The 72,089-nt window shown below is 33.2% G+C and overlaps 5 protein-coding genes and 5 long non-coding RNA genes across 15 annotated transcripts; 5 read left to right on the top strand and 5 right to left on the bottom strand.

The window, feature by feature from the left end:
• The first annotated feature begins 2,250 nt into the window (after positions 1–2,250).
• Positions 2,251–3,517, top strand: LOC139905131 (uncharacterized). The gene is made up of 2 exons (XR_011779626.1): positions 2,251–2,531; positions 2,839–3,517. It is a non-coding gene; the product is annotated as an uncharacterized lncRNA (long non-coding RNA).
• A 13,412-nt stretch (positions 3,518–16,929) lies between these two features.
• On the bottom strand, positions 16,930–20,000 carry Catsup (Catecholamines up). Its single transcript, XM_040711126.2, has 3 exons — positions 19,288–20,000; positions 17,639–18,327; positions 16,930–17,587 (listed from the first exon to the last, which is right to left on the bottom strand). The coding sequence occupies exons 1-3, from the start codon at positions 19,452–19,454 to the stop codon at positions 17,106–17,108; spliced, it is 1,338 nt and encodes a 445-aa protein (XP_040567060.1). The 5' UTR covers positions 19,455–20,000; the 3' UTR covers positions 16,930–17,105.
• A 2,074-nt stretch (positions 20,001–22,074) lies between these two features.
• On the top strand, positions 22,075–24,660 carry LOC121116831 (ubiquitin carboxyl-terminal hydrolase 3). The gene is given in 7 exon segments (XM_040711133.2): positions 22,075–22,258; positions 22,322–22,763; positions 23,080–23,551; positions 23,553–23,707; positions 23,766–23,884; positions 23,945–24,138; positions 24,210–24,660. Coding segments are annotated over 5 exon segments (909 nt in total). The 5' UTR covers positions 22,075–22,258; positions 22,322–22,763; positions 23,080–23,279; the 3' UTR covers positions 24,379–24,660.
• On the top strand, positions 22,177–22,767 carry LOC139905099 (ubiquitin carboxyl-terminal hydrolase 3-like). The gene is made up of 2 exons (XM_071887503.1): positions 22,177–22,258; positions 22,322–22,767. Exons 1-2 carry the CDS (start codon positions 22,177–22,179, stop codon positions 22,765–22,767), a joined length of 528 nt encoding a protein of 175 aa, XP_071743604.1.
• Positions 24,652–27,211, bottom strand: LOC139904736 (RAB6A-GEF complex partner protein 2-like). Of its 2 annotated transcripts, none has more exons than XM_071887619.1 (7): positions 26,951–27,211; positions 26,709–26,859; positions 26,465–26,643; positions 26,219–26,321; positions 25,992–26,147; positions 25,766–25,940; positions 24,652–25,123 (listed from the first exon to the last, which is right to left on the bottom strand). In XM_071887619.1, the coding sequence occupies exons 1-7, from the start codon at positions 27,061–27,063 to the stop codon at positions 24,954–24,956; spliced, it is 1,047 nt and encodes a 348-aa protein (XP_071743720.1). In that variant the 5' UTR covers positions 27,064–27,211; the 3' UTR covers positions 24,652–24,953. The 2 variants fall into 2 exon arrangements, with proteins under 2 accessions (XP_071743720.1, XP_071743721.1); XM_071887620.1 differs by having other exon boundaries at positions 26,709–26,905; positions 26,951–27,168.
• A 104-nt stretch (positions 27,212–27,315) lies between these two features.
• On the bottom strand, positions 27,316–30,859 carry Rubicon (run domain Beclin-1-interacting and cysteine-rich domain-containing protein rubicon). Of its 4 annotated transcripts, none has more exons than XM_071887618.1 (8): positions 30,475–30,859; positions 29,943–30,093; positions 29,680–29,873; positions 29,375–29,620; positions 29,060–29,200; positions 28,299–28,993; positions 27,710–28,220; positions 27,316–27,638 (listed from the first exon to the last, which is right to left on the bottom strand). In XM_071887618.1, the coding sequence occupies exons 3-8, from the start codon at positions 29,731–29,733 to the stop codon at positions 27,450–27,452; spliced, it is 1,836 nt and encodes a 611-aa protein (XP_071743719.1). In that variant the 5' UTR covers positions 29,734–29,873; positions 29,943–30,093; positions 30,475–30,859; the 3' UTR covers positions 27,316–27,449. The 4 variants fall into 4 exon arrangements, with proteins under 4 accessions (XP_071743719.1, XP_071743718.1, XP_040567061.1 ...); XM_071887617.1 differs by having other exon boundaries at positions 27,699–28,220; positions 30,475–30,833; XM_040711127.2 differs by having other exon boundaries at positions 27,699–28,220; positions 29,375–29,873; positions 30,475–30,854.
• A 1,900-nt stretch (positions 30,860–32,759) lies between these two features.
• LOC121116832 (uncharacterized) lies at positions 32,760–34,459 on the bottom strand. Its single transcript, XR_005863951.2, has 3 exons — positions 34,321–34,459; positions 33,843–34,265; positions 32,760–33,021 (listed from the first exon to the last, which is right to left on the bottom strand). It is a non-coding gene; the product is annotated as an uncharacterized lncRNA (long non-coding RNA).
• Positions 34,460–34,514: 55 nt separating this feature from the next.
• Positions 34,515–38,520, top strand: LOC139905130 (uncharacterized). Its single transcript, XR_011779625.1, has 2 exons — positions 34,515–36,576; positions 36,662–38,520. It is a non-coding gene; the product is annotated as an uncharacterized lncRNA (long non-coding RNA).
• A 15,814-nt stretch (positions 38,521–54,334) lies between these two features.
• Positions 54,335–55,967, bottom strand: LOC139905129 (uncharacterized). The gene is made up of 3 exons (XR_011779624.1): positions 55,288–55,967; positions 55,094–55,235; positions 54,335–55,030 (listed from the first exon to the last, which is right to left on the bottom strand). It is a non-coding gene; the product is annotated as an uncharacterized lncRNA (long non-coding RNA).
• A 426-nt stretch (positions 55,968–56,393) lies between these two features.
• LOC121116833 (uncharacterized) lies at positions 56,394–57,352 on the top strand. Of its 2 annotated transcripts, none has more exons than XR_005863953.2 (2): positions 56,394–57,119; positions 57,178–57,352. It is a non-coding gene; the product is annotated as an uncharacterized lncRNA (long non-coding RNA). The 2 variants fall into 2 exon arrangements; XR_005863952.2 differs by having other exon boundaries at positions 56,394–57,126.
• Positions 57,353–72,089: the final 14,737 nt, after the last annotated feature.

The following is a 72,089-nucleotide window of genomic DNA, read 5'->3' as shown; positions in this document are numbered from 1 at the left end:
GGAATAAGCTCTTGATGAAGAATCTAATGAGTTCTTTGGGATAAATACGTCGTTGGGTCTCTTCCTGTATAATGTATCTCCCTATGGATTGGCATCTGCTCCAGCAATCGTACAAGCAGCACAAGAGAAGTTATTTCAAGGGATCAAAGGTGTCAAGGTCTACATTTATGATGTATTGGTGTCTCTAGGAGTAAGGAGGAACACATTAGAACTTAGGAGGAAGTATTTCGTCGGTTACAAGATGCTGGTGCAAGATCCAGGGCAAGAAAATATATCATTGGAGCGGGTCAACTCATTTACCTCGGATTCAGGATTTCACAAGAAGGAGGCTCCGTGGATCCAGAACTAATCCACCCTGTTCTTGATTTCCCATCTCCTACATCGTGTACTGAAGTCAATTACTTTATTGGGATGGTGTAATATTATGCGACTTTTATCCCTAATCTCTCCATGGAGGCAGCCCCTCTACATGAACTTACAAAGAAGGATGGTAACTTCTATTGGTCGGAGAAGTACGAGGTTAACTTCTGGAAAATTAAAAAAGCTTTAGCTAACGCTCCCATTCTTATACATTATGATCCTTCAGGTCTGCTCACACTTTCCACTGATGCCTCACCCGTTGGATTTGGGGCTGTCCTCTCACAACTTATTGAGAAAGTGGATCGTCCGGTGGCTTTTGCTTCAAGGAAGCTGTCAGCGACTGAAATCAACTACTCTCAGATTTATAAGGAATCGACAGGGATTGTGTACGGACAGAAGAAGTTCGAACAGCATCTGATGATTGTCATTTTAAAATATAGACGGATCATAAATCCCTGGCATACATTTTCAACCCCTGAAAAGAGTTACCAGGCCTAATCGAGACGATATTGTCTCGATTTGCTATGCTACTATCTTAGTTTGATTATTCAATAGAACATATCAAAGGAGTGCATAATCTTATGGATGATGGCTCTTTCAAAATTTCCTGTCGACGACGTAATGCTAGCAGAAGATCTCTAGGATGCGTGGATGGTCGAATCCCTTTCTCAGTCAGAAACAGCAGAGTCGTCTATCTTTGGTAATGTCCCTCAGGAAAAATAGTTTTTTTTTATATATTTTGAAGAATAAAACAAAAAAGACCGCCAAAATAATTTGACTTGTCAATCTTCTTCTCTTTTTTTTACCCTGTATAGTATTATACACTTATAACTTCTATTTAAAAAATAACACACTTTTTTAGAATGTTTTTTCTCCTTTACTAATCATCCGATTTTAATCAAATCAACTTCAAGCTGAATAAAAAAAAGTTTTAATATTAATTATAATCACCTTTGGTGTCAATAACAGACCTCGACCTCAGAAACGGGAGCTGGTCTTGATGAGAGTGACCTTTGAAAGATTTCAGGTTTTCTCCAGGTTGATCCTTGACATCAGCTAGGGTATTATTATTATTTATTTTTTTTCATAGGGATCTTTTGGTGTGTCACTCAACTGCACCCCCACACAAAGAAGGTCATAGGGGTGAGGTCCGGTGAGCTTCGATACCAAACATTGGTTCCAACAAAGTCAAGACTCTAGGCAGTCTGAGCTCTTCTTGTAATCCGGAAACTTTGCTGTTGATTCATAACCACCTCCAGACGCTTCCAGTTCCTTTCTTTACAAAGGACCTCTCCAGGTTTAAGAAGTTTGCAATCTCATCATTATCTCATCTGACGGGGATCGCCACAAAGACACTCTACCTTTTCCCCAACTGTGGAATAAGCACTTTGTTGATCAATACCATTTTTTTAAACTGACGCCAAACACTTATATCTAGCTCCCAAAACAACATACAACGCCCTAACTGCACATGCACAGCTGCTCTAGGCGCTCCAAGTTCGTTTTAAACAACGATTGCGAACTGTATATGTATTTAACTATAATTATAATATTTTCCCAGACTAAATGTAGAAGGTTCACCTCTTTTTAGCAGTAATTCATTTTTTCCCACCAAATTCATACAACAGGAAGCTGATATTAACTAAGTTATTAATTCAGTAGTGCCATAAGTCTCGTTTCTACCTTCTCCTGGCGCTCTACAAAGTGTCCATCCCTAGTTATACGGTATAACTTATACCTCGTAAATACTTACAATGATAAATAAGTGTACTCCAATCATACTCTTATTTCTGTTTTCATGAGAATATAAATGATAAGCTTTTTATTATTTGATATGATATAAGCCTTATCAATTGGTATAATTATACTCGTATTTATCGTTCTCATAAAGAAAAAAAACTATATTAAAATGACAAAAAAGTCTTCTTATATTTTGTATCTAGTATGTCTACAATCTACTACATATACTGGGTCGTACAAAAGTTTGAGATAATTATATTAAATTAATAACTCAGGGTATACTATAACAATTCGATCATTTTTCCCTTCTACATAGAGCCTAGAGTAGTGATGAAAATCTCGTGTATTTTGGCATGTTAAGAAAAATAAACTGAAAATCATCGTTATTATTATGACAAAGGAAGAGGAGAAGGAAATAAGCAAGGACATTGGTAAGAATTACTCCAATGTCGATACTCAATTCTACTCTGAGTCAAACAAGGACTTACAATTATAACTCTGGAACAAATCCTCAAGGTTACAATCTGTCTTTTATGAGCACGCACGAATGTTCCAACCGGCTTTGCATATAATTGAATGTAGTAAGAGTTGAAGTTTACAACTCAGGAGTTAAACATTAAGGATAACAGCTGAGGAAAGGAAAATTAATTCTTCAGATTACCAATTACAAAAAAAAAAAAAATATGGGCCCCCCAAAAAATAGACACGATTTATATTACTACTTATTCCCTTTTACAGAGAGCAAGAACAACAAAGGCTAAAGATTGCAACCTTGCTAGCCACTGGATTGTCCCCAAAAACAATTATTGCGTCTAAATATGTCCCACATATATCGGTCTACCGTGTCAAGTATCGTCTGAATACGCGTGATAATCTTGGAGAACCTGTTGGGAGTGGTCATGTAAGAAAATTGAGTACTGAATCTAGAGTCAAAGGCTTTAAGGAGCAGGTAGATATCTTCAATACGGAAATGGCCTTGGATGTCAATGTCTCAAGGTTCAACGAGTTAAGATGCATCAAAGAGGATGAGGGTATACTTTTTACGAACCAAAAAGTACCATTCCTGACAGCAGAGATGATGAAAAAACACCTGGATCGTGCCAAGTTATTCCTCAATCAAGCTCTCGACCTCTCCAATCACCAAATCTGAATCCTCTGGATTATAGTATCTGATGTAAGTAGAGTTTTAGCCCTGCAGAATCTGTCAATTAAACGATTATGTCAATGATCAGTGGTCTACCATGTAAGAGGCCTACACCAAAAGCACCTGCTGAAAATTTCGCCACCTGGAAGACGTTATTGATGCCTACGGTGGTCCTATTAAAGATGAATTATCTTTTATTTCATTATTATAAATTATATAAATAAAAATGTTTTGGAAATTTAAATGTATACAAAATTATACATCATGGTTTAATTTGTTCTTTTAAGTCTCAATTTTTTTTTAAATATTTTATATATTCAGGATGGATTATTTCTTTTGAAAATGCTGACGTTTTAAATTTGCTATACATCACTGTTTTAACAAAAATTACATTAAAAAATGCAGTTATTCGGAATCGATTGTCCAATTTTAAAAATAATATTAAGAACATGCGTGTATAGCAAATTATGAGAGGATTTAACCATTTAAAACTAAAGGAAATAGAGTTGAGTCTGAATTCACATGTAAAAAAAAGTTCGCTCAATGAAATCGAAATTACGAGAGTACCTGTGTTCTAATTGCGACTGGAGTCACCACTAAGAACATAATGACTCATTTAAAATGGTTAATTAAATTTATCCGGTTTCAGACATTCAAATTGTAATCGCTTACAAATTTTGTTTAACCCCATCCAGACTTCTAAAGGATCATCCATCCAAACCCCTTTTTTGGCTGCATGCTGATGATTACATCAAAACTATCCTACGACGATCCAAAAACTCCATTAAAAAACAAGTAGTATAATATTTATCATTATATACATATGGAAAATCAAAGTATTCTCGTTTTTGTTTGAAACTCTTCTAAAATAATTTGAACATCTCAACAAAGTATTTTGCTTTAATTGTATCCCCATTAATAAGGTAGGGATTGTATATCCAAGGTTGATAATTTTGGTAAGAATACAAAAGCGTGCGAGGAGAAGGGAAGAAATACTTATGGCATCATTGATTAAATAACATACATCTTCTTCTATCAAGAACGTTATCATTCCCGTCTTTATTATTCAATATTAATATAATATTAGATGTTGACTATCGATAGAGAACTGAATAAAATGCTTAAAATAACGTCGCCTTCTGTCTGGATTTCTAAAATGGAGGGCCAGGAGTTTGGAAAATACTTACTGGATGAAAAACACATGGCTTGTCGGATTTGTCGATATAAATGTGCCTTAGTCCCAAGTCTAGAATTACATGCAACACATTATCCTCATTTCTTATCAAGAGTATAGATATTCATTTATAAAATCAAGTTAACGATGAATACATCAAGTCAGACTTTAACTTTGATCTCACAAAGATGCTTAACGTTGAAAAAATTTATTGAGAAATACACAGTTAAATTCTTCCCTTCCAGAGGAACCAACATTGAATTAATGGAGGATGTTGGTAATTATGTCATTTATAGAAATACCCCCCCATTGTAAATTGTGAAGTTAAGATAATTTTCAGCATGTTTAGAGTCCTCCACACCAAATCACGAAATGGAACTCTGAACTTTGTCCCATCTAACAGTAAGTATTCATTTTTCTAATCTAATCATAAAATATGATTCTATTTTAGCTAAAATTATCAAGAATTATGATACACAACTCATTAAATGGCAAAAAAAAAGTGCTTAAATGGTCACAACAACGGGGGTAGTAGCTTTGGATGGTTCGCAACTAGTTTGTCTGCCATTAGTTTCTTCACTTAAAGACTTGGGTATGATCATTAGGTTTTCCAATATTACATAGTCAATAAATATTAGTTTTTTATCACTTACGGATTAGCTATGGTTGAAAAGCTCCAAGAAATTGGGTTCAGAAAACTCATAAAAGGCAAAAATAACTGCTTAAATGGTAACAACAACAGGGGTAGTAACATTGGGTGTAGCATTATAATTAGCAATTGTGTGTATCCTTCATGATAATATTATATTGTTATACAAACATAAATAACGGGAAAAAAATATTTTTTGATGCTCTTAATAAGGAGTAATGTCACCGGACATTACTACATAATTATTTTTTACATTAAATCTTTACAATGGATTTAATTCTAACATTTTTATATTAGTATATTTATTGTCTAATTTTATGATTTTGATATTTACTTTATTATTAATAATTATTTAGATCTCATAGATATCTATGCTGTGCACAATTGTATATACCAACTTCCATGTTAGGATAAAAGGGTGATGATGTTTTTGATTAAACTCCACGTCTGGCTTTTATTTAGCAACTTAAAGTTATGACATATTGAACTGAATTCCGATGTCAGAACATGGAAATATTATTTCAATATTCTGTATTTATAATTTATTGTTATTATTAGTTATTGATTACAATTGTTTAATCTTTTATATTTAACATAAATGTATGATGGTTTATTTTTTAGTATGTAGATTATATTTAATTTAAGCCTACTTTTTAAACTTGGAACTTCAAATATATTTCGAAATACTCTACTTCGTCGTTTCATTAGCTATTATTCTGAGAATATGGTTTATAATGAATTACAATTTCATGGAGTGTGACATGTTTAAATCCACTGTAACGGATAAAAAACGTCTAAGTCAATTATACGTAGTATATCTTTATTAAACATTTTGCTAATAAATACTTTGGTTATACCCTCAAAAATCATAATAAAGGAGGTAGCTGATAATCACATCAGTATTTTAAACCATGATACCATAAGTCTTTCTCCAATTGCACGCGTTTTCCTCAACAGAAATATCAACTTTAGTCCTACCCTAAGAGTCAATAAAACCATTATCATAACATCCTTTGTTGATTTTACTATCTGTGCCTTTACCAGATCCCCTAAGATATTGTTTTGACTACTGATTGGAGTCTGGGGGTCCATTGAGTGGGTTTTTTACAGAGTCTTAGGTAACCATGAGGAGCCTGCAAATTGAAATTAAAGTAGACTATGGCTAATGGCATTACATTAAAAATAATTTGTTAACCTATTATTACTAGTCTTTCATTTATGAAAAGCGAACATTTCAGTATTGAGTTACTAAGTATGAGTGTATCTATGAAAAACGGGAAGAGTAAGACTGAGGATTTGTTGGAATGTTATCTTCTATATTAGTAGAGCAAAGTTTGTCTGTTAGTCGACACCTAGTTACTCTGAGCAATGCCGGGTACCACCAGAAGTGCTGAATAACTAAAATATATTTCATTTCATCTCATGTTTATTAAAAAAGAAATCATTACTTTAATCTCTAAATAGGGATTGTAATACTTTTACATTAATTATAATAAGTTACTTATATTAAAAATTATGAGTTTGCTGTAGGACAACAAAGATAGTGTCCAAGGAAAAGGATGCTAGCAAAGTTATTTATATAAAAAGATAAATAGAAGGGGAAATAAAAGAAAGATTAGAAAATAATAGTTGTTTAGGGTCGATATATCCTCTTCCCTTTGAGGCAGTGGATATCAAATCAAGCTATCCTTAAATATTCTTTGACTTCTCTTAACAATATATTGTTCAAAAATATACATCATACTTCCGGTACTAGTGTTATGTCAGTCCTTATATTGGCCTAAGGACCGCAGTCCTGCACAGTTTGGTCTATTCAGTCCATCCCACTTGTCGGTCCTTAAAGAAAGTAAAATCACTCCTTTGAAACGTTATTGAGGGTGTTTTTGCTATTTTTTAAGTTATTTTGTTATGTAGCACGTCGTTACCTTTATTGTATCATTAAACATTTCCTCTAAAAAAAACAAAATCATCTGGTAGTAGCCAAATAAGTAAATAATACCAACTACTATTTATATTTAAGTAATCCAGACTATCAGTGTCATAATATTTCTATACAATTTGACAAATTTATTAGATATTATTTTATAGTATTAAAATCCTACACAGTATTTTACTGGCTACATTATTATAATACTATTTAGTAATATTTTATGATAAACTTAGCCAATATATACGCTTAGATACGACGAGGGATCAACTATAAATTGTATTCCTGTCCTTTTGGAAATAGAGTATAAGTATAATCAATATTCATGGATATTTCCACTCACTTCAGTTTGTCTCCCAGTTTGTAGATCGTCAGCTAAAGCTTCACTTCCTTATCTAAGAATTAATTGGTATTAATCTATAGTTAGAGGAAGGGCACGTCGTTACTTTTATTGTACCACACAACTTTTACTCCAAAAAGAAACAGAAAAAAGGCCCGAAATCATCTGGTAGTTAGACAAATAAATCAATCATACCAACTGCCATTTATATCTTATGTACTCCCAGACTATCACTCACGTATTATTTCTTCACGATTTTAAAAAAGAAATACATATTATTAAAATCTACATAGTATTTTATTCGATACAGTAAAATATAATATTGCTTTGTAATATTATATAAAAAGAGTAGTTATACATTTGTATTTGTGTATGATAGCCAAAATTACTTCATAGAAATAATAAAATGGCCAATATATATAATTATATATAGGACTAAGGATCAACAAGAAAGGGTATTCATGTCCTTTTGGAGACGGAGCATAAGTATAGAATAAGTTATTACTTTGTTGTTTTTTTTATCAAAAATAATAAATTATGAAATAGCCAAGACTAAAGGACTCTAGGCAAAGAGTGGACACTGAAAGCAAGGAAGGGAGGATTTAGTGGTTCTCAATTCTGATTAGTTTAAATTAGAAGCTGCTACATGTTCCTCCAGAGACGCAGCCAGTTTGAACAGGCCTTCTCCCCCTAGTTAAAAGAGAAGACTACGTCACAACAATAACACGATATTATAGATGGAGGTTAGGAACATAGTCTTCCTTGTCTTTTGATTAAATTGTTTACTTTTCCCTTAACCACTCTTTCCCTAGAGGCATTTAGCCAAGACCTATCAAAGGAGACAGGAAAATTGATAGCTGACAACAAAATATATAGGGTACTTTTGTGTTAGCGAGGTAACCACGTGATAGTAGAATAAATTATATAACTAAATAAAAATATATTATGTTCGTATGTTAGTGCATAATAATGAAAACATAAATATTTTTGTAAGATATGCTCAATTGCCAAAACACATGAATCATATTTGGCCTTCATTTATATCGCAATACAAGGACCGACAGTCCGAAAGACTTATCCCAAGGACCTGTTCTAAGAGTGGACTGGTCCAAATAAATAAGGACTAATACAACAAAATCCGGTCCCAAAAGAAAAACTATTCAATGATACAAGGCAACAAGAAAATATCTGGGCAAGCACAGCAAATTTATTTAATAAATCTTTCTCTTTCTGGTAACGTCATTAGGACGACTCTTGGTTATTAATACTACATGAAAAATAATTAGGCATTATATTTAGTAAAATATCGCTTAAGAAATATCGAGCAGCCACTTCTATGATAATTATAACTTTTATTTATATTTTTACTTTTTAAATTTATGTAGTATTCATGCCCAGCCATTTTTTTGTTGTCTAACCTTGATCTAGCAACATTGAACTATATAAAAAAATACAAATACAACATCTAACGGAACATTAACAATAACAACCACGCAATATCTCCAGAACAAAACAGCACATCAAAATATTAACAATATTAAATACCTACTTCTGAACAGTAGTTTAAAGGTAGGAATGAGGTTTTGCCTAATTTGTGTGAGTGTACAACCCCCACCAGAGGGAGTGTCATAAAAAATAGGGTAACTTTAAGAGAGGACAAATCTACTGACTGAGATAACCTGCACTATATAAAATATGTCTTGCCAGTTTGTAAAAATAAAAGAAACCGAAAACTGGTAGTCCTGCCAATTTGAAGATTTTTTCTTGGAGGAGCTTAGCTGTCATGACGTTTTATTTATTTGTCAAATGGAGTAAGACTTATCATTTGTCAAGTATAAGTAAATTTTATAGTATTACTATTAATCCATTTGATCAAGGAATTGTCATTGAAGGCCATATACTTAAATTATATTTCCTTCTGTAGGAGCAACTGGGATTCGAACCTACACCCAATGAGTTCAGGAGAATAATTTTTCACGAGTGCATTGTCTATTGAGCTACGTTGCACTCGTGGGAAATTATTCTCTTGAACTCATTGTGCGTAGGTTCGAATCCCAAAACCCTGCCTAAAATTGTCAGTATATTGTTTTAATTATTATTTTACATCTTGTACATACTAGGGGGATTCTTCATGAGACAATCCTCTCCGATGGCGTTACATGTGTGAAATAGATATTTTCCTATAAATTAATCTAAAACTAAAGAGCAAATAAAAGCTTTGCTCCAAACAAGTTGGAAAGAAGGAATAAAAATTCAAGCATAACTTATATAGATACTTTATTTATTTTCCACAGTTGGAAGAGGGGTACAACATTCTTGTGTACACATCCTAAATTATTCCCTCATTTATAAAACCCTGACTACATCTCTGGAGAATAAAAATAGCATCAAATATTTCAAGTGTCCAAATTTGACATCAGCAGATAAAGAAACACACACTGTATCTATAATCTCCATTTTAAGTCGTCAAAATTTCTCGGATTGGTGCAAAATTCACTTTTTGCTCTTTCCTTAATAACAACAGAGAAGGAACTTTTAGCTCCATTAGTCAACAAAGTCTCTGGTTTGCACTTCAACTCTATTTTGTAAATAAACCCATATTCAAGGGAGGATAGTAAAGGTCAAATCTAATCAGCGTCTATAGACAATTTATTTCTAGAAATTATGCATATTATAATCTTCAAACATAAGAACTCATCAAAATGAAGTGGTTTTGTGGTTTAAAGTGTGCGTTGTTGGCAGGAGTGAAAATGCCATGATAACTGGAATTTTGGATAAACAAAAATTACTAAAGTGGCATTTTTACTCCCCAAACAAGAAACATTATAAATCCCAGAACCTTTTTAGTTGAAAAGATAGGTTAATACCACCACGACCTATTAAATAATAAACTAAAAAGAAGAAAGAGCACTCGTAAGAACCGTTTTTATTTTCTAGTTTTCAAAAAAAGGTTATTTTTTTTAACAAACTAACAACTTTACTTATTAGTGGCAAAAACTCACAGTATTTGAAATGATAATTATATATGAAAATACAGGGTTGATCTTATCTATTGGTACACATTTGCATTACATTGTATTCATTCTGGAAATACATTGGTGCCAAATCAGGGAAGAGGACAACATCTTATCTCTGAATGTATCAAGCTGAGACAGTCTGAAAGAGTAAAAAGATTCTAAATTTTCTCATGATCAACTAAAATTCGGGCAAAGTTTTGTTTTTTTCTGATGAAAACATTTTCCGCGTTGATACAACTGTGAATAAGCAGATCAGCCGCTACATCACAACCAAGCTTCAGTGCAACAAGTGCAGAACAGCGCGATATAGATTATTACATCGAACTTCTCGATAAGAAAGGGCTACCTTGTACCAGGGAAAAGTTCGGGCATAACTCTGTTTTCACTCAAGGCAGTAATTCAGTGTCATTGCGCGTCTCTGACCCAGGCATTCCTGAGAGACAACTTTTGGGACTTCAACATGTGGCCGCCCTCCACTCCAGACACGAACCCCTTGGAATACTCTATCTAGGTGTGTCAGAAGGAGAAGGGGTGTGCAACTCCTCACAAGAGTGTCTGGTCTCTAGAGGCTTCCATCAGGTAGGAGTCGAGCAAGCTCTAGTCTGACTACATAGTCAAGGTTTGCAAGGAATTTAGGCCTCGCATTTTTGCAATTTTTATAGATGAGGGCTCACAACTTGAATAAAAATTGTGCCTAGATGTATTTTCAGATAATTTCGTTAAATAACTGTCCTCACAAAACCTCTTGTTTAAATTTTACATTGAAAAAATGAAATGTGTACCACTAGATAAGGATCAACCACCTTAATAAAGAAACTCATAAAAAAATTTACATGACAAGAAAATTGTACTTGCTACAAAATAGCTTCCCTGATGATTCATGTGAAAATAACTTTTCAAAGATAGAATGTTTTTTAAATATTGAATTACATAGAGTCCTCCTGGATAAACAAAGTGGATAAAGTTATTGAAACTGTTGCACATGCTGTAAATGATTAAAAATGACTATGAAATTAATGAAAGAGATTATAAGTTATGAGAAATAATAAAAAAATACTTTTTTTAAATGTAATTTATTATTTCTGAAATTTCTTTAGCTGTGTTGAAAGAATGGCAACTACAGAAGTGCTCGAAGAATTACAGTGAAGTAAATTGTTTCACATTTTTTCAATATAGGCTAAGCATACTCTTCAACAATAAATTAATGTGAAACTCTTGTGCAGTAGAAATAACTAAGTGCAGACCTTGCTCCATATATTTGCATAGTTAATAGGGCATGATACTTACATATATTAGTTTGTAAATCAGGCGAGAGAGAGTGGCGTATTGGAACAAAATAATACAACTCCCTGAATGATCATTATCACATCAAGGATACACCAGCACCCTCAACCAATCTATACTTATATTAGCCCAAGTTACAGAAAGTAACGCCACCTTGCGTATGAGATATATATATTTTTTGTTTGCTCATGCTCAATTGGATTTGATTATAATAAGGATGTCTCTTTGAAAGTGTAATCAATTTCAATGTAAGGCAAACAAAATCTAAAAACAAACAAGATTCTTATCTTTGGTGCAAATTTTTTTAAAAATGCATATTTTTTCTGCACTAATGATATTTTTGATGTAGAAGGTTCTCTTCTTTATTGCAATAATTCATTTTCTTCCTCCAAAATTATATAACAGGCAGCTGATATTATCAAGTGTCTTAATTCAGTAGTACCACTAGTCTTACATCTGTCTTTTCCTTGCTCTCTTTTTTTCCTTACAAAAATTTGAAATCTATTTATGATTAAATTTAGTAGATACTAAAGGACTCCCGGGAAAGAATGGAAAGACAAAATATCAACAACATAAATTTCTTCAGAGGTTAGAAAAATATGAATTTGAAAGATCACACTTTTTTCGACTACCTAACAATCATTTTTTATTTACCAAAGCTGTCACCATTATTCTTTTATTCTTGAAAAGAGAACAATAAGTATAAAGTAATCACTAATGCATGAAATACCATGTTTATTGGGGAGATAAAAGTGTAAGTCCTTATGGGACTCGGAGTAAAGTTAAAGGATCAACATCGTTGTTATTCCTGCCTATATTATTGCTAGATTTGGAGTGGGGCACGTGTTTATTTCCTTCATCTCGTAGATAGTTTAAACGTCATGACAACTAAGCCCCTCTCCTCCCTAACATTCTTCAAACTGTCAGAGTGAGGAGGTTTCAGAACCAGTAAAAAATGAGAAAAGGTATGAGGAAGACATAAAGGGCAAGAAAGTTCACAAGTCGAAGAAACCAACGACTTTATTATGTTAATTGAACATACTTTATGAAAGGCAAAACGCCTCAGGAGACTAAAAAGAAGCTTGATAAACATTATGGGGACTCTGCACCTTCGATTAGAACAGTTTCTAAGTGGTTTCAAAAATTTTGGAGTTACCATATGGGCACAAGTGCTGACCGTTCTGGAAGCCTTGTTGAGGATACTACTCCATAAATCAATGATAAAATCCATGATTAGGTTATGGATGACAGAAGAGTGAAGGAGAGTGAGATTACTAGTTATGTGGGCATCTAGAGTTGGAACCCTGTTTCCATTAATTTTGCGACCACAACTGCTGAAGTGTGAGCTGTTGCATTGTCGTGATAGAAAATTACTTTTTTGTAGGCCAATCTCCTAGGTGTTTTGATGGAATATTGAAGAACAAAGACAAGTAAGGAAACCCAAGTAAACATAAGACAGAGTCACCATCAAATAAGACTCTTTTTGATGTGAAAGACAAAGCACCATCCCGCATAATTTATATTCCAAGAGTGGAATCCCACAATATCAGAGCATCTTCTTAAGTTTTGTGAATAGCTCTTTATGTATCTCCAAACTTTATAAACTATATTAGGAGTGGTGCATTGCTGATGGCGTACATACAGTGTGTTTTAAAGTTTATATACTCTGAAATAATAAATACGGAGATTAATTTGGAACTTCATCAGCTATAGAAAGAAAGGTGTGACTAAAGCTTTAAACCAAGTAGCGAAATACAACCAATAGCCTGAGGAGATACAATGGTGCAGCGGTTTAACACTTTTTCGCAAGACGTCGCTTTGCATATGACGTCACTCTGTCATTTTTCTTACTGATGACGTAGGCTAGGATAAAATAAAGAGAGTCAGGAATACTAGTATTCCTTGGCCTAGCTCACACTCTAAAATTGCTGTGGGGAAAGAAGAAATTATTTTATTCTTTGATTTTTCCTTTTTTTTATTTCCCCCCAAAAAGAAGAGACCGGAGTTTTCAAATATACATTTATGATTTATTGATTATTATTATAATAATAAGTATAATATAAAATACAATGGTCAATTATTGTCAGAGATGAGAAGTTGGACTCAAGACTTGACTTGGAGTCCGTAGTTTTATATTAAATATATACTTTTATATTAATATGAAGAAATAACACAGAATAAATATCATAATTTTTGAACAAAACTCCATATTATGAAAATCTTCTCTAATTAAGCTAAGTCCGTCTTCCGAACTTCGAAGGAACATCTTTTAAAAGGTAAAATATATTGGATAACATCATAACTCCTTATTATATCTCCAAATAATAAGTAAACAGTACCTCTAGCGGAAAAAAAAGTTTATGTGCACCAATATATTTTTCAGCTATTGATCACGTGGTTCCTCGTTTCGCTACTTGGTTTAATGCTTTAGGTGTGATAAGTGCATCATTCATATACGAGACCAAAAAGGAACAAGGACTGATGAGAGTGATGACTGACAAAGACAGAGAAATTGGCTGACATGAGAAAAGCAGAGCTACATTAGTCAAGATGACAGGTTCTACATGGAAGCTCTAACTTCCAATTTTATAAAGTGAGATAAATTTAGGGAAATAGTTTTATATCCTTGAAATGTCGACTTTATTATACAATCCAAACAAGATAGCACAGTTTAGCAGTGAATTTAAGATATGCAAAAATATACTATCTGGTTAATGCATTTTATAAATTTGATATTTATAACAGGCATACATAATCAAAAACTTACAATTTTGTAACTAGGTGATGGTTATAATGAAAGCAAAATTCGAATCTTTTAGCATCAATATTGGTGAAGATATAATAGTCACCCAAATATTGAAACTTAAATATCTCGTTGTAGCTTTTTCGAGATAGCTGGGTCAATGACTTGTCCAAACACTGATAAGGGGAAAATAAGTATAAAAAATAACAGATGACATCAAAATATTACACAAGGTAAATTTTTATGTTGTTAAGATAACACCAAGTTTCATTTTAGTAAAAAAAAATGTTGAAATTTAAAAATAATCAGTATTTTAGTACCGAAGAATTCACAAGTAAAATACGTGAATATATATTTACAAAATATGAAAAACTATGATTGAAATTTACTGCAATTTCTGGCTTAGTTCGTTGAAGTAAAGACTACAGTAAACTTGATTTTTTCATCTCCATATAGAAATAAAATAGTACCTTTATCATATCTTTTCAATATTTTTTTTGTATTTACTCACTTTTAAGATTCATTTACGGCCTAATCCAGCTGTATATTTTGTTAAAAAAAACACAAGTGTATTTGAGGATTACCAATATATCCTATTTAAATCCATAAGGTGGTATGGCACATCATAAAATTGACAGTATGAAAATCAGTTTTGATTACATATTATAACTTATAAGTTGAATATACAAAATGCCCAGACTCAAATAATATGAAATGCCGGTATGTTAAAAAAAAAGAAACAGAAAATTAACGTGGTCAACCAGAATCAGTGATGAAAATCGTGTGTATAATTGGCATTGAGGTGAAGGAAATAAACACAAATCCCGCACCGTATCTAACAATGATATAGGAAGGAATTAAAGTGATTTAGATTCTCAATTCTAATCCAAGTCCAACATGGAGTTGAACTTATTGCTAGTATTGTAAATTGTGTGTATTTTTGGCTGGCCCTTTTTTTAGAGTTAGTAATCTGAAGAATGAAATTTGATTTCCTTAGCTGTTGTCATTATCATTTAATTCCTGAGTAGGGAACTTCCTTTGCTAATACATTCAAAACCTGATTGAACATTCTTTGTGTAATGACAGCTTAGCTGCTCTCAAAAAACACTCTTCAAAATGTCAGGATTACCATACTGATTTTCAGTTTGTTTTTGTTTTTTTAACCTGCCCAAAATACGCGATTTTCATCACTACTTATAACTCAACAACTACTTATAAGTGTTACTTTTTGTCTTTCACCCACTAATTATTATTTTATATTTATTGTTCTCCCATCAAGAATACAACCATAATGATAACAGCTTATACAAAAAAAAATCATGTAGTAATTACAAAATAAGTGCGATATTAATATTTGATATTTTTTTAACTGGGCTGGATATGTCTACATTTATTCTAATACTTACTATTCAGAAAATAAACATAGGTCATACACTAGCAATTTTATAATTCCGATTAGCAAATAGTATTAAATTATCGATTTGGATTATTATTTATGACATTTGAACTAGGGCATTATTTCACTAAAACAAAATTCAACTTCTTTACATACACCTGGTTCGCAGGTAATGAAGCCATGAAAGAAAAAACATCTGCTACGTAAAAAGCTATATCAGGTTTAATGTCACTCAGCACATTTATATAAATTTTAACAGGCATTCGAAATATAAATAATATTTACTTCGACCTTTTCTGTTGTAACATGTGGTTGAAATCTTTTGATGATTTTGTCTTTTGAAGCTACACACACATTTTTCCTATATAATATTTCACTGACGTCATGACTTACATCTCAATTGAAGAAGAGGCCATTTTGGGGATCAAAGTTGATATATTTACTACATAAAATGAACAAATTTCCAATAAATCTTGATTAAACATCATCAATTAGCTTTAAGAATAAAAAAAAGTCAACCCTTCTATTAAAAACTATTTGATATTAAGTAATTTTTGAATAAAATCAATTATGTTCTTAAAGTCCCAAAAAACGGATAGAAAAATTTGATTGATTAGAGACTATAAAATATAGTATTTCTACCATTGTAATAGTTATTTTGTATCTGCAATATGGAAATAAGATTGTGTAACAAGGTAATAACATATTTTAAATCCATTTTAAGGGTGAGATATGTATATAATAAAACAAGGCAATATATGTATAAAACATGGATGGACAGTAAGGTTTAAGCATTTTTATGTGTTGGTCCCATTTTTTTCATCCAATAGTTCACTATTTCCCTAATTTTAATGAAAAAATTATAATAATTGTTATAAAACTTGGTTGTTTAGGCCCCCAAATTGGCTAACATCAACAATGCTCAAGTCACGTGAAAACACTCGATATACTCGTACATTGATACGGTGATAACTACTCTAAAAATTGATCAATATACAGTTTTAAAGTTAGAAACTTAGACAGAAACTAAAAGATAAATTCTTTCTCTGTGACATTTATAGAGATAAATGCATAATATCATCTTCATTTCATTGTTGAATACGATTAAATAATTTATTAAACACCATTTAGATATATATAATAAAGATAAAAACCTTTAGTTTAGACTATTGTCGATATAATTAATTCTGTGTTAATTTAATATATAACAAAATAAGTTAATATTAATTAATTAAAAAGAAACATTTGGAACACTTCGGGCGATGATTTAAAGTAGATAAGTATATAAGATGATGTGGTCAACGAGTAATATATGTTTAGAGTTACGATTATTATTCATAAAATGCAATTACCACCATTAATGCTACACCCAATAACATGGCCGAAATTTCCGCAATAAATTGTTTAAATGAACACTTTCCTTCAAGTAGCTCTGGGATTACGGATACAGTGGCGATATAAATAAAACCTCCAGCAGTGAAAGGAAGAATGAATTTGTTAGCGGCATTATCACTACCACCCGTTAAAAGAGAAATTACACAGCCTAATAATGCACCAACTGCAGTGAGTAATTGTAATAAAATAGCCTTCATTCTTGGAACACCGGATTGAATAAGAATAGCAAAGTCTCCGATTTCATGAGGAACTTCATGTACAAGAATGGTAAACGTAGTGATCAATCCGATAGAATTACCGGCATAAAAAGAAGCTCCAATAGCTAAGCCATCAGTAAAATTATGAAATGCATCAGCTGCTAAATTTAGAAATCCACCGATTTTGACGTCTTGTGAAGCAGTCTCATCATTAGTCGACTCTGAAATTATAAGGATGATTAAAAAAACGAATTTATGAAATCGGCATGTACCTTTTTCAAGAGACTTTTTCGTAGCGTCCTCTTCTTTTTTTCCTTCCTTCTTTGATCCGCTTTTGGAGTCATCCTTCTTACTAGACACTTCATCCTTCTTCTTTTCTTGGCTAACCAATTGTTTCATTTCAGGAGTTCCATGACTGTGACCATGTCCTCCATTCAGAATCCGTACAAATTTTTCAACACATAAGAAAGCAATTATACCACTAAGTACAAAAAGTCCTACTCGGAGGTCATGAGGTTCATGTGCCCCACCATCCCCTCCATGCGAATGACTATGCGAGTGAGTGTGAGCTCCACCATTTTCTTCATTGACTGCCATAACAGCATGAGGTATTAAATGAAGAAAAGCATCGCCAAGAAGACCGCCTGATGCGAAACTAAGTAAAATTTTCATGATCCATTGCTTCTCTGAACTATTATCAAGAGGAATGAAAAATAGTATAAAGAATGGAGCCATGGAAATGAGGACAGTCGCTCCAATTGCATTAAACCAAATATTACGAGTTTTATTCCAGCTTAGCTCTTCTTCATCATCGTCGTCCCAATTTTTATGAAGACGCTCTCGATTCTTAACATTTTCTTCACGGCTTAGTTCGGGTTGTGGAGAGCCATGACTGTGTCCATGACATCCATGTGAATGGCCATGACTACCGTGAGAATGAGCGTGTTCCCCATGACTGTGACTAAAAAGAGAGGCCTCATTAATGAATTTGATCTATTATAAGTAGGCCGCAAATATATATATATATCATATGATCATACGAAGGCATTAAATATCCTATTGAAAGAAGATCATCAAACTCTAAAAATATCAATAAGTCAAGTGTAAAATATAATAATTTTTTTAGGAAAGTATTTTTCATATTGATATACATACATTGTGAATACGTTTTTTTGATAAAAAGGAGTTCAACATCTTTTACTTGGAGCAAGTGTCGCCCCATTTTTTAAATAAATAAATTTCTATAGTGTTTTCATTCACCTCAAAAATTATATCATAATTGAAAGAGACGCCATTTTGGGGGCTCGAAGTTGATATTTTTACTACATAAAATGCACAAATTACCAGTAAACTTTGATAAAACTCTATGAAATGGTTTTAGGAATAAAAGAAGACTTAATACTTGCATTGAATACGACTTGAGGTAAATGATAAATAGTAATATTTGACTATAATCACAGTAGTAAGTTCAAAAAGTACGAAAGTAAGAAAAAAGGGGTTTCATTCTTATAAAACTTGGTTGTTTAGGCCCTCAAAATGAACGACCTCAAAGTTTTGACATGGCGTGAAAACGCTATTGCATAAATATCATTTTTTACCTGACGAAATAGTCATGACATTCATAAATGCTCACCATAATTACAGCGAATATTAGAAAAAAATAATGACGTGTAATTCAACTCTCATTTGAGAAAAATGATATGAAAGGAACTTCATTAAGAAATGTAGAAAAATAGGAACACACAAATCAATAGGGAAATTTAATGACTTATGTAAAAAAAAAACTCATTAAAATAAATAATACTTTAATTTATTTTAAACAGCTTCATTATTACGTCATAATCAATAAGATCTAACTCAAATGACCATCACTAATCATTCTACAAAGCCCGTAGGATCTCATTAGTGGAATGCAACTGACCCATGAGACGGTCTTGCCGGAGGTAAATCCACGATATCTTCCTCTAGAATTTCATCTTCAATGCTATTTGCTTGTTTGGAGTATTTAAAATGTGGAGCTTCATCACTATGCCCATGTCCAGATGAAAGGAAATGAAGAGTCACGAAAAGAACCACAAGAAGTTTCATTTTCCCAAGTAACTTGAACTTCTTTGGATCTTGCAGAATGACACGACACTGTGGAAGGGTTTTTCGGTACTCCTGACTTTAAGAAGAGTGAACTCATTTTTTAAAGTCGAATCGACGAATCATAGCCCCATTGGGGATTTTATCGACCAATCATAATAAAGATGCTGATTGTGACGTCATTTTGGTTTATTTTCTCTTATACACTATATTGTGTAAATGAGGTGAAAATCTATCTTTTTTCTAATTGAGTAATTTATTTTTTTAATTCAGTACAATTATGCATTTCTTATTTTTTTCTATTAAACATAATTATCTGCTTAATACAAATGAAAGTAGCTAGATACATCTGATTAAAAATACATTGTAAATTATCCGACCATAGAGTAATTTAAACGTCACAACAACCTGATCACTCTATTGATCACCTTCTCTTTGACGTCACGTATATTCAACCATAGAGAGTTCTGAAAAACCATATTTTAGATTTATACACTAGAAGAAATTAGATGAGCTGTTACATTTTTTGGGTTTCACTCGATTCTGTTTAAATAATTGAATCTCAATTCCCCCCGATACAAATTAGATAACACTCTTATCAGTCGGAGGGCATAATTTGGATGCACATATCTTAAACCAAGTTTACTACCTCATTTAAATAAGAATTGTTTATTAGTATAACTTATTTCTGTCTCCCCTAATTTTTGACACAATATAATTCAATAGAGAGAAACACCATTGTATTTCTATATCTATAAATAAATCCTAGTAAATATCAATCTTTTCTGCCAATTAAAGTATTAATTAATTATTTCAAGAGGATTATGGGGCGGGTAGAAATAATTTTTTTTATTCAAGTCGACCGGCTTGAATGGATAAAGATTAGAGATGCAGAATTTCTCTAAAATAACTCAACCCGAAAAAAGTTGTCTCGCAACCTCAATAATTTACAAATTTATAATGGTGAGTGTTGGATCGGTCTAAAAAAAGACTTCAGCCCAGTCCTAATAAAATTTGTCAGTCCTAGATGGGACCTTTATAGCATCCCAGTAATAGAATACTAGAATCTACCAAGGTGAATATTAACCTTGGAATCTACTAACTCATAGATTTAGAAATTAGTGACTAGCTATGTCTTTTCAGCTGTTGAACATAACCTCTTCCCAGAGACAAGATAGATGACGTTTTAAAGTATGAAGTATTGGCTAGAACTTATTATCATAAGTTTTAGCTATCATTTGTTATTTTCTTCGTTTTTATATTGTTCAAATCTAGCTATAAGTGAAGAAAACCTATAAAGATAGCTGGTACAGCAGGACTGAACAACCGACGTTTCGGTCATTAAAACTTTCGCATGGTAAAAAAGATGGTTTTTTCAAGCATCAAGCATTATCTACAAATAAATATATTATTCAATGTATAAGAAAAAGGAAAACTTCTTATTCATTTTTCCTTATATCCAGCAAAAATCACATCCTTTTTGTTTCCTAGCTGGCCCTTTTTAATTGAACATTTTCACTGACGTCATAAATTGCATAATAAATAATAATTGAAGGAGACGCCATCTTGGAGGGGAGGAAGGCTCCAAGTTGATATTTTTACTACATAAAAGAGACATTTTTTTAAAATCATCTAGAAGGAACTTCATCAAATATATTCAAGAATAAAAAAATACTTTATATACGTAAAAAAGACATTTGCATAAAATACTACTTGATGCATATAATAAACACTGATATTTTTTTAATTAAAACAATATGTACTAAATATCTCTAAAAATGGCTAGATTTGTACATTTTTTTATGGATAAGGGACGAGAAAAGTAGGATAATTAGACAAAATACTTTATTGCTTACATTGTAATGATTAATTTTTAATCTGCAATATGGAAATTAGGTAGTATAACGATGTAATAATATATTTTTAATACATTTTAGGGGTATATATAAAATAAAATTAGGGAATAGAGGGATAAAATTTTGATAGACAGTAAGATTTAAGTCCTTGTATTTGTTGGTTCCATTTTAATATTCAATAGTTGACTATTGTCCTTAATACTAATGACAAAAGGGTTTTTATTGTTATAAAACTGGTTGTTTAGCCCCCCCAAAATGGCTGACATCAACGACAATGACGTCATGAAAACGCTTTCTTTGGAGTAGTGAAATCATAATTAATTGAGCTGAGACTGGGACATATGAAATAAATATAATATGTCTTAGGGTGAGGAAATTTTAGAAATAAAAACAAAGCTAGAGTTTTGATGTAAAAAACAGTTGATGCTATAATAGTTGACCAGAGCATTGAAACTGTAATAGTAATAACTAGCTACATCTGTTAAAAACATAAAGGGCGCTTTGTATAATAATATAAGATAATTCGATACCAGATCTGAAGTGATTGATGCATCCTAGGAGAATTATTAGTCCCAGCGTTATAATCTATATTTTCTATTGTTTTGGTCACCTAACTTTGGGCATCAAAAATTTCCTTGCTTTTGTTCAGCGTAAGCACTCCATCTTCTAGCTAGATATTAGTAGAATTTCATTGACTCAGTGTATTTTATCTCTTCCTCCTGACGTCATTGGCTTGCCTTTTTCTTTTCTTTTTCTGAATTTTATGAATCACAATATCTTAATATTATTGTGATCGGCAAAAAAAAAAAAAAATCATTTAGAGCTTAAAGCCAAAGGGGTGTCTGTTGGGGGCAAAACTCAAAGGTACGATGGAATGCTCTCATCTTCGGGACAGCAATGATATTATAAAGGTCCTAGATGCGAATCGTTTATTGCCATTGGCTTGCTCAAGTAAGATTCCTAATTTGATGTGATTCCACTCTTGATGATATATTCTGATTGTGTTAATTTCAGAGTGTGAGGGAAGGGAGTCCATTTGGATTTGTGTGTTTTGTGGTTCCCTGAATTGCGGTCGCTATGCAGAAGCTCACGGACTTGCCCACTTCCAGGAGAACCCCTCTCACTCCGTCTGCATGGAGACTCAGGAACTCTCTGTCTTCTGTTACGCTTGCGACGATTTCATCATCAATGATACACCGGAAGGAGCTCTGGATCAACTCCGATCCTCCCTCAGAGCCCCCTTGGACGAAAAGAAAGCCCGCATTCTCAGACCTCGGCGCTCAAAAAGGTCTCCTTCATCCTTTGATTCTCTTGGAGGTGTTGAGAATAAGCCGAAGAGGAGGAAAAAGGACGCACAAGCCTTATCGAAGATGAACGCATCTCCAAAGAAAAGTCTGGTGGGCCTAAGAAATCTGGGTAATACGTGCTTTATGTCTGCTGTTCTCCAGAGTTTAAGGTGAGTATCATAGTTACAATACTCTCTTATTTGCTTTTCCTTCATCCCTTCAATCAAGTATTACAAATTATTCATGATTCATCAATTTTAGAATTGCAGAGAAAATTAATTTCAAATGAGATACTCTTACTATAGCTTATGAAGAGTTTCCTGACTTTTCTTAAATATTTCAATTATTAACTATGTAACTACAGTGATCACAATTACATTATGAATGAAATTGTGCCCTGAAATTGAATAAGAATTATTTTTTTCTTCTACAAATCAACAAAATTTCAATTTCCCTTCACCTAAATACCTTCATTTTATGTATTAGTAACATTCAAGAGTTTTGTCGTGTTCTCAAACAAATACCCAGTTTCGACCAAAAGATCGTCACTTCTCAGAGAGAGTCCAGGAGTAAAAATGCAATTTCAACAGAAGGGCCTATAATGACTGAAGAGCTGAAAAAAAGTTTTAGTTGCTCTCAATGCGGGTCAAGAAACCAAAAAAGCTTTTTCACCTGGAGCACTTTTTATGGTGATTTGGAAAGTTGTTCCAAGATTTCGAGGCTATCAACAGCAAGATGCACATGAGTTCCTTCGCTATATGTTGGATCGACTACACACAGAACTATTGTCTCTTTTACCTAGTGATTTGTCGCATCTCCAGCAAAAATATAGTCCTTATTCTTGTAGGACCTCAACTGCTGGATCTAGAGGAACGACTTCCTCCCATTCCTTGGTTACTTCCATTTTTGGTGGCATGTTACAGTCAGAAGTAACTTGCTTAGTATGTAATGCGTCCTCTAAAAAAACATGATCCCTTCCTAGATTTGTCTATAGACATACCTAACAAGTTTATTCAATTGAGAAAAGCCAAAAATAATATTCAACAAAACCTTACCAATCAAACTAAATTGAAGTCCGACTCTAAAGAACAAAACCCGACATGTCATCTTCACGGTAACATTATTATTTAAGATAAATGCCAATGACATAATTATGTCAATTTTTCGTTAAGATTGTCTAGAAAAATTTGTCGACGTGGAAGAACTCGCAGACTCGGAGAGATTTTTCTGTGGGAGTTGTAAAAATAAACAAAGGTCAACCAAAAAGTTCTGGATTAGACGCTTACCAAATGTAATGAATACTTTATGCAAGGAGTTCAATTCCTAATATTATTACTTTTTTTATAACCAGGTTCTCTGTTTACATATCAAGAGATTTCGTTGGAGTCCATACTCGAGAACGAAGTTGGACACGCATGTATCATTTCCTTTGTCTGGGTTAGATATGTCTGACTATTTGCTTACTAATCTTCATGAAACTAGATGTTCCAATGCCGGCTCTAGCCTCTACGATCTTGCTGCCGTTATTGTACATCATGGATCTGGGTAATGTGAATTTATCTTTCCCAAATTAATTATGTATAATTTATATTTATTATTGTCGTAAATATTTTCAGAGCTGGATCTGGGCACTATACAGCATTTGTTATCAAGAACAATAATTGGTATCATTTTAATGACTCAACTGTTTTAGCTTCCGATTCAGAGACTGTTTTGAAAAGTAAAGCATACATTCTGTTTTATATTCAACGTGAATTTCGACAGCCTGGCTTTAGTAAATCCTAGATATTTTATAATTTAATAGAAGTGCCTTCAAATGAAGGATTTTTTGTGAAATAAGTGTATCCATGGTTTATATTGGAGTCTGATTTCGAACACAAAATCATTTTTTCAAATTTGATAAGTTTTATTTAGATATGTAAGGGTATTTCATTTAATAGAAAAGGTGTAAACGTCAATTGGTGGACTTATAGCGTTTAATCATTTAAAAATCATCCTGACTGAAATGTCAAGCTAATACGTAGAATAATATGCATCTGAATGAAATAAAAAAAAAGATTTAGTTCATGTTCGATTTTTTATTTTTCTCTTTAAGTAGTTGAAACAATTTTAATATATATGGACAAGTTATTTTTATCTAATGTAACATACTTTTGCATTTTACGAAATTGTATTTAATTTATAATACTCGGAACATTTTTATATCCATTTCTTTTTTTTTTCTTACGACCGTCATGGGCAATAAAAAACTGGTGGACTAATAAAGTTCAAGTCAAAATTGCTCTAATTTTTACACTTCAAATTGTTGATCATTATCACGCGTTGATTCAGCATACGTATTTGAATGTGAACTATTCCAATTATTCGACATCATTTATGCTCTGCGGAGAGTACATTTTGATGGGATGAGTCCACGTTTTGGTTATGACGGGTATCTTGTGGGGAGCTTCCCATTCTGGGTCCTTTGACTGAAGTTTCAAATTATTTTCTGACAGGTAAAACGTAAACTGAACGCACCATTTTAACATGACTGAAAAGTACACTCATAATATATTCTTATTAGGGGTGTACCGATGCATCGGAATCGGTTTAATAATGTCGACTCCACCTACATTACATATTTATATACATTATTAAGCAAAACAAAAAAATCTTTCTAAATTTTTTATTTCAAATGGTCAACTTATCAAATGAAGTGAGGATCATAGTATAGACTAACCTTAAGTTTAAGACTAGGGGCTCCTACCTGTAGGATACCCTGATAAAATTTTATTTTACTTAATTTCTATGTATAATTAGCGCAATAATAATAGACCTACATAACAAAATTCAGATCCATCCTTTGAAAATGAAAGTCGATTCAGTAATTCAGGGAATATATTTGAGCCAACCAGGAATAAATTGACTCCTGACTAAAGAGAGGAACTAACTTTCTTAATAATTTTAATTTCAAATTATTTACAACTAATTATATTCATAATTATTTATGTATTTTCTTGTCAAGCCCTATTTAATAAAAAGTTAAACATTGAAAAAAGTAAATCATTTCTTAATTCGTTTATGTAATTCCTTTAGACATAATATTAATAAGAAATTGATATCGGAATCGTTCATAAAGATGGTATCGGTACATTTATAATCCTTACAATATGTATTCGGAAAAAACTCTTACCAAGATCAGTTATGAATGTTGGGGTTACAAAGTCAGGGATTACTAACTCAAATCCCATACTTTCAATTCCAAAAGTGATCTCTGACAAGTGAACCCATCTTTTCTTTTCATCCTTGAATTGAATCAACGAGTCCCGCATTGGTACTGCCTCAATACTCACTAAAGAAGCCGTGAACTGTAAAATAATAATGTAATGTAACTTTTAGCCCCTCCATGAGTAATTTACTTTCATGCAATGAAGTTCAGCATTTCCAAAATTAAGTATACCAAAAATCTTCTGTGATGCAGAATATTCAGAGCCAATATTGTGTATTCTTACTATTTCCTTGCAGTTCTCCTGTATTTTGAAAACATTTTTAAAATGCGGGATCTGTCGAGGAGACTAAGGATATATATATACATATCAATGTTTTGTGAAATGTTAATAGATATCACGGTTATTTTATCTTTTACTTGGAAAATGTTTATTTTTTCAATTTTACATGGGGTTTCTTCCAGAAAAGGATTTATTCTTCTCATTGTACAAGCTGATACTGGAGTTATCATCCCTATACTTCTACTCAGAATAAAAATATTTGATTTTAATCCTTTGGAATATGTTGAAAATAAAAAAATAGTTAAGATATTTCGTCAATTGAATTTATTTTAATCGAAGTGTTCATTGAAGAAAGAACTAAGTATTTCTGAATAGTTACATACTTGGTTGGAGAAGCAAGAAAGGATCTAGTGGATCTTGACTTTATTAAGAACTCGAGTGAGACTTCTGACTTATCTTTGTATTTAAAACATATTTTTAACTTTGTATGATACTGAATCCACTTTCCACCAAAGGACGGAGGCCAATGACTAGGAATTATCTCTTGGAATTTGAACTTTTTCTATTTAAAAAAGATAAAACAATATTTTTTTGTTTCTTCACATTTTACATCATTGTGATAAATACTTGGACATTCGGTTGTATAACAATGTCCTTTCCTAAAAGATCCCTTTCAATTGTTGACTCTTCTGAATGGGTCCGATACTGATTTTGTGATGATTTTCGGATTCTTGTTACTGCCTCCAATCTACCACAGCATTTTTCCAGAAATATTTCTCTGAGCATCCATGAAGAATAGTCATTATAATTAATATTATTAAATACTGATTAACGTATATTTTATTAGCTGGATCACTATAATTATTTACCCGAAGTGTTGATTCTGGATATATATTGTAAAAAAAATTCCCCCGCGTTTCAAGTGTGTGTAATTAACACTAACTCCCAAAGAGTCGACATTTTTTCTTGAGCAGCAAAACATGACAACTGAAATATGTAATACTTATTAACATTACTGAATAGTGCACTCTTCCTCCTGCTTCCTTTTTAACAAATAATAGTGTTGGAATCTCAAATTACACCTTTTATTAATGGAACAGTATGTATTTATTTACTAAGTTATTGTATATGTAAAAAAAAAGGTTATGTAAAGAGAGAAAACTCTAAATTAAAGAGTGACATCATTTGTATTTATTGAAACTGGATAAGTCAAAAAATGATGGAAGACGCGATGTTAGCTATTAAAAATATAAATATATTTTGTTAAAATAAATACGTTAAATTTATATAAAAATATATAATAGAATTAGCTCTTAAGGAGAATAATCAATTTAATCGATGAAGTAGTATTTTTTTTTAAAAATCATATCATATACGGATCGTTCTCGCAGCGTTTTTCCTTTGATCAATACGTTGGCATTTAGAGCAATCTTCAAAATAGCAAGGTTTGTGATAACAAGCATAACAGCGAGGACATTGGTGAACATCCGTTTCAAATGGGAATAAAACATCTTGTGAACGGCAACCTTCGCATAAAAATCCTCTGGCTTTACAGAGCTAATCAAATGGGCAAATAAACATAAGGTAACAAAAAAAAAGGAAATGTAAAATCCATACATGATATTTACCGAACATTGCACTATGTGCTGCATGAGATTTTCTAGTAGATTAGAAAGTACACTACTATAGTTCTTGGACTTGATACGGCAAAGATCCTCGAGAGAAAACGTATAGGGATCAATCACAGGGTAGTTACTAATTTCTGACATATACTGAGTTTCCAAACGACAATTTATTACAAAATGATAAATTTTAGTACTTAAGGATCTAACTTCTATGGCTTTTCTGAGTTTAGATATTTTACCCAAGAGCTCAGGGTTCAAATCTTGAATATTGAAAAGGGGATCAGAGTACATTGAGTGTAGAACAGTTGACGCAAAATCACTGACAAAATAAGTCTTGAAATCCCATTTTTTTATCACATTAGCTGGAATTACGTGAGTAGCATTTGAATGACATCCAGTACAAAAAAGTCTTCCAAAATAATGACAATATCGATAAATTTTACTGTATTTCTTCTCCACTTTCATCGCACAACCAGAGCATCGGTACTTTTGCTCTTCCAATAACTCAGTACGGCTAGAAATTTAATATCAGTAATGTTCAAAATAATAGTAGCATTACTAAAGTAACTAGAAATCTAGACGTAAGTATTACCTTTTATGAACATGAGGCTGCAAGATAAGCTGAGGTCTAGGAGGAGCCCAGTCATGAGTTCCTCTAAGCTCAGTAACGATTTCATCTTTACAAGTGGTATTATGATCTACGGAACCACTACTATTTCTTTCTTGTTGAGACTGACTACCATTAAAATCAGAAGAAGGAAATGAAAGCTCTGTAGTGGTCTGATAATCACCAAGTATTAAATTTAGCTCAGATGCTTTGGTTTCATGTTTGTCATCAAACTGATCTAAGAGAGACAGGGCAACACTCTCGGCAGAATTTTCTCGTATATTCATGTTACGATTGGAAGTTCCAAATGAAGGCATAGCTGGCGGTCGAAAATTTGACGCCGTTATAACTCCTTTTCCCATACATGGATCTCCATATTTTTTAGTGGAAGCTTGTATGATTAATTCTGCAAGAATTAAGTGAGCATTTTCTCTATCTAATCGAGCTTGATGTCGACTAAAGGCACCAGATGATAAATAAGAATAAAGCGATTCATTTTCCATAGGCAAGGGCATAATCCAGCCTTCTGTTGGAGGCGTAATAGTGGACCAGTTATGATCTAGCTCATCAGTATCATGCTTATTCAAAGACTCAGAAAATGATTTGATTATAGATCCAGATGACATGAGTTGAAAAACTCGTGTATCAGACGTTGTTCGGCGGTGAGTTCTCTTTGGAGTCTTGAGATAGGGATGCAAAATATATAGACTTTAATAATAACACATAAAAATTCAACATAATCATACCGAAATAAGTTTTGTTTTAGTTTTTTCATTTCTTAGGATTTCTGTACCTCTAACAGGAACGATAGGAGAGCTATGATCAGCCACAAATGAATTATCAGAGATAAAAAAGTCATCTATATCTGATAATGATGCATTGGAAGTCTAAAGTGTAGAAAAATGAATAGTATTGGAAACAGAAATGAGAATGTTTTGTTGAGTGAGAAAGATAAATGAGATCACTATTACAATGATAAGATATGATATCTCTAGAATCCTTTTATAATGCAAAATGAATATTTATACTAAACATTCACTAGCTCAAGAAATAAATAATACCTTAGGCCGATTTCCTAAATGGTAAGTTTCACAGCTTTGTTGTTTACGGAGAGTGTTTTCTAGCTCTTTAGGGAGAGGACTCTTATATTTATCTATAAAGTCTACAGAATTAATGGGCGAAGAGTCATCATAATCATCAATCCAGTTCTTCCTTTTTAAAAATCGACGTATCTCTAATTCAGTTAAACCAGGGCAAGACGACGAAAAGCTGCAGATCCTTTCATCCGTTACAAAAAAAACATCATCCTTTTTTAATGATGATGTATTAGGCTCAATATCTTGATCAGGTACTTTATCATAACTACATTTATTATTTCTTCGGAGATCAAGAGCAACCAATGTTGGCAAATCTTGTTCATCAAGGCACTTCGCTGCAAGGATTAACTTTTCACTTGAATTGGGACATCTCAACATAGAATCCATATCATAGTGACGTTTCAAAGAATCTTCCGCTGAGACTATACTGGATAACGCCTGGGAGAATAAGGAATTCGCCATTCTGTAACAACGAAGGATAAGGTTAGTTCAATTACATTTGGAATATTGCAAAAGAATGGACAAATCGTACTTATCTTTGATCCAATCATCGAATTCTGATTCTGATTTGAGAGGCAATATTTCCATAATGAAAGGGAGAAAGGAGGGATTTCCCTCAGTATCCAAGGATATGCTCCCATTCTTGAGGATCTCCTTTGTTATCCGTAGCAATTTATCCAACCCTGGAGAGAATATTCAATAGAGGTAGACAATAAAAACATAATTTACTCGTAAACAAATATGAAATACATTTTAATACAAAAAAGAACTAGAATGGCCACTCTGTAGAGTGCAAACCTTGGCCTATGGTCATTTTTTCTAAATTGGATTTTTTGCTATGAAGTATATTTATAAACCTACTTAAGAACACCTACTAAGAGTACCTTAATATGCTCCAAAGTTATGGTCGATTATGTTTTTTTAACATTTTGTGCTACCTTGACCTTTACCTATCAAAATTTAGTGGCCTCTTACTGTGACCATAAATAATCTTCGTCACTTTTGCCGTAATCCTGGTGATCAACAGACAAACAAACAGAGGCCAAATAGCAATAGATCCTTACCCACAAAATGAACAGATGATCCGTGGAAGACGAGTGTACCCCCAGATCCAGTAAGTAGAGACTCTATTCCAGAAATGAGTCTCTTCAGATCATGATTCATACTCTACTCTACTTCGATTCAAAGGCCAAATCGTCGTCCAGCGACCGGGAGAGTCCGATAATCAGTTCATTTATTATAAATGTGTCATTTTGACGTCAATCCAAAACTTAAATTCTCATTCCTCCTCGCGGTGACACTTATACCGCCGTGGCCGTGTGTCCTTACAGCTTTTTATTCATCAAGTTAGATGAGCTAGAGAAAAAACCAAGAATGAGATGAGTGTGGACTGATGAAGTGAATGAATAAAATGACATATACAGAAAGAGGGGGGAGTTTTTATTTCTCTCTCTTCTTTCTCATTCTTAGTTCTTGCTATCTTACCAGCTAGGGAACACTCTAATCAGACTGCAACGCGCTCTCTTTTTTGTGTTTGACGGGAGTGCAAAATAATTTGCTCATATCTAGAGATGTTCAAAAAGAGGATCCAGATTTTTTCAGTTGTTACCTGATTCAGGGAGAGTGCTCCCTGCCTTAACATGTGTTTTTTTTTTTACCAAAGCTTTCATCATTACTATTTTATTCATTTTTGTCCTCACTACGCCATCACTTAGTCAATGGAATCCAAAAGTAAATTAGTGTTGTGAAAGATTAAGGAATAACTTATGGGAAAGGATATCTTGCCTTACATAAGACTACAGGTAGATCGAGACATTACTTATTTTTCCATAGACTCGGAATCAGAAAAAAAACTGGAGCATGAGGACTCAGACTTGACCGGAACAATGAAAAGGTGTACTCAAATACAGCTCAAAATATTGCATCTAATGGATATTTACTCTTTTCTTTTAATTATATTTAGTATTTACTATTTAGAATGAGTAATTAATAAATATTTATGGAATATGAAGAATGAAGTTGCAAAATAACTATTGAGAATTATGAATATTGTTAGATACGAGTATATCTTAATATTTAGTTTATTATTATTGGTTGTACAATGGAGGTTTTATTGATCATAACCTCGACGACAATGTGTGGCAGCCTTATTCATCAGTACACATTATATATTTGCTCTTGAAAGACTGAGAGTAAAAAAGATGATTTGCACGTAAGTTATAACTTAAAAGTCCTTGTTGGACTCAGAGTAGAATTGAGGAATGACATCGGAGTAATTCCAGCCTATATTATGTCCTTACTATATACAAAGTGGGATTTGTTTTTCTTTCCTTCCTCTCACAGCTGGTTGCAGGTAATTTAATGAAACGTCATGCATGACTTATAGTTATGACTTACGACAATATTATCAACTTAACTCATAAGTGAAACTAAGCAATGCGTACGCTTGCGTTGCCCCTGGCTGAAATATGGGTCAGCAGGGAAAGGAAATACCACCCCAACTCTCCACCCACCGGATCCTATCCGTAGGTGCAAATGGATTTCTGCCATCAAGAAATTACGAGACCATTAGGATTATAACGGAATATAAATTAATCTGCCTAGTGGGGTTAAAGTTCTTGAAATCAAGTCCGAAACTATTGATATTCTCCTATTTTGTGAGAGTAAGAATGGACTCCCGTTGGAGGAACGAGGGCTCCATAGTACCTCTTCATAAACTCACAACACATTGTTCTGAAAAAAGGAATATTTAGGGGGACTCTGGAGATCCCTAACATCATAGATCTAGCCTTTCCTTGCTCAATATTTACTTTTAGTCAAGTTAATTTTGTCTCATTATGTACTTTACGCATTATTATTTGTCCGTGATGCCTTATCTCCAGAACCTTTGGAAGGCTCAGCATCGGGCGGCAAGGATGTGATGTTGATGGGTAACACACCAGAGCAATTGTCAGGATCGAATGTCTAGGAATCAGAGGTCAATTGTTCTTCGGGTCGTTGAGGACTATTCCTCTGAGCGGAGACACCTGCCACTCTAGCCTTCTTCTGTCTTAAACTAATTATCTCTTATCTCACTGAATGAATCAACCCTGTCGTGGAATCTTCGCTCTATGTCTACGGATCTACGGAATCACCTCGCATGAATTGGGAGTGATGAATCTAAGAACTTAAACATAGTGTACTTTATATTGCTTTGTCAATATCTTAAAAGTATACATTAAAACTCATCAATTTGAAGAACTATGGAATCTTCTATTCATATAGAAATAATTTTTACGACATTTTGATTCTATATACTAATTTTTTAATTATTAATATTATGAATTTTTTATTATTATTTACACTCATATATATATTTTATAATATGTTGTATAGATTTAGTAAAATACAATATTCTTAATTGTATACGTGATAAGTCTATAAATCAGAAGGTCACATTTGTGCTTGATTAGATCGAACGGCAATCCTGCCATATATTCAATTATCTTTGAATAACAAGTATTAAATTGATAAAATTCACCTTACCAAATGCAAATAATATAATATTAAGTACAAATTGGTAGTAGCTCCCAAACAGTGGGTATTGAGACAAGTTCAAGTGTACCACACGTCTGTAAGAAAGAAAGAAATATTATTGTGTCCCATTATAAATTATTTGTGAATTTTTGATAACAGAAATGAAGTTAAAAATTTATTTCGTGGTCTTTTCATTAGTCTGTATTTTATTGAAATTATAAATTTGGTTGGGTAAATATGAGTTAATAAGTTTTATTTTTTGAACTAGATAGTAAAATTTGTACTAGTTCAGGTTTATAATACCCTATATATTTATAAACACCATTGGAGTACAATAAATCTATATAACTTGGATTTTAAAAAAAAACATATAAATTTGTCTCGCCATAATTCTAAATCAACTATCTTTTTTAATATTGTACCTAATTTTTGTACATCCCATTCTTAGTATTTCACTTGTAGCGTTAACCATAATTTGAAAGCAGCCCCAAAACTTTTTTAAATCAATTAATATATGTTGACAGCCATTTCATGAAAATTGAAGTATGGCATGTTTGAAATTTTTAAGGTCAAAGATACATTTTATTGGGTAAAAATATAAAATAATTAATTTGTAAATATCTATCCAATCACGTTTAAAGTAGATCGATATCATTAAAAACGCAAGAGATATTGCTTTAAAAACATGGGTGCTGGCCTCGAGGCTGTAACTTTAGGAGCATCTAACTCCTGATATGGAGGTCAAAAATTTTATATTTTTGAGTTTCTATTCAATATATTATGCAAAATTTCAAAAAAAAAATAGTGATGGTGCCGTAAAAAATGTCCCTTTTTTGGTCGATTTGGCGTGGAATGACCCGTATAACAATAATAGTACAATAAATGTATAATTTAAGATACAATGGTCGATTATTACCGGAGGTGGGAAGTTGGACTCGAGGCTTACGACTCGATTTGGAGTTGAGTTAATATTTTGAAGATGATTTCACAATCAAAGACTCGCTGTATATTGTGCACTCAAGAAAAACCTTAACACTTTGGACACCATATTATAATTATGAACTTGAAATGAGCCTGAATGAAAAGTGAAGATGCGATAAAAATATTTAAGGACTTGTTCATAACTTGAGGTTCAACGTGGACTTTTCCCATACTCGGATTAATGCTGTGGCATAAGCTGCAGGAGTGGAAACGATACTCCGAAATCTTTGGAAGCTATGGGTTAAAGATATAAATATATATGGATATACACCTACAATAATTCAAGTGTGGCCTCATGAATAAAAACTTAGAAGACGACCTGTCGGATAACAAATCCTGCCTTTTTACATGTCATGGACTAGTAAAAAGAAGCAAACTAAAAAAGATATATGTAGTTCGATCAATATTTGTACCCGAAACACACTCCTTAATCTTGCTAAAGGTGAACTACGAATTGGGCATCGTCTGAAGCAAGAGACAGTAAATCATTGGAATTATTAAATGAAGAAATAGACGCGTTTCACTCCTCCAATCAACTCAATAATTTTTCACATATCTAATAAAAGTTGTTCTTAGAGCAAGAGCTTACTTTTTACCCTTATCTTTATCATAAGAAGCTTCAATTATCAAAGCTTGTGTTTATTGTGAGGTCAAATAAAATTAATATTGTTGATGTAATTCATAACGTTATAGCTTATTTGAAAGGTAGAAAGACCATAATTTGGAACAAAAAGAGATGATTACGAAAATAGAGGAATTTATTTCTTCTAATATCTCGTAAGTCCAATAACGGTAGAGGAAGACTAAAATATATAATGGACGTAGTTTTTAAGTGCTATGTGCGTAGTAACATTATAAGATGATTTTTAAATTGATAGGTTAGAAAACGTCTAATTTCATAGTTAAAAGTCCCTCTGTTAATCTCCAAGAAAGTATAATACGCAAGAAACATAGTGATCCTGGAGCAAATAGAAGAGCGAATAAATTGTCAAATGTATTTTGAATTAATTTTATGTGTCTATATCCAAAAATTATTGTATTTAATATTATAATTGTATCTATAATATTGTAGCAAATTAATGTGCATTTCATTTCTGTATTCAGGGTGAAATATTATTTTTACTGAACTAAATTATTGAATTTATTATTCAAACTGATGAATTTGTCTTCAAAAAGGAAGTATCAACTTGAGTTTGGGTTTGCACAAGATCATTCTGTAGTAAGTTTCATTCAAATAACTAATTAATATGAAATATTATTCTTCAATTGATCTTTCAATACTAATGTGATTTATTCATAAAGACAGTATATTGGCACAATAAGTCAAATGGATTTGAAATCGCATAATTCATATGTTTGGATTCAGAGCTAAGATCACAAAATATTATTACAAACTATAAATTAAGAATAATTGACTATTATATGTGTGTACTTTTAATTAAATTGTTTATGCTGCTTGATTATTTTAGGGATTGAAAATTTAAATTTAATTTCTAGAGTATGATTCGAATAGTTTCTTGAGTTTGGAATTATAATATTTAGAGATACCGGCTCCGAATCTGCAGGTATTTTAAAATTTGTGACTCTAAATCATAGATAAATATGCATAATCTTGGTGTTGCAAACCGACTCCGTTAGAAAAAAAGCCTATCAGACCTAATTATTACTTCATGGGAATTAAATGTACCTAGTTACTAAAAATTACATTATTTTGATCTTTTAAGCTCATGAATGTGGTTTTAGGAAATCGATGTAGTCTGACTGATGCTTCCAATAAGTTCCATTTTGGCGCCAAATATAAGAATCTTATTCATCCTAAGGAATTAATTACATTATTAATGCAGCACTAATGGTGAATATCATATTATTTAAACAAAACTTATTATAGTTAAAAATCCATTCTACTCCGTGTGTAAATACATTAAACTTTACTAACTCCCGGCTCAATTAAATGTAATTACTTAAAATTGCATTATTTTATGCTTGTAAACTCAAGAATTGGGAATATGAGCAATCGATACAGTCTGTATGAAGTTTTCCATCTCTGTCAAAGATCAATGGAGGATTTAATATTACTACATTATCTTGTACAAACATGATTTGAAGTAGAAATTAATTTTTAAAGGCCAAATTCATCAGTCTAAATGATTAGTTCGATACTTTTTTTTGTAATTTTACACAAGAAAACTCTTAAGCATATATCTTCTTACATTTTGAGTTGTATGCATCACGTCAATTCATCATTTTTGGCTCAAAAACAATTTAGGATTTCAAATATTATCCCAAAATGGAAGAGTTGCCTAAAATACCAAGTGATGTTAGGAAAATATTACAACTACGACTAATATTATATCTTTATAATTGTGCAAAATTTCTATGAGTCTACCAAGTGGAATTCTTATAACAAATGATGTTTAAACCAAACAAGTTGCTTAATTGGAGCTTGTACTCCCCTGGTTATTATTAGAACAATTGGGTAAACATTTTATCCAATTCATTCTACGAAGAGTCATATCATTTTTCCTAGTCCTCAACACTTATTTGGATCTCTTTAGGTGCTACGTCTTATTTCTATATGTCCTCGCTTTCATAGCAGTAATTGTGTAGGCTGCACTTGAAGAACTCCTTAAGGAGATAATGGAACTCAACATCTATATCGACGCAGTGCTGTAAGTTAGCTCTATTGTCAATTACTAATTAGTCTTCTGTTCGCATTCGTATTCCAAGAATTTGTTTTCTTGGTGCTCCTCCTAGAATAGTCTTTTTACGGCTCAGTATTGAACTACGTGGTCATCTTCTTCAAGACAAAGGATCATCACCTCAAACGACTCAATCCTCAAGTGTTCAATTCTGCAACATTAGCTGAACTACCTGGGTTTTTGTGAGTCAAAGTAAGATTCCTAGTCTCATAGCTGATTTCATTTGTGTGGACTGAAGAGAGACAAGTGAGTCTTTTAAATATTAAAAAAACCTAAAATATGAAGCAATAAAATGTGAAAAATACTAATTTATTCTACAAAAAATAGAAATGGACATAATATAAAATTTATAACTGGATGTTGAGAGCTACGCCTCTTAAAAGTTCTAATTTTAGTTAAATTATTATAATTTTCGACAATGTTTTTAAATCTTATATTAATTGATTTGTATTTTCGCCCTTGAGGAGGCGGCCCGTCCCCAGCCATCATATTAGCAATATTGTGCCATCCTTCAACGTGGTTATTTGTACAAGGCAGACGATCATCAATTCGGTCTCGGACGTTCCACATCAATATTGGAAAAGAGGGCTGACATCGACCATGAAGTTGAAGGCGGCAATGTATGTATCTTCGAAGTAATCAACCGGTGGGATTAATATTTCGGGCATAACACTGTAAATAATTTCAAATGCCTCAATGCCTTCCTCTGGTGGTATGAAAGCCAAAGCCGTTAGCATTCTAACTTTAAGACTGAAATCAGAATTTTCCACATATTCAATTTGAAGTCCTTATTGCTGAACTTTTCTTCATAAAGATTGTGTCAAGTGGAAGAAGCAGCTTTTAATGTTTAATGTTGGAAATATTAATTTGAATGCATTCATTGATGACATTTCAAAATCTATCATCAATGTTTGTGGTAATAAATTAAGTCTTAGAGAATGCAGCGCTCTAAGCACCCTAATGGGATGTGCGTTGTCACTTATTTGGGAGGAGGGCAAACACACATGCTATCATAAAACCATTAGATAGGGCATGGATGGTCAGGAGTTGAAAAAATATTGATGGGACGACTTTGAATGTACCATCAGAAACCCAATTTTTAGACCTCTTCAAAATTTCATATTTCGATTAGTTACGAAGATGATAATTCTTTGTTCATCTCCAAGACCACTATCGTAAATTAGGAATTCCTCACCAGATTGAATGACTTTTAAATTGTTGGGAACTATAAACTCACAACAGTTTATAGGAATGGATTAGGGATTTCCCGAATGCTCCTAATTGCTGGAAGCTGTGTTGCAGCCGCTTCTGAAACATTTCCAATTTCTTGTGAAATAATTTGTTGGGTGGTTTCCATGTTGTTAATGGTGTGGCATCTAATGGATTGATAAATTGTCTGTACCTCAGGTCTCCCAATATTAGTGGCATGAGTGTGATCATTGATCCACTTCACCAACTCTTCATTCTTTATATTGAGTTTGGCATTACATTCACAAGCGTTCCTCCTCAATTCACACTCTTATGATGTTACTTGGTTAGCTAAATTATTTTGCTTTACATATATCAAGCCCTCATAACAAAGCTTTAGGCCTCCCCGTGAGGATGTTATGAACTCCATGATTAAAATGTAACTGAGTATGATTGAATTATATTTGTAAAAAAGTAAATTACTAAAATAAAGTACTTTATTTTAATGCAACTGGGCATGTACGAAGTTGATGCCTGGAAACAAATCGTAGGGGATGGGAAACCATATTTTTACATCAAATTTACTGGTTTTGTCAGCATGTCGTGGGAACATTCATTTTTATCGATCCCACTAAATTTTATTTTTTCATGTTTGCTTTTTTGTATTCAATGCCTCTTTTTAGGCTCATAAATCCATTAAATTGAAATAAATTAATTCGCCATACAGATATTACAATTTTCTAACAGAGTCAAATTTACAAACCTATTATACCTATTGGTTATGAGCAAGGTTGTACCTTTATCGGTCTAGTGGTTCATGTTCTTGAATAGCTAGAACCGGAACCGAAAAAGTCGAACCGAGACCGCAATAAATTACTTATCAGTCTCGATTCTTATGCTTTTGTTCCTATATAGAAAATAAATTAGCTTAAATGAATAAGTCAATTTTCTGAGTTTTTTTTTCTGCAATTGCAGCGGTTCCAAATAGCTTAGAGCTTCTTATGGATCTGTAGAAGTGGTTTTAGGCACCAGACGGTGTATATAAAAGAGGGAAGGTGTGTGTATAGATTATGGATCCAGGTCCACTACTAAGCTTGACGGGCTCCTATAGGCTATACTACATTTTGAGCTGAGGCCCCTTTTATACGAAACATGTGTACTATGTATTTGTATAGACTGAAAACAATCCTCAATTATCCATCTTCCTGTGTACCTTCTTTAATACCTTTATTTCTGCTTCATAGACTCCAAGTTGGATTTGTATGTTAGTATTAATTTCCTTTAGATGTTTTACCTCAGGAGAAATATCTGTAATACATACAATTATTATTTTATAAGGATAAAGTAACTAATGCAAATATATATATATATATCATTATTAGAAGTTTCATCTTTTATTGTTGATGAAATTAGATTCATGTCCACGAAGTCTATTTCTCTATTTTCGGAAGTGGGAGGTTCCAAATAAGGAGTACAGTATATATGATCCTGAAATTGTGGAGATCTTTTTTACCTGAAATTCAAAATAAAAAAGTTGCTAAAGATTTCCTTAATTATTAAATTTTCTTAGCATCAGCATTGTTCTCCCGAGTGAAAAATAATTTGTTGAAGTTTTTGGTGAGTCTTGGAACTTTAGGTTTTAGATATTTAAACAATGTTGGAAAGGGTTTGGGTGCCATTCCCTCAGCTCAAGAACGATTCCTGTAATCTACGACGCACGGAAAGAGGGCATACTTGGGAGTATTTTAACAAAATATATCGCCTTTGTAGAGTTCTTCACCTAAAACATAGTATTAAATTTTGAATGTTTTGGGATGTGACTCAAGCACATGAGGAAGTTAGCTATCGTCAAAGCGGATAGCCCGGTGACGTGACTCTACTTATAGGGCCCTGGTCACTAGTTATAAATATATTATAGGGCCCATAGTGTAATATATTCTTATAGTTCTTTATTTTGGAACTTCTTCCCTTGTCTCTGTTCTATCCTTCACCCCTCATCTATACATATATATCTTCGGTACTCTAATACTAAGGTACTCCGCTAGGGTTAACATACATATATATACAACATACCCTTTTTTTTAAATAATTTTTTTTTTGAAATACAAATATAAACAATCCATCTTTTCTTCCTTCAAAACTCCACCTTTCGTACTTGTGTCAGAGTTCTGACGTAGGCTTGCTTTCCTATTCTTACGCTCACCCTTCTCTCATTTCTCTTTTCGATGTATTCCTCTCTGTTTAGGTCTGTTACCTTTACGATATCCCCTCTCTCCAAGTTTATTTTTCGAACCACTCGATAATGTTCATTATAATAATTTTCACTAGCCTTTCGTTGCTGTTCCTCAATTTTTCTCAGTTCCTCATCATCCGGCTTCCTTATAATCTATGGCCCCTTTGTTCTGACCTCCCTATTAAAGAGGAGCTGAGCAGGTGATTCTCCATTTTGCAATGGAGCCGACCTGTACGCCAGTAACGCGTCTTCAACATCTCGATTTTTTTTCAAAAAGTTATTTACGGTTTGCACGCCTCTTTCAGCTAAACCATGCTGTTTTGGAAATGAGAAAGTCTGATTAAACCCCCACTCCTTTGCAAAACATGGCCCATTGTATGGAACCAACGTCTCAGGAATACAATGTCCAGCAAATACTGACTTCAGTACTCCTACTATTGATGTAGACCTTTGACTATTAAGCTCTTACATTTCGATGTATCTACTGTAACAGTCCACTACTATAACATAGTCTTTTCTTTTAAACATAAATAAATAACAAACGACAAGTTTTCATGGTCCTCATGGCCATTCACTACGTATCAAAGGTAACTTCCTCTTGCTTTCAAACTCTGCGCACATGAATATATCGTCTGTTCTATTTGTCGATTCAACCCCGGCCAGAATACGGCTCCTTCGTCTTAACTTTGTCTTACTTATGCCCAAATGTCCTTCATACAACCGATGTAGTATACCACACAGTAATTCCAAGGTAATATTTTCAGGCCACCCTTTCTCTACCTATTCTAAAACTTTCCGCAGCACCGGATCTTCCATAGTCAACCTTGCTATTTCAACTAAACGCTTGTCAGATGCTGCGTATACCATCGATTATTCCCATAGTAATATAATTAATATCAACTTCAATCCTTTTGTCTGACGACGGATGAATATCCTTTCAGGCATCCTTCCCTCTTGTACTCAAAAATCCGCTATATGTTGCGTTTCTCCTGGGATGTACCTAATATCATTATCGTACCTCTCCATACGTAGCTTAAATCTCTGCATTCTTAGAGGCAAATCAGCCAATGGTCTACTTCCCAACATAAACTCTAATGGCTTATGAACCGTCTCAATTTGAAAATTCTTCCCCAAATAATTTTGGTAAAATATTCGCAAGCCCAAACAACTGCCAGAGCTTCCTTTTCCAGAGGAGCATACCTCTTCTCAGTTTCTGTCAGAGTCCAACTTGCATACGAAATGGGGATCCCTCTTTCTCCTTTCTTCTGGTACAGCACTGCACCTAAACCATGTGCACAGGGCCGTACGTCAGTATTGCGCTTTGTCTGCTTCAGCGGACCAAAAAAAAAAAACCTTACTCAACCGTCCACCAATCATATAGGTATGTAAATATAGATGAATTAAGTCATAATTAATTATTAAAATCTATTATATATATGTAACTTATGACCAACTCATAATAGTACTGAGTCATTATAATAAAATTACATATTTGTAGCACGTCCACCCAAAAGGAAGCTAGATAATTTTTCTCAAAATTGAACATGGAATACATTTTCCAACAAATTATAGTTCATTTAAATGAAAAAATGATTCTGATTAATCCTTTGGAGGCACCACAAATTGTACTTAAAGTATCCAAAATTCACCGGCACATTTTTAGAATTAATAAATTATATCTCTAAGACAATATTGGGGCCAAATTAAGTCAGATAGATAAAACGGAGGTTTTAAACTACAGTTAACACTCTCGGGTATCTCAATTCATCGCAGAAATTTGAATTCAAATCCTGTAATTTACCGTAATATCTCTTTCAAATATTGCCTGTCATTTTATAAATATAAATGATTGAACCTTTGAATATAAAACGCGTTTTCCGCTTCCCGTGATACATTTCTGATAATTAATAAATTACTGCAATTATTTCAAAAGTACTTTACAGCCAAAAATAAAAAACAAAGACGCACACAACATTTTTCGTATGGATTTAAAGTACTTCACATTGAGTGGATATTTGAGTTAGATATTACGTTTAACGTTACTGGTTGCAAATGTGAAGTACTTTACAGCCAAAAAAAAAAAAAAACGCACACAACATTTTTCGTATGGAGTACTCGTGAAATATTTAAGAGCGTGAGAATTTGTTTCATTGAATACAAGATAAATTAAATTATTACTGCTTAAAAGGGACATAAATAATAGTTATGTACTTTTTAGAGTGGATTGTTGCAGTAATTTATTAATTATCAGAAATGTATCACGGGAAGCGGAAAACGCATTTTAACAGAGAGTTGGTGATTTGTTCTATCTGTCAGAAGGAAATACAGAAGGACAACTTTAATGATCACAAAGTTAAACTCTATAAGAATGACCCCAGCTGCAAGTATCAAGTAAAAATTGATCATAAGAAGCAGAAAACATTGAACTTTGCTGTTAAGAAAACTTCCTCTGCTACATCCTCATCCTCAGTCACTGCCTCCTCCTGTCCCGATGACCCTGCTCCAGTTGAGGCCTTACTTCCTGAACCAAGATCTGAAAAGTCCGTTTCTGCTGAAGAGAAAGTTACTGCAGACACAGAAAAAAATGGCGACTCATCAAATTACCCCAGGGACGGATTTCTCATGGAATAAGACTTCCTAATCTCGATATCGGACAAATCTTCTTCCCGAGCAGCTCTCTGTAGTCAACAACAACAATATTCCCTCTGCAGAGGACTCTGAGACTAGCAACAATGTCCAGGGAGGTGAGAAGAGCAAGACTGAGGAGATGGAGTTTGTGGATGGAGGCCCAGAGTACCCTGTCGTCTTCACGAGCCAGCTGGGTGATCCGATACTTACCGGGCGGGAGCCAAAGTGGAAGGACATCCAGACCAGAACCAGAGTGGAGACTGAGCGGGAAACTGTGCCTAAAGTCGAGAGAGATCATCCTCTACAGCCCAAGTTACAAACATACAGTCCTCAGATAGATGACAAATACTCCAGAGACTTTCAATATGATTGGTTCCGTAAGTTCCTGTGGCTAGAACTATGACGAGGTTGAAAAGTCAGCCAAGTGTTTTGCCTGATCCAAATTTTCCATTTCCAACCTTGGGAAACTTGAGTTCAAAACATGGAAAAACAGTTCCTCGTTGAAAGTTCATTCTAACAACAAAAAACACAAACTGTCGATGGAAAAGTGGATCAATTTCCTCACATCAAGAGAAAGAATACCTCGGTTCTCGGCCATGTTCAGTCTCAACATGCTGAGGAAGTCGTGAAGTGGCGAGCTTATTTGAGGTATCTTTTCCAAACTGTTGGGTTCCTTGCAAAGCAAGGATTGGCTTTTAGGGGCGATTCCGAAACAATGGAAAAGTTGACGGAATCTAATGAAAACAATCGAGGAAACTTCTTGGAGCTTTTGTCCCTGCGTTCACACGACAATCATATTCTCAAAGATAAACTGGAGGCCGAAGTCAAAAAATTTGGTTCAGCTGGGGCAGGTTTTGCCAAATGGACTTCACCTGACATCCAAAATGAGCTGATAAAGATTATAGCATCCAAAGTGACGGAAAATATAATTGAAGATGTCAAGACTTGTGCCGGTGATGATGACTACTGGTTCTCTGTGATTGTTGATGAGACATCAGATATGTCAAACACGGAGCAGTTCAGTCTGTCACTGGGATATCTGACGAGTGAAGGCATCAAGAAAGAGAGCTTCCTCAAGTTTGTAAAAGTTACCCAGACTGACGGCAAATATTTGTTTGAGAAGCTTCACGAGGCTGTCAAGGATCTCGGCCTTAACCCCGCCTGCACTGTCTTCCTGGCCGCGGACGGTGCCTCCAACATATCCGGCAGCAAGAAGGCTCTTGCCACCAGGTGGAAGGAAGCAGCCCCACTGTGTGTCTACATCCACTGATACGCCCATGTCCTCAATCTTGTAGTCAAGGATCTTCTCTCAGATATAACCCTGTTGAGAAATACAATGGGGACAGTACAAATTTTATACAACTTCATTGAAGGGTCACCAAAGAGGTCAGCAATCTACAAGTCGGTGAAGATAACAAGTAAAGATGAGGAGCATGCCAAGGTGATGACCCTGAAGAACCAGTCTGCTACCCGCTGGAGTCTCCGCTACGATGCTGTAAACGCTGTATCTCTAGGGATGGTCAGAATACCCTCATTAATGAGAAAAGATAAAGATACGTCGAGTTCAACAGCAACTTCTCTGCTCAACAGCATCTTTAGTCACGATTTGTTTTCGGCATTGAACTGTTGAAGACACTCCTCAGACACACATCTAGCTTGTCAGATGAACTTCAAGGCAGAAAGGTTGACCTAACAAAGGCCTGGAAACACGTCAACCTAGTGATTAGGACTCTTGAAGATCTTAAGAATGAGAAAATCTTTGAATCAATCTGGAAACTTGCTGAGTTGAAGTCGTCTGAGATGAAATCAGTATTTGACCAGGAGGACTCAATTGATTTGGAATTCAAGGAGGCGAAGATTCCAAGGAGAATAAAGTGGAAAGGAACAACTGAATCCTACTTCCGTGAAACACATTTCGATGTTGCAATCAATAAGATTGTATTAGAGCTTGAGAGCAGATTTGCCACCGACGATACAAACATCACAATGGATTTCATTGCAATCCTCAATGACAGTGAAGTGGAGACCTGTGTCATTGAGCGTGTCGCCAAGCACTACAGACTTGAACTCGAGCAGCTCCAGTCAGACCATGCAATCTTCCAGCAATTCAAGGTTAATATTATAATGTTTCATTTTGCATTATATGTTTAAAATTTATGTTTCTCTAGGCAGATATTGACACAGAAGACATGGTTTCGTCACAAATTGCTGCGGAGTTAATAAGCTCGGGAGTGTTCTGCCTGATCCCGGAGCTATACAAGGTGATCGGTATCCTGGCCTAATGCCCATCAGCAGCTGTGAGGCGGAGTGGTCATTCTCCTGTCTCAGAAGGCTCAAGAACCACATGAGGACCACCATGGACCAGGAGAGGCTCTCCTCCCTCACCCTCTTGAACATGGACATGGTGATGGTGGACAAGGTGCTCCATGAAGACATGGACAGTTTGATTGACACCTTTGCGTCAAGGAAAGAGAGGAAAAACTTCTTCTTCTAATCATGATAAAGAACACATGCATTTTTTTCTTCATTTTTTTCAAACACATCACCACGTATACATGTGAGTTAAGAACATCAAGACTTATTAACATAATTTATTTTCTGTCGATGTAACCGTTTCATGGTATATTATAATCTCGTTCATTATCTTCATCCGTTATTATTTTAAAAATATTTAAGGAGGTTTAAATTGTTTGACTTAATTGTATAGTTCAAAAATTTTCTCTCATTCTTGCACCGTGCATTTTATACTCCATTATACTCCTTCCTTTATGAATAGGTCGGCATTGACTTTCCGTCTAGAGTTTTTCCTTTTCATTTTATTTTTCCCAATGTTTGCCTGAAGAAAATAATGGTCAGACAGTCCATTGGACGATATTTTTGCAAGATTTAATCTATGCTGTAGCATTTGCCCTGTTTAAATATCCCACGTTCACCACTGAAAATCAACCGTTCACCCTTGTAAAGCAGACCGAAAAATCTTCCTGACATACGGCACTGGACACATCTGTATTCACACGATGCTCTTCCTTTCTGTCATATCTTCCCAACGAGTCTATTTTCGAAAGTTCGCCTTGTATTTTCTTGAAACATTCTTCATGCAGCTTGTCCCATACATAATCAACATTTTTTTTTTTCTTAATAAAGCACGAATTTGTATCGTCTATTCCGTTATATTAGGAACCAACTTTGCGAATTTAATTTACCATTCCCAAATATGATCTCAACTCTCCTCTTTTTGTCGGTGCTCTTGCCTCATGAATTGTTCTTATTCTTCCAGGATCAACCTTGATTCCCTCTACTGATACCACGTAGCCCAAAAATTTTACTTTAGTAAATCATCGGATACAGTTATCCTCATTCAGCTGGACTCTATTTCTCTGTATAATATCTTGTACATTATTTAGCCTGGTATCGTAGGACTCCTTATCAATCCCAGTGATCAAAATATCATCGATATGTACATGCACACCTTCAATAAGATCTAATAGCTGGCACAGTTTCGCCTGGAAAACCTCTGGTCCACTCGAAATTATGAACGGTAGACGATTGAATTTATACCTCCCTATGGGGGTGATAAATGTAGTGAGGAGACTACTCTCTTCCTCTTAACAAATATGATTGAATCCCATGACTGCATCCAATTTTGAAAAATAACCTCCTTTTATTTGAGCTATTATGCTGTGACACGAACCTATTGGATACCTAGGAATCCAAATATATTTATTCAGTTTTTGATAATCCACACATAAATGTATTCCCACAGCCTTCTTTACAACTACAATAGGGGAACAAAAATCTATTGGGTCAATATCTTTTTCAATGATACCATAATTTTCTAATTTTTATATTTCCTCTTTTACTAAATCATACACATTTATTGGAACTTTCTTTCCTACCGATTCGGCCCATAGGATTGCTTCTTTCCTTAGTTCTATTTTATATTCCCCCGGAATACTCGAAAATTCCAAATTATCAATAGTTTTTTTAATTGATCTTAAACCCATAATTACGCTATATCCCAGTAGTCGTCTCTTTACATTTCCAAAAATTACTCTTCCCTTTAGTTTTTTTTCTCCACATTCAAACTCAATCCACGATTTGCCTTCCATTTCTATTAAATTGCCATCTGGACCTCTTTCTGGTCCCACTTTTTCCATTGTTTTTACTTTCAGTGTCCTTATATATGCTTTTTCGGAAACACCGGAACATTAGCTCCTGTATCTACCTTTACTTTGACAGGTATCCCATTGGCCAACATGATAATGTACCATGCTGTACCACACTTTTCTTCCTCAATAGTATTTAGAAAAAACTTTTGCGGAAAAGTGTTTATATCTCGAATATCTGGTGTTTCATCCATCACCTCCTCTACTCTTCTGTTTTTAACCTGGTATCTCCAGCACATCCTTCCGTAGTGTCCCACCTTTCCACACTTTGTATTGCCTTGTATTTTTGAGCTCGACGTTCTGTTTGCTTGTACTGTTCCTTAGCTCCACACCATCTACAAAGCACTCTTTTCTCTCCGTAACTTTTTGTCTTATCCATTTTTAGACTGTCCATCTCCTGGGACACGCACCTGATTGACCTTAATTGTTTTTTTTCTCATAAAGTCTCATTTCCTTTAGGGATAGATCTAAGGTCAGTTCTGCCCTAGACAGCAGTGTCTTTTTTAAATCTTCTTGCGAGTCTGGTATAGAGAAAACCCCAATTTGTCTCTCAAGTTTCTCTCCCGCTGAGACGCAAATTCACAATTGGCTGACATGACCACCTTGTACTTAAATCTCTCGGCGTCTGATAGTTCAAAATCTCTGTATATCTCCAACGCCTCCTGTCGTACTGTTGAAAGGAATATCGATGCCTTATCAGAATCTCTAATATCTTGAAAACAGTTCATATAGATATCAAGCTTCATTTTGAACTGTTTCCAATTATAGGCAGTATCCCCTCTCACTACCAGAGGAGCTGGAGGCGGTATCAATGGGTTCATAGCCCTATTTGGAGTCTAGGTATACGTCACTGCTTCTTCCTCTATTATCCAGGATACTTTATCACACTTCTGACACCATGTAATATATTCTTATAGTTCTTTATTTTGGGACTTCTTCCCTTGTCTCTGTTCTATCCTTCACCCCTCATCTATACATATATTACTTTGGTACTCTAATACTAAAGTACTCCACAAAGGGGTAACATACGTATATATAAAACACATAGTGTTAATGCTTTTCTTGATTTTAGAATAAATTATATCTACATACAGTCAAATTCGAGTTGCGAGTCTTTGGTAGTGAGATCGACTCGAATCGCAAGTTTCGAATCCTATCCAGCACCTCTATTGATAAATGAATACATTAACACTTTGGACCTTCAAGTTTTCTAATCATGGGGGTCACAAAGACGGATATTCTACGTCTCTTCTAATACTCGTAATATGAAGTTTTAATATATCTCATCAAATACGAGATAATAATTATATGCATCTAAGTCAGTATTTTGAATCTTTCCATTACAAATATGCCGTTGATATTACTTGAGAAGATTTTGGATGATCTATTTGATTTTTGTGATGTTGAAACCCATATATTAAAAATTAGATATAATGAATCTATTTATTTTGGATATGCATGACTCTATTTCACCGTACTTAAGGAGTTATCCGAAAATCCTTCTCAGACACTTATCATAACATCATATGCATACTCTTTCATCCCTAAATTCAATGTATATATAACCTACTAAAACTTCATGTTTTGCCAACTTTTTTTGTTATGGGATTAAGGAAATTAGATTAGGCATTATTATAAATGTTTATTGCATCTTATATATCATGCCTATGGTTAAACAATCAAGATAAAGTTTTAAGTGAAATTTTTATTTATTCTAGTATTAAAAATTTGATGGTTTATAGAACTCATAATTACTTTCTGATTCGAACTTGAAAGTTTTATTTCTCCACAACTGCTCCAAACAACCATGACATTCACTTATTACTTTGGCCCTTTATCATTTACTAACTGTACTTCTCAATAATAAAAATAGAAAATGATGGGGGATAAAGATGTAAGGGATAGTTGGACGGGATAATTTGTTGGGGCTAGGTGGCCTGTCCACATGCAAATCTAAGCAACACAGTACTTTAGCACTAATACTTGCTACTACTACAAAATCTCCCACTTGTCTAAAATTGGCTATTATAGACATTCTCATAAACAATTATCCTATTTCTGCTTTAATTGATACTGGGAGTACGGGCAACTTCATCCAAGAAGGAATATCAAGGCAAAGAGGATAGCCAATAATTGAAATGAATAGTGAAGTAACAATGAGGTCTACTACTTTATCATCAAAAATTAGGGGAACGTGTCTCGTCACTATAACCCTGGGGAAAGAATTGTATAGAGATGTTTCTGCTAAAGTATTAAAAGATTTGTATAGTGATTGTATCCTCGTACATAACTTCCTCAGACTACATTCGGAGGTTACTTTTCCTTTCAAAGGAATTCATACTCCTTTATCGATATGTGCTGCATTACCTGTGGTAGAAGTACCTTCTCCGACACTCTTTACCAACCTTATTCCTGATTGTTATCCTGTAGCAGTAAGGTCTAAGAGTTATACTAAAGAAGATGAAGAATTTATTATGGAAAAAGTACAAAAATTATGGTCTAACGATGTTATAGAAAATATTTGTTTACTTTAGAGACCCCAAGTCTTGGTCACATCGAACGAACGGAAAAAAAGCGACTTGTTATCGATAACTCAAGAATTATAAACAAATTCACACAAGGCCTTTATGTCGATTGAATTAAAGGATTTTTTAACAAAGAAAGGAATTGCTACAAGTTGATCGAGTGCGTATAATCCTAGAGGAAACGGACAAGTAGAACGCTACAATGGAATAATATGGAAGACAATACTGCTTAATTTAAAAACTAATGATTTAAAGCAAGAACAATGGGAGAAGGTTTTACCGGAAGCTCTTCATGCAATCAAATCACTCTTGTGTACTGTACCAATTGCACTCCTCACAAGCGTATATTTAATTATAATAGAAAAACAACAAATGTTTTGGCCCTTCCTTCATGGTCAACGACTCCCGGAAATATACTTCACAACAGAAATGTTCGACAAAGTAAATACGAACGACTATTTCACAGGTTAGTGCTAGTCCTACATCACTCCAAATTAATAATTGCAAAGATACCTCTTCCATATCTTCTCCTTCCGTAACTCTTAGAAGATTATTTCGAATTTTAAATAGACAGGAATATCTCGAGGACCATGTTTAAATAAACTCTTTTGTGTGGGAAGAATGAGATAAAAACCAACAGTTCAAGTTATCACCAATTATGTAAATATTAAATAGATGAACTTATTAAACCAGTAGATAGTTTATCCCATATAATACCAGTTTCTAAGGGATTGTATACTCTTATCCAAGAGTAAAATTAAGTTAAATAAAGCCTCACGTAAGGCTCTTTAAACATTTCATTATACTGTTAAGTTTCATTTCAGCAAGGAAGTCAATTTTTGGTTTTTAATCGTTGACATTGATCACAATAAAAAATGAAGAATCAAACAGTTGGAAATTGAATAATAATTTTTTTTAAATACATAATTCTGCTCTCCCTATACTTCTACGACAGTACCAAACTTCATTTTACTATATTCCAGATTACATCAAATATTGATAAATTAATGGGCATATATTTATTGACAATATTTGATTATTGAAGTCAAGGCAAATTTTTATTTGAACCTGTTTGTCGAAGTTTTTAAATATTGTATGAAGATCAGGCACATATAGTTGTATTTTCATAACAGTAGAATGGATAAATATATTAATAATAAAAAGTAAAAATGACTAATTTGTATGTTTATAGTTTAGATCTTGTAGTCATGTCAATATAATTATTAAAAAAGACTTCTTTAAAAACACAAATGACTGATAACACTTAAAGCCGTTTATAAATGTACTAAGTATGCACATTATAAGGTTTGAGACTTACATTCATATTTTTGGATATGAATGATGTAAAATTTTGAATTTGCTATTATAATTGAAAAGTTTTATTTGAAACCATAAAGATTTCTTCTTCCCTTATTAAATTTGATATGAAACAAAAAAATAACTTCTTTAGCCAAATCATAGTCTTGAAATTTATAGCCTTCGAATGAGGAACATGAAAATTAATGGATTTATCATACAACAGAGGACATATTGAGTTATTAAACCCAAACACAACGGCGTACCTTTTATAAATTTGTTCTTGAGTCGCTATTAAAAAGGTGTCTCATTCTCCAGATAAAAATCCCTGAACAGAAAGGCCAAGCAAAAAGAAAACTTCAGAAAATAAACTAAATTAACCAAAAATTAAATATGGAGCTCACTTCCTTTTTTTAAATTGTATTTTATTTTTGTACACATATACTTCAACATAATAATAACTTTTTCCCCCCTATAATATCTGTAAAAACAAATTAAAATATGTTCACAAAATTTCGTAAAATAAAACTTATAATAAAAGAAGTCATAAGAAAATGCAAACGAGGGGAGACAAAACTTAATATATTATACATCCTTCCAGTCGGAACAATAATATAATTATTATGGTTTGTGTAAGTCTATATGGACATATAATATTAATCTTCTACAGCCCCCAAAGAAAGTCAACGCCCCTCCTGATGTCATCGACCATACTTGAGGATAGGGGTAGACCTTTGCACCTTGCTGCATAAATTATGGAGATGGCTTTAGTGAGAATGAAGTCCACTTTTAAGGAGTGGAGACCACTATGTGATATAGCTAACATCCAGTATGCCTTCGTTGGAGTTAAACCGAACTCTTTAAGGAAAATTTCCTAGACTTTGCTTCTGAATGGAGTTGTCATATCCCACTCATAAAATATATCTAGCGTGGTCTCCTGCTCTTTACCACAAAAGGAACATGTCCTCTCCGTTCCGTTCTTTTTGGACTTGTTTGTATAAAGGCTGGAGGTAGCGAATCTGTATCTGAGCCATTTTTGACTCGAGTTGGTATACAGATTCTTCATTATGGCTTACCACCAATCTAAAACAAATGTTTGTTTCCCTCTTCTCCACGGTGCTAGATTCTTCTTTTTACTATCGTCTCTGAGAGGTTAGACTCAAAATGCGTATTAATCTCGTTTTTAATAGATTTGCAGGGAAGAGCCTCAAATGCTATGTAAAATGGAGTGAACGGACCATGTTCATTTGGTATTTCTAGCTTCGTCATCGCCAATCTTGAGGCAATCAAAAATGATTGTGGACGATGTTCTGGTTTTGATTGCAAGAGTTGACTTCTGGAGGTCATTCCTCTGTGATAGAAGAATTCTTCTCTACTGCTAGGTTAATATAGGCTATCATGTAACCGAGCTTCCTAGAATTTTCAGTCTAATGTGTTGTACGTACTGCTTGGCAAGACAAGCAGATTTTGACAAAACACGCAACCACTCATAGTTTAAGACGTCACTATTACTAGAATTTTCAATTTAATGTATCGTACCGACTGATGAGCAGATATTGACAAAACACGCAACCAATCATCTACTATGGCGTCAATATTAAAAGCGTGGTGGAAGTCAAACATCAGTCATACATGCATTATGGCATAACCTTGTATTTCTATAAATCTTGCTCTACTGTTGATCCTTGTGTTAAAGTTTGGAGGTTCATCATCACTGAGAAGTTGAAACACCTTTTCATTACAGAATTCCATGACAAAATCATATTTTCCCAGCATACATTATCATTTTTGATTGTAGAAAACAACTTCTCCAGACCTATGAATATTCTTTCTTCGATTTTTTTACCCGTGTCCTCCAAAAATGTGTACTTTTTTTTCTTTGCTCAGAGTTCTCCACTTCCCCTTAGTCTTCATTGCCACGATAAATTTAAAGTTTTCCAGAAAGATTCAACATTCGTAATTCCAAGGTCTCATTCACGGATAGACGTCTGGAGCCTAGTTTTGGATATATATGATCTTTTCGAGTTACAAAGAAATATTTGTCTGATGAGGTCATCTTGCTTTTGGTTAGAGTAGAGAAGGGGACAGACCTGAGCATGTGAACTACTCTTGAAATAATCTTTTTATTCCACAGTTTAATTTTGTCTATAAAATTTGAACTATAATTTTGATAGCAGGTTGAAGAAATTTCAGGAGATCTCAGAATATTTTTCTGGCTTTCTAGAATGCTATTCTCCTCTGATTGGGATATCTGGATGCCAAGTAAACTAGCTGATGAAAAATAACGAAAGCTCGGGAAATTTTCCTCAGATTTTTGGGATATGGACAAAACATCTTCAGGTTTGGAGATAATTGAGAGCCAAGATTTTTTACCAAATGACTATAGGACCGAGAGAAGCTCTTGAGCTGAGATATGTTGCACTGGTGAACTCCCCATCTACAAAGTGGAGTAGAGGATTGGCAGTAAAAAATTATTTTTCTAGAGTATTAAGAAACATCTCCAAATAAAGAACCCCAAAGAAAAAGTCCTCAGAAGTACAACCTCCATTCAGAGGAAAATGGGGATAAATTCAAATTGGTGATCTTTTTACAATTGTTAGGCTACAATATTGAAGGTTTTTCTGACATAAATGTTCAAAATATTATGAAACCAATGAATTTGTACTTCAAAGATACAGTATAAACTTCAGTTCGTGTTTCTACAACATCATTTTGTTGTTAGTTTCCTTCAAATAATTAATTGATATGAAATATTATTGTGCAATTGATCTTAGGATACTAATGGGATCAATTCATAAACTCGAAAGGGTCGAGTGCATTTGCACATTGAGTAAAATGGATTTTGAGTCGCATAATATAAATGGTTAGATTCAGAGCCAAGATCACAAAATCTTATTCCAAACTGAAACTATTAATTACGAATAATTTATTTTTTGATTTGTTTAGTTATAATGAAATGGTTTATGTTTATTTACTATTTTAAAGATTCAGAATTTAAATTTAATTTCTAGAGTAGGATTTTAATAGTTCCTTGAGGTTGGATTTATAATATTAAGAGATCCTGCCTCCGAATCCGCAGCTATTTTGAAATTTGCAACTCCAAATAATAGATAAATATGCATATTATCTGAGTTTTAAATCGACTCCGTGAGTAAATACATATGACTCCCAGATCACTCATCAGCCATAATTATTACTTCATGGGAATTAAATGTACATAGATACTAAAAATTATATTATTTTAAACTTTTTAATCTCTTAAATGTAGATATAGAAAATTGATACAATCTTTCTGATTTTTCCAATTGATTTTATTTCTGCACCAAATATAAGAATTATTTTCATTCCAATTAATTAATTATATTATTAATGGGGGAATATTTCATATTATTAGAATAACACGTTTTTTTATTTCCAAATTCCATTCAACTCCGTGCGTAAATAGATGCACTTTTATTTAATCCCGGCTCAATAAATTGCTATTATTTTAAACTACGTTATTTTGAACCTTCTAAACTCTTGAATTGGAGTATGAGTAATGAATAGTTTGTATGAAGTTTTCTATCCCTTTCTGTTTGGAAACTAACATATCAATACATAATCCTCGTTATAAATTAACTACATTATTATTCAAAGATTAATAATCTTTTGAACTATATTCTCAGAATAATAACTAATAAAACGACAAAGTAGAGTATTTCGAAATATATTTGAAGTTCCAATTTTAGAAAGAAGGCTTTAATGAAATATAATCTACATACTAAAAAATAAACCATCATACATTTATGTTAAATATACAAAAATAAAGAGCTAGAATCCTATAACTAATAATAACAATAGATTATAAATACAGAATATTGAAATAATAGATTGATCCAAATAATATTTTCTTGTTTTGACATGAATTCAGTTAAATATGTCATACTTTTAAGTTGCTAAACACAAGCCAGACGTGGAATTTAATAAAAAAGATCATCACCCTTTTTTTATAATGTGGAAGTTGCTATATGCAATTGTGCACATGATAGATATATCTCAACGGATGAGATCTAAATAATTATTAATAATAAAGTAAATGCCAAAATCATAAAATTAGACAATAAATATACTAATAAAAAAAATGTTAGAATTAAATCCATCATAAAGATTTAGTGCAAAAGCTAATTATGCAGTAATGCCCGGCGAGATTACTTCTTATTAAGAGCATAAAAAACATATTTATGCTTATATAACAACATACTATTTTCATGAAGGATACGCACAATTGCTAATTATAATGCTACACCCAATGTAACTCCCCCCGTTGTTGTGACCATTTAAGCAGTTGTTTTTGCCTTTTATGAGTTTTCTGAACACCATTTCTGGGAGCTTATCAACCATAGCTAATCCTTAAGTGATAAAAAAAGTAATATTTCTTGACTATGTAATATTGGAAAACCTAATGATCATACCCAAGTCATTAAGTGAAGAAACTAATGTCAGACAAACTAGTTGTGAACCGTCCAAAGCTACTAACCCCGTTGTTGTAACCATTTAAGCACTTATTTTTTTTCCATTTAATGAGTTGTGTATCATAATTTTTGATAATCTTAGCTAAAATAGAATCATATTTTATGATTAGATTTAAAAAAAAAAGAATACTTACTGTTAGATGGTACAAAATTCAGAGTTCCATTTCGTAATTTTCTATAAATGACACAATTACCAACATCCTTCATTAATTAATGATGGTTTTTCGGGAAGGGAAGAATTTACCCGTGTATTTCTCCATAAATTTTTTGAACGTAGGATGATTAGCAATGGATAAGGTTATATTACATACAATGAGCATCTTTGTGAGATCAGAGTTAAAGGCTGACTTGATGTATTCATCATTAACTTGATTTTTTAGAATAATATCCATACTCTTGATATGAGATAAGTATAATTAGTGGCGTGTAATTCTAGACAGGGGACTAAAGGCACATTTATATCGACAAATCCGACAAGCCATCTGTTTCTCATCCCTTAAGTATTTTCCAAATTCCTGGGCCTCCATTTTCAGAAATCCAGACAGAAGGCGACGTTATTTTAGGCATTTTATTCAGTTCTCTATCAACTATCAGCATCTAATATTATATTAATATTGAATAATAAAGGCGGGAATGGATCACGTTCTTGATAGAGGAAGATGTATATTATTTAATCAATGATGCCATTAGTATTTTTTCCCCTTCTCCTCGCACACTTTTGTATTCTTACCAAAACTATCAACCTTACCTATATCCTACCGTTACTGGTAATTTCATTCCCATCAAATTCATCCCCATCAAGTTCATCCCCTGTCTCTTGGTTCTTAGTAATTTCACTTCACATTAAATTCATTCCCGTACATTTCATTCCCACTTTGAAGAAGGTTATTTAGTGACATAATACGGTTAATGTTTTAATACTAGTTAGTAGTTTTTGTGTAGGGCTTAAGAGGAAGGGCTTGCCAGTGGGCTGTAAGCACTGGAGATGAGTGATGAATGTGAGACGGATACGAATGATTTATGATGCTTATGGAAATTGAAATGACGTCATGATACATTTTTAATAGTAAGTGAAAATGGAATCCCAATCCGTTGATATTGTTTATACTTTCGGAAATACAAATAAATCCCGTCATTGCTCTTCCTTTTCTTCATCGTCTATTAGTACTCGTTCCTACTCCTTACTATCCACGACAATCGTCAATTTCATCATCCCCTTTTCTCTTCCCTTCCTCTTTTCACAATTCAAATCTACGTAAACAATAACTATAAACAAATTGCTCGGGCCCTAACCTCTTCTCCAGCATCACTTACTCTTCTCTGCTTCAAGCTCAAATCTGGATTGAATCCTTCAAGTTAAAATAGTCATCATCATTCATAAGATCATGCTGGAACTCATAATATATATTTTTAGAATTTATCAATCATCTCCTTCACATCCAATCACAACTTTTCCAACTTCAATACGTAGGTTTCAAAGTATTTTGAAGGAATCACGGAATACTACTACTATGGTCCGTTATGAAGAATCATTGACATTAATATGCAGTTCATTTCTTCATCAAGAGGCCATGGAGAACATTGTACTAGAGTTATAGAACTAGATCGAGATAGGGACCTCGTACATGAGAGTCTGTATATATTTCTGAATATGGTATATAATATTAAATAAATCTAAATATTTCAATGACTTATCACAGTCATAGATTTGTCTGTGCTCACTTTTACCCTTCACTTGTGCTTCGTTCACTATGTTTCATGAAGCAAATCGGTTCTTTGTAACAATTAACCATCTTCAAATCTGGGAGGATTTTGGATCCTAACGAATGGAAGTAAAAACAGGGTTTCAAGACCCTCCCGAAATAAAACATGTTTTTTAGTTGTTGATAAATACAAAACCCGATTGATTTGTTGAGTTGTCGAGCTTTGAAGATTGAATAGGATAAGGAGATCTTCGCAGTTTGAGGTTTAAGGTTGAAATATCAATTATTAATATAATAATAACTATAATTTTAACTTCACAGTCAAATTGAAACTCAGAAAGTAAATACTTAGAATTGAACATTGGACATCGTTATCTATGAAATTATAAGGAACATCCTTCTTAAACAGCAAATCGAAATAAATAATATTAATTCTTGTTTTTGTAAATATAAATGATAAAAATATACTTAAAGTAAAGATTTATATAAACTATAATGATCTTAACGTGTGTACTAGGGTATCTCATACTTTGGATGATCCGTTATGTTTAGATGAAAAAAAAGATGTTTGAAAAGTTTCAGTCTTCAAAACCGATTCTATGACCTATCTAGCCACCTGAAAATGAAATTTGTCAAATTGAATTTACTATCAGTTAAGAGATTGATATGTTTTAATTTTAAAGTTATAATGCTGAATTTTAAACTTTCATTAAAGTTCCTTCTGCAAGTTGTACCGAAAAATATAATCCTCAATTTCCATTTTGAGGAAAAACAAATTGTTGCAAAGAACTATTTCGGATACATAAATAATCACAAACCCTGTACGGACCTCCAAATCGAATCAAATAATTATTTGTGTAGGTGCATTATATACATACAAGGATAGGCTGTCAGAAACAACCTTCTATTTTATAATACAGTAAATTATGATATTTTTAACCTATACTTCTATTAAAAGAAGCTATATTCGCTCAATATAAATAATTTTATAAAATATAAAGCTTGGGGGCACAATTCAGAATCATTTATTGATTCCACTTAATTTTTTATTCAACTCTTAATATCCAGAAAAATGAATGAATCAAACTGATATTTAAAAAACCGTATTGAATCAATATAGCCAATTCTTAAAGATGAAGTTGTAAAGTATTATATATAAATTTATTTAATATATATAAAATGCACATTTAAAAATATGGTGGATCATTAATTACTACATTACGGTATTCATTTGAATCAAACTGTATTTAATCCAAATTGGTATGAACGAATACAAGCTGATTTTAGTTGGGCTCAGTTGATTGATTCTTAGGAATTTGTTGGGCGCTTCGTAATATGAATACAGTTATTAATTTCTTTAGTATAATTTTTGGCAAAAATATTGAACACTTTACTCTAAAAAGATTAGAAAACATCTTGAGACAAATATCCATTGAAACATTTACTTCTTAGTAAGCTAGAAAAACTAGAATCTTTAACTAAAATGTAACATCTTTCACTAAAGAGAAATCGAGGTTTATTATTTTCTATAAGAATGTAATTTACTTCATTATTATTTGATATCATATTATGAATTCTCCAAGCTTGTTGTTCCACGGTAAAAGTAAGATCTGATGGAGTGTATAGCCTGCAGGGGAGGATTAAGGTAGTCATGCGCCCCTAGGCTTTTTTTTCTCTGGGCCCCCCGTTATGCATCATGTTCTTCCAGGAAAAAGTTATTTAACACCCATTTACTATAACAGCCTTTATTTGTAACAAAAATACTACAGAAAGCTATTTAAAGTACATCAGCAAGCTTAATAAACATTAGATTTTCTAACCCAAGACACATCTGCGGGAGCAGCAGCACAGACCACCTTGCACAGATCAAGCAGTGGGGCAGAGTGATACAATTTCAAGAAACACATAATACAGCAGCAGAAAACCTGTGTGTGTGTGTGTGTGGCAGCAATGTAACAGAACTGCAGCCCAGTATATACACACAACTTATTTTACCAGGGATCTCTTTCTTGTTTTCCTGGATGAGAAGTCTTTGATAATGCTCGTAAAATCCAGTTTTCTAAGAATATCACTCTCAATGCTCATCAAAGACAGGTGATTGAGTCTGCTTTGGCCCATTGTGGATCTCAGTTTATTCTTCACAAGTCTAAGTTTTGAAAATGAACGCTCCCCAGTGGCATTGGTAACAGGTAAAGTCAAAAGGAGTCTCAGTGCTATATCAAAATTCGGAAACATTGACTTTAGTCTCCGTCCTCTTATATGACTCAGCTGTGACTGGCTGAGGTGTCATCCTGCCCCTTAATAAATTCTCTGAACTGTCCAATTTCATCCATAAAATCTTCTTCTGGATCACCTGAATATTTCCTTTGGAGATCAGCTGCTCCTGAACAGAGGTCTTGTGTGGATTTAGCTAGTATGTTGTTCAGAAATCCAAGCGTGTGCTGAACATTTGTGTAGGAGTGATACCTCCAATCCATTTCAGCAAGGGGACGATCTATGCCAACAATGAACACTGTCGCTCTGAACCTGTTACTACCCGACTGCTCACAGTCCGATTCAGTTGCCTCATCTGCTTGTTTTTTTCTTCTTCTGTATCTTTGGGTGTCCGCTGTATATTTCTTGGACACGGTCGGAGACATGTTTTTTGCTTGCTTCAGTCTCAAAGTTGTCAAAATTATTACATAGGTTGGCCACATAATCCCTCAATGAGGTGATCAAATTGACAGAATGCCATAAATCCAGTTCGACAGTTTGTAGTACCATACTGGTCTTATAGAAACGTTACAGTATTATGTGGCACAGGAATGTATTCTCTATTTTTTCCATTTTAGTGTAGAGTGCCCTTGCTTCATTTGGAGTTATAAGATTTTGGCTGGAGTCATCACGTAGCATCACTAAAGACTTTTTGGATCCTCGCATAGTTCTGGTGCAAAGCCTCTGTCACTTGAGCGTGTCCCGACCATTTTGTGTCAGACATACTTTTTAAAGTTTCTTTTCCGTAGTTTTCATTGGGTCGTAAACCCGCTGTAATAAGTTGCCCACAGGATGTGGATTTGGAGGAAAAGTTAAAAAGTGTCTGTACAAAGTTAAAAAATTCCTCCGTCTCAAGGCAGTAGTTAACACTCTTAACCCCAACTAAATTAAGTGTGTGTGCAGCGTACTTTACCCATTCAACCAAAGGGTTAATCTGTTTAATGCGTGACTGAAGGCCACTGAAAGTACTGGACATATTGACCTCTGTATATCAATACCCATGTCATGCAAAACATCAAGAGCAGACCGGCAGAGTGACTCTCCTGAGTGACTTTGAATAGGCAGAAACTGAACAAAACGCTCCTCAATCCTGTTATCGGGTGACGCATATCTAATGATGAATGTCAATTGACCTATGTGGGCCACATCTGGCGTGGAATCGACACTTATTGAAATGTACTTTGCCACTTTTATTTGTCTGATGATAACTGCAAGGACCTGCTCCCCCATCAGCTGAATAAACTCCAAACATATTGTTGAAGCACTACCAGCATTGCCATATTTTTCAATATGGGCTTTCAGAAATGGGACAGCGATGATTTCTAAAACTCCCATGGAATTCCTGTTATCTGCTTGTCCAAAAATTCCTAGTGTCCTTTGAACGGTAAACCTAGCTCCACCAAAAACTTAACCACCGCAATCACCTTCCCTAAAACTTCCGTCTAGTATTCCCATTCACTGTCAAATTATTTATTTACTTCAATATCAATGCATCCAGCATCAGCACAGCGTGTAACATAGGCTACCATGGCCTTTTTGCGGCTCTTTGATCCTTCATATTCAGCGAGGTGCGCGGTTGCGTTCTTCCAGTCACTATAGGCGGTCGTGGAAGCTGACTGAAAATCACTGTTACTGAATAATTTGCATGCAATACAAAATACAGATCCTTTTGAGGGGGAAATTCTGCAACCATAATCTTTACACACTTCTGCTATTTGCTAGTTTTCTTGTAAGCAAAGGCTTAGAAAAGTATATTTTTTGGTGTTTGTGTTGTCTTTCAGATGCAACCACATCTGCACCTTTATTCTGACATGTTTCAGGTCCCATTTTAATCTAGTATTTCCTCATATCTTCATCAATTGCCTCCCAGTCCGCAGGATTTGAGCTCCAGATAACGTTAGAAGGATTGCTACCGTCTTGTGTACTCTCTACAGCGACATGTGAAACACTCACGGAGGGATTAGTGGAGGCTAGCAAATCATGGACAACAGAAGCATAACTCGCTCTGTCTCCCGTTTCTGTTCTCGACCCCTCGGTATCACACTCCTTATTTGCAAGCAAAGGCAGGAACGAGGCGTGTTGGTTGTGTTCAGCGTCATCCCCCTTTACATCTTGACCCTGACAACCACCAGACTTAAAATACCCTGTTAGCTTTGGAATATTCATTGATAATTGCTTGTCCCTTTTTTCTTTCTCCCGCTGCACTTTACGTTTCTGAGCGCCACTGAGTTTCTTGTTGGAACATATTTCAAACTACTTTCTTGAATTAAATATAAAGTTATTCCAATAAGTGACTTAGTTGACAGCTGCAAATGTTTCCGATGTTAACCCCATCTTGTGATTGTTGCTTTCAATTTTCCACTGTGTTAACCACGCCAAAATTCTTCAAACACTTGTAATTGTCATGGTTTAAAGTTAGTGGTTCCTTAGAAGAATCTCATTTACGTGTGCCAGCACTTGTTGTCCTGCAATTCACAATATTCAAGCATTTTCTAATTAAAGTTAAGAACTTTTTGGCGTCGAACCATTCAGGATTATTTTACGAGTAATAATTAAATGCTCCAATTGTACCTTCATGAAATATAAAATCAGCAAGTAGAATATTTTTTTTTCAATTGAAGATGGGAACATAGCTTTATCATGAAGTTTGTGAGCAAACTTGCCTGGCTTTGTTTCTTTCATTATGTATTTGATGAGATGATAGAAATTTGGAAATCTTTTTTCGAGATCCATAAATTTTGGACATATTAATTTTTTTTCTTCATTGAAAGCAGTTTTTTTATATTATATTTTTAAAATTATGATTAAGATCAAAAATACGGAATATTGGATTTTCTTGAGATGCTGGGTTTCGAATTGATTCCATCCAAATGTTGTTATTCAACTTAGAAAGATACAATTTCATTTTTGGAGCCGCATTATCTGCTGATATTCCAATTATGTTATAACCAATGTCTTCTAAACCATAAATTATTGGTATAATTATACCATCTATACTTTCTGATGTGACGTTTTTTGTGGGAAATAAAGCTACTGTATCTCTATACTTCACCATGAAAACCAAAAGAGTTTTTGTAATTTCGTTTTCATCTAGTCCAAATATTTATCCACCAGAAAATTTGCAACCAGAAAAATTCTTTGAGCTGTATATACTTCATCAATCATGAGGATTATCTTTCTTTCTTGCAAAGACAATTTTTCAGATCTGCATTTTAAATACTTGATAGTGGATTCAGAGTAGCTTTTGTCCATACTAAAGCCTTTGGACAAACTTGACAAATATCCTCATAAAGGTAAAATGATATTCTCAGACGTAAGCATTTGGTTGTACAAAGACGGACTAGAGTTATGCCAAATTATTGATGTGACCAAAAAGTCGGGAAATTTTGTAAACTGTTCAGAATTGAACACTAACTTTTTTTTTGTTCGAATCGGCAAACATTGTTTCAGATTCTTCTATCAATTTAGAAATTTTTACCAATATGACAGCTTTTCTATCTTCAAAAGGTAAAATGTCCAAACTTCTCAAATGACTCACAATATTTAGAAGCGAAGATAGCGAAATTATCATTGGCAATGAAGTAATATGACTGAAAAAAGTCCCGATTTATCAATATACCTTCATGATACAACTCAAAGGAAAGATTTGAGCTCACTGACACAGTACATTTGACACTAATTGGTCTATTTTTATCAATAATTGAATATATTGAAATACGTTCTTCATATTCTTTGATGAAAGTATCGGTAGGTATTTTTTGCAATGGAATCTTATTCTTCAAATCTTGAAACGTAGCTATTTTATCATTCTCAAAAAAGTTCTTCTCGTTCATTGATAGTCGAGAGTTTTGTAAGCTTCTTCGACATAAAGATAAGTTTTTTTTGATGATCTAGGTTTGTTTATTTTTTTACAAATATAAGATGGAAGATTAGGGAATGTAGAAGGAATAGATTCAGGTGACAGATACACCTTATTAAGAGTCCTATCATCAGAATGTTTTCTGTATTTTCTCTTGATATCTTGTCTGTTTTTAATGAAATCTTGAGGATTAAAGTGAAGAGAACACACTCGAGAATTTGTTGAAGGAACCTATGATTCTCTTGGAATGGCTCGCATCCAGGCTCCTTTTTACAGATTCTTCTTTAGGAAATGAATGGAGTGTAATCTTCTCAAAATGATCTTCATTTTTCCTGCTAGACTTACATAGTGGTACACAGCATCTATTCGGCATACTCAGATCTAAAAATAAATAGTAGCAGGAATTAAGCCTTTACTTAAATGCATAGGTAGGGAAATGTCTACATCTTCAAGTGGCTGTTAAGCTATTTTGTATTTAAAGATTTCTTTTTATACATGCAGTGTTATGTTGCTTTGCCCATGAATTATAAAAGGCGTTTAAGATTCAAGATTCGCCAGAATTATAACAACGAAATCGGCACAATGACTAAGCATCATAATTTATACACGTATAAAGCTTATAAGTATAGTTGATAATATTGTAGAGAAAAACGCGTGCAAGGAGAAGGGGAAAAAAGACATATGGTATCATTGTTTAAAATACTGATGTGATTATCATCTGCCTGCTTTATTATGATTTTTGAGCGTATAACGAATGTATTTATTAGCAAAATGTTTAATGAAGATATAATATGTATAATTGACTTAGACGTTTTCTATCCGTTACAGTAGATTTTATAACGTCACACTCCATGAAATTATAATTCATTATGAACCTTATTCTCAGAATAATAGCTAATGAAACGACAAAGTAGAGTATTTCGAAATATATTTGAAGTTCCAAGTTTAAAAAAGAAGCCTTTAATTAAATATAATCTACATAATAAAAAATATACCATCATACATTTATGTTAAATATACAAAATTAAACAATTGGAATCATATAACTAATAACAATGAATAATATATATATAATTTTGAAATAACAGATTGATCCAATTAATATTTTCTTGTTGTTCTGACACCGGAATCCAGTTAAATATGACATAACTTTAGGTTGCAGGTTGCAAAACACAAGCGAGACGTGGAGTTTAATCAAAAAGACCCCTCTTCTTCATGTGGAAGTTGCTAAATACAATTGTGCACAGGATAGATATATCTCTACCAATGAGATCTAACTAATTATTAATAATAAAGTAAATGTCAAAATCATAAAATTAGACAATAAATATACTAATAAAAAAATGTTAGAAATAAATCCATCTTAAAGATTTAGAGCAAAAGCTAATTATGTAGTAATGTCCGGCGATATTACTCCTTATTAAGAGCATCAAAAAGATATTTTCCCCGTTATTTATGCTTATATAACAACATACTATTATCATGAAGGATATACACAATTGCTAATTATAATGCTACACCCAATGTAACTACCCCCGTTGTTGTGACCATTTAAACAGTTGTTTTTGCCTTTTATGAGTTTTCTGAACACCATTTCTTGGAGCCTATCAACCATAGCTAAGCCTTAAGTGATAAAAAAGTAATATTTATTGACTATGTAATATTGGAAAACCTAATTATCATACCCAAGTCTTTAAGTGAAGAAACTAGTCTCAGACAAACTAGTTGCGAACCATCCAAAGCTACTACTCCCGTTGTTGTGACCATTTAAGCACTTTTTTTTGCCATTGAATGAGTTGTGTATGATAATTCTTGATAATTTTGGCTAAAATAGAATCATATTTTAGGGTTAGATTAAAAAAAAAAATTGAATACTTACTGTTAGATAGTACAAAATTCAGAGTGTCATTTCGAAATTAGTAAATACTTTGTACTTTTTACTGATAACTTGATCGTCATTTGGTGTGGATGACTCAAAATATTTTTATATGAATTTCTATAAATGACATCATTTCCAACATCCTCCATTAATTTAATGATGGTTCCTTGGGAAGGGATAGGTTTACCCGTGTATTTTCTCCATAAACTTTTTTGAACGTAGATGATTAGCAATGGATAAGGGTATATTAGATGTAATAAGCATCTTTGTGAGATCAGAGTTAAAGACTTGATGTATTCATCATTAACTTGATTTTATAGATGAATCTTGTTATGAGATGAGGATATTGAGTGGCGCGTAATTCTAGACAGGGGACTAAAGGCACATTTATATGGACAAATCCGACAAACCATCTGTTTCTCATCCGTTAAGTATTTTCCAAATTCCTGGCCTTCCATTTTCATCAATCCAGACGGAAGGCGACGTTATTTGAGGGATTTTATTCAGTACTATCACCATCTAATATTATATTAATATTGAATAATAAAGGCGGGAATAATAACGTTCTTGATTGATAGAAGAAGATGTATATTATTTAATCAATGATGCCATAAGTATTTCTTCTCTTCTCCTCGCACGCTTTTCTATTCTTACCAAAATTATCACCCTTACTTATAAGAGAAGAAGAATCTATTATGACTCAATTGGAAAAAAAAAGGAAAAACATGACGTTGCTGCACTTCCATGTATCTAGAATTCCATGAATGGGCATGTTAAAAAAGAGAAACCGAAAATCAACATGGTAACCCCAACAATTTGAAGAATGTTTTTAAGGAGAAAAAGAATAATGTTCATGACGTTTCATTAGATCAGCTACAATCAGCTTTGACAAGAGAGGAAGGAAAGAAGGATATAAAAAAGGACATTTGCTAGAATTAATCCGATTTTAATCCTCAATTCTACTCTAAGTCCAACAAGGACTTACAATTATAAATCTGCAACAAATCCTCAGGGTTACGCTCCGTCTTCAGTCGATCAGGTTCGATCAGGTTTTGAATATATTTAGAAAAGGATGTTTACAACTCAGGAATTAAATAATAATGACAACTGTTAAGGAAAATTAAATTCGTTCTTTATACTACCAATTACAAATTAACAGGCAAGCTAAAAAACACACCGAATTTACAGTATGGTTCCCATATACATTTTAGACAAAAGAAGCATTGGAGTCCCAAACATACATGAAAGTGTTCTTGTTTTTCTACATTTAACAGGGTGTGAGAGTAAACAAAGAGGTTCAACATAAATCCACCAGATGACATTGTTTGTAAATCCCTTATATTTTTTCTCATTACTTCTTATGATAAGCTCTGAGGATAAATATCTCTTAAAATAGGGTTTTGAAATCAAATTATTCTGACTTGACATTGACGGAGTTGAAGTGAGAACTTTCTAGAAGAGGTACATACAAGTAAAATCTAGTTGATTGAGCGTCTTTAATCATATGATCGGAATGATGATTTTTTCGACTCATCCTTTCAGATTCCTGAAGGGAATCCGATGCCACTCTGGCAAGATTAATCAGAATTCAAGACTATCGTTGATTGGACATGCCCCCATGACAAATGCTCATATTTGGCACGATGTTGTCTACCTCCAGGTGGGGAGTAGTACTCAGAACCATGATCTTGCGTCAATGTGCAAGGAATGAAGTTATGTAGCTCAGTAATGACTATGAGCTTCTTCAAACCTGAGGATGAGAAGATGCTTTTTACGGGAATCGTAGGAGCCGAAATGAAGAGTGTTTTTTTATAACATAAAGATTGTTGTGGTAACATCAGGAGAGGCTTTAAAGAACAACTGTGAATGTGCAGCTGAAATTGGGCCTCACGCTACGTGCAAGTACATAGAATCCACCTCATAGCTTTGGAAGACTTTGTCTCTAATGGAACCATTAACGTGTTTAAGTCTACACATTTAAAGATTTATTTATTGAGGAAGAATTTTTTGACAATGACTTCTTTTCTAAAAAAATTCTTCCTCCTCTTATAAATTTTATAATGAATATTTTGTTCAATACATATCAACGAATATTTAATTTCGTATTTTTGAATATTTATTTATTTATAATTCTATATAAATTTCCTTAAATACATAATATCAACATGTTTATTTTTGTGTGTTACTCTATATGTACTTATATCAGCAAAAAAGTCGTCGACGTAAGTTCAAGATTTGCTTGTAGTAATTAATACCCCTTTCATTTCAATTTATGTTTAACCTATAGTGATGAAAAATGAACCTATATAAGAGTTTAAATTGAAAATATAAGAAATTGAGCCACGTCTTGAAAGCTTTCCCAACAGAAGTTCGATGTATTTGGAACCAAATAAAGTGCTCCAAATCGTCTTTGTTTTGACGAAGCTTCATAAGGTTCAAGAAAAGCTCATTCTTTCACGTTAAATCGTGATTTTTATAATTAAAATGATAACAAGCCCAGACATGAGAAAAAGTAGTTTAAATTGATTTATGTCATGCATCCCTGTGTAGTAAGAAATAACTGAAAAAATAACTATTTTAATTGTTTAACACACCTGATGAGTCATCAACAAAATTTTCAATAGAAAAATAGGTCGAACGAGATTTTCTCCGGTAGTTAAAGTTTGAACGTTCTTTGATGTTGTGGAAGTAGTATCCCTTCGACATTAATTGCCTCGAATATTGTCAGAACCTTCTTGATCTTGTTGATCCTCATTTCGGCGATAACATCCACAGTCTCTACGTCAATGTAAAGATCAGCCATATCATGGACATGTGCTTAATAAAAAATATAGTTATAAATGGGAGCAATATAAAGTTATGAATATTACTTTGGATTGACTTTCTTTTTGTTGATCATTACAAACATTGGTTTTGCTTCGTTTTTCGGCTCTATCACGACAAGCTAAGTCTCCGTGCTTGATTTTTGACCACGAAAAAAGGGAGGGAACTGCATCAGGTCTCAATTTCAGCTTTGATCTCCCCTCCAAAGACTTCATAGCTTTACTTTGGTTCGTGGAAATCCTCCGGCTGGAATTGGATCCTGCATATGACGGACGTAGGTGATGGTTTCCAATGTCTATCCATACTATAAGGGTCAATTATTTTCGCGGCAAATCCGCCATTTCAAAGAAAAGCTCCTGTCTGAAGGAAATTTGAACCCCCCTCTCCTTGAGCAACCAGGAACAATACAACAGAATGGCATATCCAGAAGATGTATTGAAAATTTTATTTTAAACAATGATTCACAATTGGTTTACTTTGATCAGATTAACTATTAAAGCTTTTTCTCACTAGTGACACCTAGCGGTATAGTTTATAAGCTCAAAGGTCTCACACCCTATTAAGGTGCTGTCCAAACGGCAACGTTTTCAAAACGATACTGTATTTTTTTATTCGGATTCAAATAAATTCGCGTCCACACGGGTACGAAATCTGCTTAATCCAAGCCGGTGAAGAATGTTGATGCCTCTATTTTCAGTATTATTAAAATATCATACTCAGAAGAAGAAAATGTTGACGAGTAAAAACCCTGGGACGATTGTTCATTACATTAGAGTGGCAAACTATTGTTTTCATATACAGATACAGTTAACAATCGAAGAAGTTTACTTCTTGTGAGTTCAATTGTTAATGATGATATTATTATTGATGATATTTTATATTCTAATCACTTCATTCTGTTATTAAGGAAAAACTAATCTCTCATAGGACTGAAAAGTTAAAGACAAAGGCTCCTTTTGATGCTTTGGTCCAGGAAGATCTGAATATACAGCGTGAAATGCTTGACATCATGCGCACAGGTAAAAAAGATAGTCAGAAGCTATGCTGAGGATCAATACAAATATAGAGAGGCTCACTACAAGTGTCACAAAGAGTATTGATCTATTGAGGACTGTGATAGAAAACAAGATGTCTGGTACTAATGGTAATAGTCAATAGCTTTATAATTTATATTTTAATGATCAATTAATAAAGAAACTTTATATTTAGGAAATTAGTTTAATTTAAATACATTTACTTAATACTAACAAACTCGTAACACTAGGTCTAACCCAAAATCTACTTATACTTGTTCTCTGTCTTTTACGAATTAATCAATTAAGGAACCAAGCAATCCTTTTATACCTTCTTTTTTTTTATTCTCTTGAATTTAATGTAGAATAATCAAGTTTTGTTCTAGCAACTGTAACAATATATTTAAATTTTGAATCACGAACTGCACTTCTAGAATCATTGATGAGCACTTAGTACTGCACTCTTATCTAATTAATAATTATAATTAGATTGACGGTACGACAATCTCGTAATTGACCATTTCTGACGTCATTATTATAAAAAAATAACAGCGTTTTACGATTTTTACACTCTAGAACTCGTTTAAAAAAAAATCATTTTCAATATGATGAACAGAACGCCAAAATAGCAGAACGCCATCAAACCTAAGTTAATCCAATATTAATGTAAGTGTTCATTTGAGTTAATAAATTATTTTTAGTTAAGAAAACCTGCACAACCGGTCAGCTGGGATGTATTTATGGATATTAGATGGGATTTGTGATGTTCCAGGAAGCGGCTGTGGAATAATTATTTCGTTCAATAGTTAGAGTAGACGACTCAATTGAACTGCTACCTGAATGTACGAAATACGAATAATATGTAAAGGATTCTTTTGATGATTCAGTTTTGTTAAAGATTCAGTTAATTTGTTAGAACGTTCAGTTGGTGGGTTGGTGACTTTGCAGTTGTTCGTGTGTGTAAATTAGTGTGCACTCAAAGTAGTAAACTAATGAACTGCCATAAGATACACAAATATATACTTCTTCACTTGAATATATTCATATTTTATGACAAAAAAGTCAAAGTGGACATAAATATTTGATTGAGGTTGAGTGATATATTCTCTAAGTATAGGAAACTTACGATATAAACGAACGAATCATTCATGTAACTGAGTCGGTTCAGTACGTTCTCTAAAAAGAGTTGTTCAAAAGAACAAATTGTTCGCGAACGACACAGAAGAAATGCACTGGTACACGAACTCAAAGAGGCAAATATGATTTAAATATTAACTTTTAGTAGCAAGATCACACTATCTTAAAGATGAAATATGAAAAAAGATTTTATTTATATTGACCTTAAATCTGTTAAAATTCTAAACATAAACGATTCACTAATCACTATAATTATATAATAGGTAAATTAGAGGTATGACTGGACCTCATATTTTCGACAACACGCAACCTCATCAAATATTTAATGCTACTATATTCCTCAGTAAAATTGTAATTTGTCTTAAGAGAGAATAGGATTGAAATCTCTACTATGAGAATCAATAATTCTACTAGTAGAGATCATGATCTTAATCTGTCATAGAACAGATTTATCTACTAGGAGAATCAAGGATTCAACTGGATTTCAATCTCTAAAATGACATATACATTAATTCAATCCATCATTTTTTCCTCAAAAACATTTTGTCAACATTTTAAATATAATATCAAAAAGAAGTGCTGCTTAAAGTTCTACGTGATCTTGATATAAAATTACAACTACGACAAATATTATAGCCTTATAGTTGTACAAAGTTCAAATAAGTTCACCAAGTGGAATTTATTATCAAAATAATATTTTAGCACAACATGTTGCATGATTCGAGCTTGTGCTCCTCCAAATGGCATAGAGCCTATTTTCACATCCTTTTTTCAAATTAACAATGATGAAGAGCGTTTTTAAATTAAAGCTATGACTTTCAATTATCTAATGATGTATTTTTAAACTTTTTAAATATATTCTTCTTGAAACCACGAGCCTCTGAAAAAAAGCATCCATTTTCAATTTTAATTAAATATAATTTTTTTTTGTTTGTTTATAATAAATATTTCTGAAATACAAATGTCTCTATTATTATTCGTCCATTTAAAAAAAAGTTTCTTTAAGTTGTAAAAGTACAGGGATTCAGGCTTCCCTTTAAAATGATTTTTTTTCTTCTATCGAATTATTCTTTGGATAATATTCTGTATATAAAACGGTCCATAAATGTACAATATACCTATTAAAAGGAGATTATCATTGACTTTACTGCTTTTTGGGCTTTCTTGCTCTCAATTAATCCATTTTTCCTAAAGTTCATTAAAAACTTTTTGTTTCGCCATAAGAGTAGTTTATATATTTAGGTAAAAGGGTTAAAATGTACCTTTGCCCCCTTTTCTGGTTATTAAGCACCACTATTGTAGACAAAACTTTGAACTCTCAACATTTAATTGATATATTGGAAAATGTTATACTTAAAATTATATTTCAGTACTGATTTTACCGAACAAAACTTCATATCTGGGACTTTCAAGAAGGAAAGGAGGCGTCTCAACACAAATTTCTTCTATTCTCTTATAATACTGAACGTCTTAAAGATTTAAAAAATACATCTTATTATTTTGCTAATGTAATGGTGTTGTGTAAAAAAAAAATTCTAAAGTGATAAACCATGAATGTAGTGAAGAATAATTCATAATATATTGACATTGATAAAAATAATAATTGAAGAACCAAACAGTTGGAGATTGTATAGTGATTTTTTTTAAATACATAATTCTGTTTTCGCTATATTTTATGACATACCCACAATTTCTTCAACTAAATATATTCCCCATTACATTTAAATATATATCTATTTTACAATATAATTGGAGTCAAGGCAGATTTTTATTTGAAACTATCAGTCGAAGTCGAGAAGAATTAATCATAAAAGGTACGAATTACTAACTTGTATGTTTATAGTTGGGATCTTGTATTCATGTCAATAAAAGTATCACTAAATACTTCTTTAGAAACAAAATTTACTGCAGACCCTATCAACACTTAAAGTAATTTATAAATGTACTATGTATGCACATTATAAAGTTTGAGACTTACATTCATATTTTTGGATATGAGTGATGTAAAATTTTGAATTTGCCATTAAAGTTGAAAAGTTTTATTTGAAACCATTAAGATTTCTTCTTCTCTTATTAAATTTGATATGAAACAAAAAAATAAACCTTCTTCTGTCAATGATTCATTGTCTTGTGATTTATAGCCTTCGAATGAGGAACATGAACATTAATAGATTTCTCATACAACAGGAATATATTGAGTTATGAAACCCAAACACAACGGCGTACCTTTTATAACTTGGTTGTTGAGTCGCTATTAAAAAGGTGTCAC

This window comes from Lepeophtheirus salmonis, chromosome 4 (genome assembly GCF_016086655.4).
Source record: "Lepeophtheirus salmonis chromosome 4, UVic_Lsal_1.4, whole genome shotgun sequence".
Lineage (NCBI taxonomy): Eukaryota > Metazoa > Arthropoda > Copepoda > Siphonostomatoida > Caligidae > Lepeophtheirus > Lepeophtheirus salmonis.
The sequence above is the reverse complement of the archived record's forward strand: the minus strand, read 5'-3'. Positions and strand labels throughout refer to the sequence as shown.

What these genes read in the sequence shown, in the direction of transcription:
- LOC139904736 (XM_071887619.1), bottom strand. Translation starts at nt 27,063, where the DNA reads ATGTTTTGCTGCTCAAGAAAAAATGTCGACTCTTTGGGAGTTAGTGTT. An exon ending in TTTCTTGCTTCTCCAACCAA is followed by an intron (nt 26,322 to 26,464) that starts GTATGTAACTAT and finishes TATTCTGAGTAG; the next exon opens with AAGTATAGGGATGATAACTC. An exon ending in AAAAAATAAACATTTTCCAA is followed by an intron (nt 26,148 to 26,218) that starts GTAAAAGATAAA and finishes ATATATCCTTAG; the next exon opens with TCTCCTCGACAGATCCCGCA.
- LOC139905099 (XM_071887503.1), top strand. Translation starts at nt 22,177, where the DNA reads ATGGAATGCTCTCATCTTCGGGACAGCAATGATATTATAAAGGTCCTA. An exon ending in ATTGCCATTGGCTTGCTCAA is followed by an intron (nt 22,259 to 22,321) that starts GTAAGATTCCTA and finishes TGTTAATTTCAG; the next exon opens with AGTGTGAGGGAAGGGAGTCC.
- Rubicon (XM_040711127.2), bottom strand. Translation starts at nt 30,574, where the DNA reads ATGAATCATGATCTGAAGAGACTCATTTCTGGAATAGAGTCTCTACTT. An exon ending in GATGATTGGATCAAAGATAA is followed by an intron (nt 29,874 to 29,942) that starts GTACGATTTGTC and finishes TCGTTGTTACAG; the next exon opens with AATGGCGAATTCCTTATTCT. An exon ending in ATTTAGGAAATCGGCCTAAG is followed by an intron (nt 29,201 to 29,374) that starts GTATTATTTATT and finishes TCTACACTTTAG; the next exon opens with ACTTCCAATGCATCATTATC.
- Catsup (XM_040711126.2), bottom strand. Translation starts at nt 19,454, where the DNA reads ATGAAACTTCTTGTGGTTCTTTTCGTGACTCTTCATTTCCTTTCATCT. An exon ending in CCGGCAAGACCGTCTCATGG is followed by an intron (nt 18,328 to 19,287) that starts GTCAGTTGCATT and finishes CTCTCTTTTTAG; the next exon opens with TCACAGTCATGGGGAACACG. An exon ending in GAAAAAGTCTCTTGAAAAAG is followed by an intron (nt 17,588 to 17,638) that starts GTACATGCCGAT and finishes TTATAATTTCAG; the next exon opens with AGTCGACTAATGATGAGACT.